Source organism: Lactuca virosa, chromosome 2 (assembly GCF_052849685.1).
Source record: "Lactuca virosa cultivar CGN04683 chromosome 2, Lactuca_virosa_CGN04683_v6, whole genome shotgun sequence".
NCBI lineage: Eukaryota > Viridiplantae > Streptophyta > Magnoliopsida > Asterales > Asteraceae > Lactuca > Lactuca virosa.
In genome coordinates, this window is record NC_136427.1 from 153,592,265 (window position 1) to 153,664,353 (window position 72,089).

The following is a 72,089-nucleotide window of genomic DNA, read 5'->3' on the forward strand; positions in this document are numbered from 1 at the left end:
TACGATGCCTATACTCATCTTGTATGTGGAGAGTATGAAAATACTAACGATGGTTGTCGTTTGCATATAAAGAAATATGAGGATTTCCTTTCTATGATGAAGACAAAGTCCGAGCTCCCCTTATATAGCACGTACTATTAAAGAAAAGAAAAAGCCAATGTATTTAACAAGTAACAGCATACAAACCATGTTTTCCACAGGTAACAACATACGAACTAGTAAGAGCATAGAAATAATGTTTTCCACAGGTAACAGCATACGCACGAGGACATACTGTACATACAGCGCATATATTGACAAGTTCTTGAATCGCGTCTTTGCTAGTATAGAAAGGATATGGGTGCAGGATCCGCATTGATGGTTAATAGCTAGTCATAGCTTCCGCGAGCCTAAACCTTCTATTAATGATGTGGATCTACATGCTCTATGTATAATGGATCTCTTACACCAGTTTGCTTACACATCCCTCAGAGGTTACGCAAAATTTGGGATTTTACTTACCACGCTGCGATCTTACGGGGAGGAGATAACTTTTTCAATAGGTACTGCTATCCCCTTGACTGAGGAGGGTGGTAATTTGCTTCCTAAAAAATGGGTCTATTCTCAGCTCTATAAAGTCCTTTTAAAATCTTCAGAAATTTATGAGGGGGATGAAATAGTTCGAGTCACTATCAGAGTCTATATGGAACAGGATAAAAAGCTGGAGAGGCCAACCCTATCTGAAGAAGAAAGACAGAACTTACTTCGTTCTGTTCTTTTAGAGGTCTCTAATAAGACCGAAGAGGGATTAACTGAGAGCGATGCTCTAACAGCAAGGAAACTCCGGCAAAGTAGACGCCCAAAATCTATCCCCGCGTTAAAGGAATGTAACATTAAGCAGAGACCCTTCATTGTATCCGATCTCGAGACGCTACTGGATGAGAAGAATTATCATAAGCCTTATGCAGCTGGTCTCTTGATGGTATTTCCTGGTAAACGTATAAATAATATGCTGATCGAGACCTACTTTAGCGAAGACTACTTATACTGTATCCGACGGAGTTTGAAAAAAGGAGTGAGAAGGTGCTTTTTGACTTGGTATTAAGGATCTCTGCTCTTGTTAAAAAACACAAGTCATTAAAAACTATTTACTTCCACAACTTTTCTAGATTCGATGGTATTCTCTTGCTAAAGCACCTCGCATGTAAGCACCCGAAATACAAGCTCAAACCTCTGATGAGGAATAACAGGCTTTATGAGTTAGCTGTCTATTTGGGTAAAAAGATGTTATTCCGCTTCAGGGATTCCTATAATCTACTTCCTAGTAAACTTAGTGAGCTGGCTAAGAGTCTCTGTCCTGATCTAGGCACGAAGGGTTCTATCAACTATAGCGAAGTCACTCCTGAGAAGTTGGTTACTATGAGAGATGAATTGGTGGAATATATGAAGCAGGACATCTATCTCTTAGGTGGTGTGATGAAAAAAGCACAAGAGATATATTGGAATTTGTACAAAGTGAACATTGAGGGTAAAATCACCCTTTCCTCACTAGCTCTAAGCATCTTTCGTTTGAGATACTACGATGAGAAAATCTTTCCAATCCACATCCCTAGCAGAAATGAAGACAACTTTATAAGACATGCATACTACGGTGGTCATACGGATGTGTATAAGCCTTATGGGGAGGACCTATACTACTACGATGTGAACTCGCTCTATCCATTTGTCATGAAGGAATACCCAATGCCTGGTGGTGTACCAGTCTGGTATGGAAATCTGGAAGACAGGGACTTAGATGGCATGTTAGACTTTATTGAAGCATATATAGTATGTCCGAAAACTATCAAGAAGCCCTTTCTACCCTATCGAGAGAAGGAGGGTACTCTCATCTTTCCAACAGGAGAATTTGTAGGTGTATACTATGGTGAAGAATTGAAGTTTGCTAGAGAGATTGGCTACACAGTGATTCCAATCTCAGGCTACCTCTTTGAGAAGAAGGAAAGCCCATTCAGGGAGTTTGTAAGCGCTATCTTTTCAAGCAGGTTAGAAGCAAAAAAGTCAGGGAATGATGCTTTCTCTTATGTGTATAAGATCCTTATGAATTCGCTATATGGTAGATTCGGCATTAACCCTAAGGGCACAGTAACCGAGATCTGCGATAACGAAAGACGCAAACTTTTAATAAGAAAGACTAATTTGATATCTACTGATGAGCTTAGCGATTCTAAATACATCATTACCTATCATAGCAATACCGAGACATATTATTGGGATCCACCAAATAACTCTGTTGTCCAACTTGCTGCTGCAATCACAGCCTATGCTAGGATCTATATGTACCCGTACACCTCGAGAGAGGACTGTTACTACACAGACACTGACTCTGTTGTGCTAAGTAAGCCACTACCTGAAGAATTGATTTCATCTTCTATCTTAGGTCTGTTTAAGCTAGAGGACAGAATAGTTAAAGGATACTTTTTAGCTCCGAAGGCCTATTACTTCTGGAATGAGAAAGGAAAGGATACTGTCAAGTACAAAGGGCTTGCGAATAAGGAAATCACTCCAGAATGGTTTCTTTCACAGTACGCTGACCCTGATCGTACGCTACAAGTAGCGGTGGAAGCCAACTTCAGGATTGAGTGGTCCTCACTTAACATCTTTAAGAAAGACATAAATGTCAAGATTGGGCTTAATCAAAAGCCTAAGAGGATAAAAGTCTATAAGGGGGAGTACTGGGTTGATACAAAGCCTGTTGATGTCAAAGACCTGTCTAGATTAGATAACATTAGCAAAAAACTAGTCATGTTGCTAAGGGATGATGTAACACATCTTAAGAACGAGAATCTCTTTCTCCATGAAAAATTATCTCATAAGGAAAGAGAGAAGAAAAAGGGGAGAGACAAGGAGATGAAAGAAGAACCTACAAAGGGCACTAACCCTACTATAGACGAGATACCTAATACTGACATTAAGAAGAAGGTGAAGAAACCTAATACTGGCAAGAAGAAGAAGAAGAAACCCCCGGACTAGAGCCTTCAGTGCTTTGGTTGGGTGGTCATGTGACCCCTAAGAAAATTGGCTTAGAAAAGATGAGATAGGGTGGATGATTGATTGGTACCGGTTAATGATGCGATGGGTCCTAATCAATGTGATTGGCATAGTTCACTTTTAGCCCCAGCAACATATAGCAGTTGCATTTGACCGAGTTGAAGCAGCAGATCCAACCAATCCGTTGACCAAGTGAAGGCTGCATAGGCACTAGTCACGAACGTCCAACTCGAAGCAGCTACTTCACCCCTGGAACAAAGCAGTGGTCCTTCTTCGACCTTCCGTAAGACCACCCCTTCTTCGCACTCAAGTTGCTGTGAGTGAAGACTATCATGCCTGTTTCATGAGCAAACTAACTACCTTGTGAAGCAAATACACCCTCATAATCACATAACACTGCCTGCCTGTGTGAACAACCACCAGCTTCAACAGCTACGCCTAATCAATTACTGTTAGGATAAGCGAAATCGAAGATGTTAGTTAGAAGGTAAGGCACGGAGTGATTAACTAGTTGCGGGTCTTTTGTATCATGGGCCACAGCTACTTGGGTAGAGACCGCTGAACATCATTTGGGCAGGCCTAAGCCCATATAGATTCTGGGTAGCCCCATAGAAAACTAGTATACAAGTAGGCCACATCGCTGTAAGCATCAGCCCCAGGTAATCTTTCTGGTGTGGGTAGTGGTTCATTGGACACTATTTCAGGTTCCGGCTCATCAACCTGAAGAATGGTTTAATATACTTCATGGAAAAAGGATAGCATAAAAGAAAGAAGATATGGCTTTGCAAGAGACATGATATGTTTGAGAAGGGATAAGGTACGTAAGTCAGTCGCCTTAATTCCTACAATGCGAGAGGTACGAAGTAAGTCGAGTGAAAGGAGAGGGATCTGGCTTTGATAGGGCTGAAAGCTTTGTCAATCGGGTAGCAGAAAGAGGTTGGTCCACAGGTACCTGCTATAGCTTTCATCCGGGGGAGCCTACCTACCCAGTCATGTCGGTATAGAAGTGTCATAGAGATGACTACTGATAGTTGAAGTAAGGAGTCTGAACCTTCATCTTCTGACGCCAACTCCAAGCATTAGTCGATTAGCAGGGTTTCAGTGTTGAGTTTACATACTGGGTCTCAGAGCTGAAGAAGGTCTCCGAAAGCCCTCTTTCCTGCTTCGAGTAGAACCTATTTTCAGTCTAATGCCACATCTGACTCAACAGCTCCTTCTTCCTCTCCTCTGAGAACTCTACTTTGATTCCAGCCTCAACTACTGGTGTGTCTTCTGCTTCCCTAGTGGCATCTTCACTCATGACAGACTCAAGCATCGAGTCTTCATCACTGTCACAGGCTACGGCTTTGCAGTCCTACACCACTGCATCAGGTTCGTTGTCCTTTGTTCACCCGAAACCATTATTGCTCGGTTATCCTTTTTCAAATGGGAAGGCTTCCCGGACAATCAACGTAAACAAAGACTCAACCTAAGCTAAGGCTCTTTCCCTCTGTGGTTGTTACGAAGATACTACATGGATAACAAAGAGTAGTAGTACTATCTGTACGTAATAGGAAGAGTTCTCCTACCAAAAAGTATTTGAGACTACCCTGAAGTAACGAGCTAACGAAAGGCTTAGAATCAATGCTTTGACCGGGAATGTCGAATCAAAGAACGTATTGTGCTAGGTCCTAGTCATTCTTACTAACTTAGCTAATTTAATTCTTTCTTCTGGGAAGCCCTTTTTCGAATGAGAATTCAATACCTTTCTAATGAGATGTGATCTGTCTAGGGCTAGCTGAACTAAGCCTCATCTGAGGAGGAAAGTTTGCAGCTTGATTCCTTCTTAGTTTTGGGATATGATTCTTCGCATCTCGAAACTAAAGAGGTTTTGCTCAAAGGCTGACGTAGAAGAGTTTTGGTATTCAAATGATCTCTTCCTATTCCACGACATTTATTGGATAACTTATCCCAAGGAGTGAAGCTACAATAGACCCAATTCATGTTCCTCCGTCAAGATCAAGATGAAGGGGGGGAGGATGAGATCTTTAGGCTGGTTAGTGGGGGTCCATGGCTAAGATGGAATCTTCACCTTTGCTTTCAAGCTATCAAAGCCGGGAACCAAAGACGTTTAGGATCGATTCCTTATTCCCCAAAGGGAGTTGTTTCCAACCATCCTAAAGAGAATCAAGATATCCCAGGAACCGGAAGAGACTGCTCAGGATGAATGTCTGGGTAACAAATCCGAGGAGGTGTAGTCAAGGAGATAACTCCCGAGGAGAGTGATTGGGCCCAAACAAAGAAGGGAGGATCTGGAAGAGAGGGTTGATACTCGGTCAACTATGGCAGTGACTGAGGGGGACTTGCTCTGTGATAAACAAATGACTCCAAACAATAACCTCAAGGCAGCCAATCCTAATAAAAGAGGTGAACCTGAGAAGAGCAGTAAGAGTAAGCGTTCAGGTGCTGGTGCTATGACCTTAAAGGTGGAAGATCCTCCCCTGGTTCTAACCACCCTGAATGAAGAGTGGGCGAATAAAATGAAGAACATATAAGAGATGTTGAATTCTAAGAAAGAGGGGGGATGGGGAAAGTCAAGGCCAAAGAACAAAAGACAAATAAGGGTTGTACAAGAATAAAAACCAGAGGCAGCGCTAAGGTGCAAAGGGAATGTAAAAACAACAATAGTTCCACATTAAGGTCCTTATATGGAATGTCAGAAAGATCGGTAAAGTCGAGAAGCATAGAGAGGCCTTTTAGAGCACAAGAGGCAGATTTTATTGGCTTGGTGGAAAGCAAAGTGAGGAGTGGAAAGGCGGCCAGAATTACCAGATGCTTGAGAAAGGATTGTAGTAAAGCCATTACTGTGGAGAATGAAGCCGGGAACGGCAGAATTTGGCTGATCTGGAATATAACTATGACATTAACGAGATATATAGATCTGATCAGGCTAGATATTGTAGCTGCTGGGGGAAGGAAGTAAAGTAGGGTTTCCTTCTAGGACCGGAGAAGGTACGGTTTCGCCTACGCTACGGTTTCACAAGATTGAACCTTCTTTGTTCAACCGAAGAAAAGGAGTTCCAGAACACGAGGGAATATACTTTCATCCCCAGGACCGCCCCGTCTATGTACTCGGGGCCTCCCCCTATTGCTGGAAGATGCACGCGATACGATAAAGGACCCTGGGAGAAACCAATGAAAATCCAGGGTAGAGCCTCGGAGCCGGCCCAAGCGAAGATCGGCACTCACAGGCTTGAGGAGCAGCCCGAAAAAGGGAAAGCCGTGGAGACGGCAGACTCGCCAGTCAGGCACACCGTGAGGCTGACTACAGCAGACCGGGAGGTTACAATTCCTGTTTTCCTGTTTCAATTTCCGGGAGTGAATGTAGGAAGTGCAGACGGTGGATCAGGTGTGAACATTCAACCAAAGGCGTCTTGGGGATCGGCAATAGCTAAGCATTGTGGCCATCACAGTTCCAGCTACGTATGGCTGGCGTACAACCTACGGGCTTCTTAGACAAAAGAAAAACAAGAAAAAAGTCTGCCTTATTTGGTACCTTTAGTCCAATCTTAGACAAAGAGCAAGGAGGATATGAAGCACTGCTGGGTAGACCATGGCTCCAACCAGGTGGTTCATGACTGGGCTAAGAAAAAGAGTCTCAAGCAGGGAAACGCAGGATGGAAGGCGGAAAAGGCTTGGCTTTGTTTCACAGAAAAAGGACTAAGGAAATTGAGTTTTCGTAGTGGTGATGCTGGCGTCAGTTGACCCGGTTGATAAATAAATAAAGATTTTTTTCATTTATTTATATGCAAGATCAAAGACGCGATTCGCGCGGGTCTGCTTTTTTTTTAAGAAAGTAAGGAGGTTATTTGTTCGCTGGGCGATTCAGCGAGCCAAATCGCACTAATGCGATTCATTCGCCTACTATCCTATAGAGCAATTAAACCTCTTAGTAAGACTAGGGCTAGGAAAACTCATTCTATCTGGGGCCAGGTAGGTGAAGCGTCTAGCTTGGGGGGCGCGCCGAATCCCTGAAAGGCCTTGGTGATTCTCCCATTTTGAAATATGAAGATAGAAAACCATAATTTTTCAAAACTTCACTTAAAGAGTCTCGTATCCATGCTGCCTCGACTTTAATTTAAACTCGATGTTTGTTAACTAAGCGGGACACCCCCAAACTCTTTCTTATCAAAGCCCTTCCCCTTGTACAGCCTTACCAGGCAGGCTGTTTTCATTATGTGTACTTTACGGGAGGTTAGGAATGAATTAAGCCAATGCGTACAACTAGACAGACCAGGCTCATCCTTTTATGTTGAGGTCGCAAGTCTGTCTATGATTAAGAGTCTAGGTGGTGTTGAAGCTGGCTCATTCATGCTAGTCATCTTAGAGCTATGAGTCAGAACAATGTTCACCAACTCTTCCATAGTAATCTTGTTCATATATAAAAAAAGCTTTAGAATATGAGTTTCCATGGTTATATTAAAGTCTTTTGTCTCCTCCCCAAGGTAGCATTGCCGAGCGGGCGATCCCTGTCTTGTTTATCCAGCTAGCTTTTCCCCGTGGTACTCAAATTCTATTTGTGACAGCTCCTTCGGCTCGGCTACTTTTTTTTTAAGGTAAGGTGGGATCTTTACAATCCCAATAAAAATGCCTATCTATAAAGCGCTGAGTTGAAGAGGGAACAAGTCCCACAGAGAGAAGAGAAGTGGGGGAAAGAGTGAAATTACAATCTCTTCTGGAATGGAAGACCTCCCGTCCACTAACTACAAGACCGCAGCCTAACACCCAAGTTAGCTTGACGGTCAGCTAAATGAGTCCCTTCCCTCTTCACATGATGAATTTGAACTCAACATATATTGAGAAATGTTTTCTCAGGATAAAGCATAGGCGCCCAGGTTCTTGATTATTACCATTCGTCCATCTAAGTTAAGAGAACCCCTTTTTGTTTGATATGATGACTTGAAAAGAATCAAGAGTTTGGACAAAACCATGGCCATGCAGGAGAGTTTCTGCTTCTGCAAAGTTTGCATCTTTGATCCCTAGAAGGGATCTCTGTTCAATTCCACATGACAACACTATTTCCATCTCTTATCACCCCACCATAATCCTAATTCCAAGAGTAGCCTTCCCTACTCCTTCAAATGTTATTTGAAGATAAAATTTCCACAAGATTGAGATAGATATGTTTGAATTTCAATAAAAAAAATAATGAAATAAGGCCTCGTCATGTTCATCCTTACTAGCATCCCATAAAAACAATATTTTATTTTTTGTATTTTTATGGTCTGGATTTTTTTAATCACCTTAACGAAGGTGGTGGACTTCAACCAAGTCAGCCTTTCTTATGAAGTGGCTATGGCTATTTCCAAAGGAAAATAAAAAGCCACGGTGCTCATATTTGGCTGCTAAGTACCTCTCCAATGGAAAAAATGGATTGACCAACCCACCTCTTAAATATCCTGCATCTAGAAAGGTCTTATTTGATACAGAAAGACTTTCAGGCATAACTTGGGCTAGACTTTGGTTGGGCTATGGTAAGCTGATTCGTTTCTGGGATGATGTTTGGCCATGCCACTCTACTCAGAGATGCATGCCATAATTTATATCAATTCACAAGGTTCTCATGATCTCAAAGTGATAGACTACATTCAATATGAAGGAGAAAAAAGGATTTATCCCTCTATTCAACTACCCATCCAAGAGCATTTGGCTTCACTTTATTTTTTATTTTTTGATAGGGAGGATAATATCTTTTGGCAGCTCAATCCTCACGGTAATAATTATGCTAATTCTGCCTAAAAATATATACAGGTGATCAAGAGGGCCCCTTTTTCAGTAGATGAGATTAGGATGAAAGGTATTATCTCAACGATGCTTTTCTCTGGCTTGCTTTTCAAAATTTCATTTTGGCCTGCGGTAATGTAATCGGGATTTTCATAAAAAAATTTTCTATGAAAGCAAGAGATGGAAAGTTTTGTTCTAAATTATGCCTTATTCCATGAGATCTAGAAGCACTTCTGCAACTTTATCTCTCTCCATTTCCCTAACTTTTTTTTACTTCTTTAAAAGGGGAATGAAGACCTTCCTTAGAAGTTGTCGCTCGATCGAAAGGATATAATACATACAAAACCTTAACTTCGCGGACTTTCCGAGGTATAACCTTCGCCACGACATTAGTGGCTTAGCTCTTCGCGCTTCCCGCAGGCTTTTTTTATAGGGAGAGAGTCAGGGGGGCGGTACGGAAGATTGGTCCGCTCCGCAAACCTTAGCTTTTCGGTTCCCTCCCCCTATGCGGTCGGCCTTATTACCAGTCTGCCTCCTTTCTATTGATGGAATATATCAATACCCGAGCTCCTGCTTTCCTTGTGTTCTTCACCGGCGCTCGCCGGATGTATCACTCATCCCGCGCCTAAGGTAAGGAGTCTTCTGTGTGTTAGAATCTTTACGGGAATGAATCGCATATGTTGGTTGAGAATTGCTCGGGAATTCATTGATAATGATAATGACTTTGCCAGGTTCTAGGGGGCTACTATTCTTTTTTGTTGATCGAGACGCTCTCCCTCATTCCACTCGTCCATCCCTCTTCACGAACTTGTACAATCGATGCCACAGAGATAGCCAACTCTATTATCGAAAAAATAAAGAAAGGGGCGACGATTTGGCACCAGATATCCGGAGGTGTGGAAAGAGCAGCTGTGAGAAGCGGAAAAACCATCAAAAAACGACGATTGTTCGTGGAGGTTTCCACAGAAAGACCCCTTGGTTTTGGCAAATGGATCACAATTACAGGTACCTGGGAGCATACCGATGGAATGAACGAAATACGAACAGTTAACATAATATGGTCATAGATCTTAGGTTGTAACTTGATCATGAGCGAATTTGTTGATGTTCCACCCATCAAGTATGGAAAGTGCCAAACATTGGGAACTACCCGGGGAGGAGTTAGGAACAGGAACAAGGAGAAGCGAGAACCACTTAAATGGAGGAATCGATTGTATTTCATCCTTTGTTCCCCATAGCAACTGGGGATCAAAAAGCACCAAATTTGATGACTTATTAAGGGAAAGACAAAGTAAGAGCATGCTATTGAAGACGTTGCAAGATATGTCGGGGAGGCCTCCGTTGATTGTGTACGAACAAAATACGAGTCCAAAGGCAAGGTAAGAATAAGAAAGGGTTTAGCTAATGGAGATATTAACTCTTCCGGGAACCAGTAACGTGTAAACCATGTCAACCAAGACCGATCAATATCCCAACGGAACGGATTCGAACTTCTCCTAGAATAGTTTCCGGTGCGAAATGAAATTCATAGGATATATATATGAGTAATTCAAAGGATAAAGAGAAAGATTTTATAGGATTCTTTAGTAATGAACAAAAACAAATAGGATTGATTATGTATCACAATTTCATCACTACATCGAAGGCTTTTTGTAAATATATTTATAAGATAGCTTGGTATCCAAACTGTATCAATGATTGTGATCCTCATTGTGTAGTGTACATAATTCGTGTTAGGATCTACCAAAGAGGGTGGGTATAGGGCATCTAATAAAAAAGTTTCCATTTCTATCGGTCATAAAATCAATCAAAAAAGAAAAAGCAGACAGGAACAGTTTTATTCTCTAAATAAGCAGGTTTGGGGTTCTTTTTTTAACACCCTAATTCTCTTGTTTGTTGGCTTTAATACCATGAAAGAAAATAGAGAAAAAGACCTTCAAGATAATAACCATTTTCAAGAGACAAACTCCAGTGAACCACTTTCCTCCTCTCTTCTTTTCTTCATTCCCCCTTTGAAAGAAGTAAGAAAAAAAAAAGAATCTAACGCTCTAGTCTAATTGAAGACTTTCAACGCTCATGCTATTTGAAAGAGCTTTCAACATGGAGTGGAGACTCCATAACGGACACAAAGAGTAACCGCTCTATGAATATCATCCTAATTCAGGTCTTGTTCCGCACTTAAACGGATAACTCAAAGCCTTACCTTGACCAGGAAAACCTCGATGACATAATTGTTTATAGTCACTCACTGGAGGTTTGGAACCCTGAGTACAGTGTTCCGGGTGTAGCAGGAAAAGAGGTTGTACGTGAAAGGGTACTCAGACTAAAGTGCTATTTCTTGGCCATTGGATCAGCAAGGGTGTGATTCAGATGGATCAAGAGAAGATCATGTATATTTTGGACTGGGAAGTGCCGAAGAAGGAGAGAGCAGGCAGCGGTGGTGAAGTCGGATGCTCGAAGCAATTTTCTTTTTTTACGATAAGACAGCTCAGGAGGAGTAGAAAGTTGCCACAACCTAGGAGGGGTTTCTATTATAGGAAGCCAAAAAACTTGAGCCTTTTTACAAACTTCTTAAACGGGGAGAGCGACAGGACGGCTTCAAGGAGAACGTCGAGACGCCATCAGTTTGGAGCGCGTGGCCAGCAGAGCTTGCTGCAGAGGAGATCCGGTAACTGTTATGAATGTGGAGGAGTGGCGCATTTTTCTCGTTACTGCCCCAATGTTCAGACGGACGAATGCTGCTGGGGGAGTGTAGAATAGACCAGCTGAAGATGGAAGAGTGCACGTTGTGGAGCCTAGAGCCCGGGAAGCTCTAAAGGTAAGTGAAAGTCGGAAACATAGTGGGGGTTCTGAAGCTTAGGAGAGGAGACTGTTTCGCTATCGTTAGATTGTGTGGCAACGTGAGCCAACGCCAGCAGAAAGGAGGAGGAGACGGAAGGCTGTATTCCGAATCTATGTCCGAATTGGACAGTGCAAAGATGATCATTGATGCTGGGAGTTCGGATAACCTAGCGTCCACGGAGATGGTGGGTCAGTTGGGGCTGGGGAAGTTAAAGCAGGACGTCTGGTGTGAGGTCGTCCCTATGTATTACATATCCTACTCGGAAGATCGTGGTAATACGAGTAGGGTGTTACCTGCGTAGGGAGAACACCGGTTGACTTTTAACGGCAAACACGGTTATTGTCATCAGAAGACTTTGGTTGGCTAAGGAGAAAGCGTGTTGGCATAGCATTTCTGGACGTCGTGGAAGAGTCCATAGAATGCTATGCCTTGATAGCGAAGCCAACTAGCAGAGCCGAGGATCGGTGGGATGCCGTAGCTTTAAGAGATAAGGGCTGAGGCAATCAGAAAGGCTTTTTTTTTAGGAAGGAGGCCCCCTCCTTCCTATGTTGTAAAAGGGAAGTGCAGATCTTTCTGCAACACTCTTCCGGCTTGATTACCCCCTAAGAGGAGGATATAGAAGCAGATTTAGTTGCAGGTAGGAGTGATTCTACCCTGCAAAGCGGCTTCTCGCTTATCCCCATTAGGGAATGAGGAGATCCGACGTCAAGTGCAGGAATTGCTGTCGAAGGGGCGGGAGAGTCTCAGTCCCTGTTCAACGCCTGCTTGACTAGCTCAAAAGGAGGCAGCTGGAGTGTGTAGATGGGCTTTGAAGCAGGGCCACATATATTTCAATTCGGAGACGGGGTGGAAAGACTTTCGTGAGAAGAGATGGTAGGCTTGATACGGATACAGCTGCTTATCACCCTAGAATCAACCAGTTCGACTATACCCGCCTTAATTCCCTCATTCAGGACAGATGGAACCAGGTTATGGATCTGTTCAAGTTGGTCGATCAATCCCTCCTTTGTTTCCCCTGCCTCCGGGCACCTTAGAATAGATTTGATTGGAAGGAGGGTGAGGAACGAAGACAGTGGTTTGACTGCTGGGATCCCAATCGGCCTGCATCAGCGGAAAATGGAACTATCGAATCACGGGTGACTCCATTTATCGAGATGGGAGGAATTGCTTAATCGGCATTTCTGTCAATCGGCGGAAGACTCATGCATCCTGGGAGGGTACGACTTCAAGGGATGGACTCGATCGAACGGCCAACCACTTTCCATTTTTGTAGGATATTAAATCCAAAAGACCATTATTAGCGTCTAGTAGATTAGCCCGAGTGCGTAATACGCCAGTCGAGAAGAAATCCCATCAATGGATACGGTAGAGGAACGAAAGTGGCCGGCGGCGGTGTAGAGCTATAGCTATAAGGAGCGAAGCTCACACACACTGGCTCATGTAGGGTGGGATAAAGTTGCCAATGCGAGTCACGCGCAGAGTTGGACACTTTTTTTGAAGCGTGATGCTGATAAGTCCACTCGATAAGATACAACTTCCGGGGCCTTATGGGGGAGGGCCGACCTTGGTTTTAGCTACTGATGACGGGGCTGCATTGGGGACCGGAACAGGGGCACGAAGCTGCTCCGTGATATTCCAGATGAGTTGAAAGACTATGATCCCCTCCCTTGACATCCACTCGCCCTAATGAATAAGCAGGAGAAAACCCATAAGCTTTTATCCGCGCCATGGCCTGCCAAAAGTAGAATCGGGGGAGGCTTTGGAAGAAAGGTTATGAACTAGAGAGGAACCTCCCTACCCCGCGGCAGATTAACTAGAGGAATGCCAGGTGATTTTTAAAGGAGGCGGTTGAAAGACCGGCCTAGAGAGGACATTCTCTTTCTTGAGTTTTCATGGGTTACAAGATCGACTAGCACATCCAGCTTACTCTATCGACAGCCCAGCCAGATGAAGGATCAAGGAAATCGGGATCAGCTGCCTTTACTTTATTTAAGGGGGTCTTGAATCTCATGTCATCAAAAGTAGGCAGGCTTTGAACAACCAGATAAGAATCAGTTCCACTTTCAAGGGCTTTCGTCCATCTTTCGCCCATCTATCTCCGGATGCAAGCATTGATCTTGAATGGTGCAGTTATCATCTCTCTTAGGAGGCACTACCTCCAGACCTGCCCGACTTCCTCAACCTATTGGTCGAGTCACTTCCTTCCACTCGCCTTACAAGGACCTACTGGACTATCGGCTTTAGATAGTCATCTTCCTCCCCCTATCCTTCCTTTTCACTCGCTTCCTCTCGTCTTTGAGTCGAGTAGCTCTTCTCGATTGCTCTCAACCGCTTCTCCTTGAAAAGGAAAGGTAGGAGCACTTTAACGACGGAATGTACATATGCGCGCGAAGGTGCCGGACAATTTAAGGCTCTTTTTGCCTTCAGTAAAACCGGGAAAAACATTGACTAAGTTGGTTTAATTCGCATGAGAGGGCTTCGGGACAATCGAGGTGTCAAACATCCTCATTTTTTCTGTTCGCCACTTTCTTTCAATTGCTGGCAGTTGTCCCTGTCGGTGGACCACCCCCCCAAAAAAAATTCCTAGATTGAGCTTTCTTTTTTTTGCCAAAATGAAAAAGAAGTTCTCGCTTATTTTTATAAATTTTTTCATACTTTATTTAGATGTGGGCACTCTTAAGCCCGAGGACGATCTCTCAAATACATATTAAGATGTTGACCCTTTTTCTTTTCTTTTCTGATTCCTCTCAATGAAATTTTCCATGTTGCACTAAGTTACTTACGGATGTATGCATGCAGTCCGGGAACACTTTGGGGTAAACACCCATCCAAACAACTCCAACAAGAAAAGGTATAAATATGAAAACTTCTCTACCATTTAGATCGGAGAATTTATGGAGGAAATCCGGTTTTAAATTCCCAGAAACCACACGATTATATAGCCAAAGGGAATACGCCGCGCCTAAAATCATCCCAAGCGCTGCTAATGTGGCTACTAAGCTATTTCTTTGGAAAGCTCCTACTAAGATGAGAAATTCCCCGATAAAGCTGCTAGTACCAGGTAAACTCATGTTGGCCAAAGTGAAAAAGAAGAAAATGGTAGAGAAATTCGGCATGGTGCTCACTAAACCTTCGTAATATCTAACAAGTCGAGTCTTATGTCGGTCATATAGAACACCAACACATAGAAAAAGGGCTGAAGAAACCAGTCCATGACTTAACATCAGTAGAATGCTACCTCCAATTCCCTGTATGTTCAGACTAAACATACCAATAGTCACCAGATTCATATGAGCTACTGAGGAGTAAGCAATGATCTTCTTAAGATCGATCTGTCTTAAAGTGGTCAAGGAAGTATATATTATAGCAATCGCGCTTAAAGTATAAATGAAAGGAGTGAAACAAAGTGTCGCTTCAGGAAACATGGGTATTGAAAATCTTAAAAAGCCGTAGGTTCCCAATTTTAAAAGAATTCCCGCCAGGATGACGGATCCTACCGTAGTTGCCTCTACATGAGCTTCGGGTAACCAAATATGAACTGGTACCATAGGCACTTTGACGGCGAAAGAGGCGAAAAAAGCAATCCATAGAAAGATTTGGCGCCGCTCACTAAATTCTGTGGTTAATAAAATTTGTAAATCGGTGGTTCCTGTTTGGAAAAGAATCAACAGAATAGCTAATAGCATAAAAACAGATCCAAGTAAAGTATAAAGGAAAAGCTGATATGCTGCCTTGATCTTTCTTTGTCTCGAACCCCATACCCCTATAATAATGGTAGAGTAAGGGGTGGCCCCAAAGCGGAATTTACCGGTGGTGATTGGTCGAAGCTCCAATAGGTAGCTACTCCCTTCTCGGGAAACCGTATGTAAGAATTCCGCATCATACGGCTCCGTCCCGAGCTTCCGTCGTCGGCCTTGTCATTAGACCACTATCTATGCATGTATTTTCAGCATGGACTCTAGAATCTTTTGCTTCTCGGGTGGTGGCGAACAATGCTGCTTGCGTTGCGGGGGATGCCCGCCCGTAGGGCCCGGCCTGCTTCCCGCCCGAAAGAACCACTCACTAGCTAGCCGGACTAGTGGGGGGCCTATCTGGAGACATACTGAAAACCATGCCTTTCGAACCAAACGCAACGCCCGTCTTCCAAATCAAAAGAAAAAAGGGGGAAGAAAGAAGGAGTGCGGCCTGTAGAGCACATGTAACGCACAGTCGGGTTGCTCACGCAGCGGATCTCTCTCTTTTTAGATATCTATAGATAAATAGAGAGAGGTGTGAAAGTAATAGCTTTATGTTATGGCCGCCCCCCGGCTACGGCCTTTACGCTACTACTACTGTGATGTGAGCAGTTCAAATTGGTTTGATCTTTCCCGATCATCCTGGCCGGAACTTGTACGTAGCACTTGTACGGAGGTGCATGCATAAAGGTTTGGAACTTTTTTATTATCTGAATCTTAAGAACTGGACCCTACCCTATTCTCGAACCCTCTGCCGAGCTCCACCCTACCCGCATTTCTTTTTTTTTCTTTTTTGAAGGGGAAAAGAAATGTCTCCACCTGCTGCCAACAGTCTTTCTTCGGAATTCTACGACGACGGACGACCGCCCGTAGGGGGTTTACTGCACAAGGCCCCTGCAGAGGAAAAGCTTGATCCCAGCGAATATAAGATGCTCAGCTCCGCACAACATAGGGATTAGCACGCTTTCGGGAAGAACATAGAATAGTAGAGGATCCAGCTTGCGGAACACGGCGATCATTAGAAATTCACGAATTAGAGATGCTGTAATATACTCTTTCCCATAACTTCTCATACCAGACCAACCCACTAAAATGCAAATAGGGATCAGAAATGTGGTCAATATCATGAAGAATAAAGAGATACCGTCTATACCCAAATAAAAATGGATGTTTTCATAAGGAAGCCATCGAAGGCTTTCCACAAATTGAGATTTGGCCGTAGAAGGATCGAATTGTATCCGAAGAACAGGGGAATACAAAAAAGTAATAAGAGAGGCGCACAGACCAATCAAATGTATCGGTCGTATTCTTGAATTTGGAATGAAAAGAAGAGTAATGCTTCCTAGCACGGGACACAGAATAAGACCACTTAGATCATAATAGCATTCACATAAATGTTCTAACATAGAGTAGAATCTAACATTGAAGAGATTAGTTGACAACAGTCAAAAGATGGGCGCCTAATTCTAATACAATAGGGGTCTACCAGTGCAATTCAGCTGAACACCATGATTGATGAGTGGGTAGGTGGGTTAGGTGCACCTCTCGCCCAGTGGGAAGTCATGAGGCTAGTCTCCCCCCCCCTGAATGAAGAAGTAGTAAGGCCCCCTTCCCGCGTATGCGCCTTGATTTAGTATTTAGTTTCTATTTTGATTCTTTCTATTTTTTAATGGGAATCTTTCTAAAAAAATATATCTGGCAAAACGCAATTCGTCGAGTTCAATCCAAGGTGCACCTTGCCTTTTTTCAGGTAGCTTTCTTACGCCTATTCAGCTAGGGGGCCATTGGTCATAGCTTCAATTCGTCGAAGGAAAAAAAGAAGAGAAAGAAAGGGAAGTTTTTTCTTTCTTTCAATCCAAATAAGAGAACAAAGAAACCACTCAAAAATGAAAGTTAGATAAAATCAAGAAGTTTCAGTAAGAACTAGCACTAGACTTCTTCCCCCCTTTCGACTTTTCCTCTCTCCTTTAGTTTGTGCTTCCACCCGGGCTTTTCTTTCTGTTTTATAGAGACGGAAATTCTTCTAATAATTCATGTAGAAAGGTGAGGCATTTTCCCCGGCATACGGAAAAAATGAAAGGATGACGCAAAAGACGAGTAAGGGACGGGGAGGGGGAGGCTCTCGAAACCAAACGCGACTAGAAGGAACATGGGAATTAGCACCATTCATATGAGTGCTTTTGTCTCGAAGAGCCAACAAAGGGGTAGCCCTCTATCTCTATCTCGGTCTCCGTTTAGCATCATATATCGATCTGGAGAACATTTTGATTGGTTGTAGTGCGGATTAAGGAGCTGCTCCTCCATCCTGTGGCTATGGAGGTGGGGGCTGTTGCCGCCTGATAGAGACAGAAGCGGGGGCCACCGAAGTTATCTGCGTCGAGTGTGTCGATTGAAAGAAAGAAGAGAGACAACTCAAATGTCAGAAATAGAAAGAGTCGTGCCGAAAAAAGTGAAATTCTTCTAAGATCCATTGCTCGATTTTTCTGCATGCTCTGCTTCCAAAATGCAGAGAGACTTGCGAGGACAGATCCGGGTTGGTTGGTTCGGAAAGTCATGGGAGAGGCAGGCTAAGTGAAATAATATACTGGTTCTACTATAGAATCTTATGAATCAAGCACGGCACACTTTCTATATCTCCTCCGTCTACAAGGTGAACAGCTTAGCTTACAGCACAGCGTGTTCGCCACCACACTGCTGGTGCATTGCCCCTTTGAGTGAAGAAGAGAAGGGCTTTGGATAGACAGTCCTCTTTCGCCATGTTCGTCGCCCTACCCTAGATTTCACTTCATTCTATGGATTGGTTCTAGCTCAAAAGAACATATACATGGAGCTATGTCGACTTGCGTACGTCTCGTTGACTAAACGATCAGGTATACCACGCCACATATCATCCCCTCTTTCTTTCCATAGAGGAGAGATAAAGAAAAAGAAAAGATATAGTGACCGTGCCGTAAGACCTTGTTCCTTTCTACTTGACTAAGTAATATTCCACTCGTGCAGTGGGTGTAGGGACTAGCCCATGGTGCAGTCAGCTATGATATACTCAATTTCTTAGTAGGTTCATCTACAACATCTGGTGGTGCCCTCGTGGGCACGTTCCTCTCTGGGTCGGCCTGGTCTAATCGAAGTCAACTGACTCACATGGAATACGAGGTTAGTTTTCACCGAGCTCGTCGCTTGAGTCTATAGGCTACCTCTTCTATCTGCTTTTCTACAAGGTTGACTTTCTTCTTCCTTTAGACCGGGCCAAGCCTTTAGGTTGTTTAAGTAGGTTTGGGCTAGGTCGTTGCGCTCCTGCCACCTCTTGGCAAAGTAGGCTGCTGGGAAAGCTCCCTCCTGTCGCAACGGTGTGGGGCGTCAGAGGCTGTTGCCCCGTGGCCAACTCGAAGGGGCTGAAGTTCGACGCAGAGCTTTTTGGTTGTTAAGTCATAGCAACACTCAGCAACATCCAACAGCTCCAGTCCTTCTGGTTTGCACTAAAGTGGCTTAAGTAGCCCTCGAGGATTCCGTTTATTCTCTCCGTCTGAGCTTTCAAAGATATACCGACCTTAGGTATCTGACCATAAAATACCGACCTTCTAACATTACCGACTTTGAAATCTCGGGTTTTCAAATTGATTCAGATAAAAAAAGCTCTTTTCATCATCAGAAACAACCTGATTTTCGACCTCTTGCATTGCATTACCATAACGAAAAGATAAAATCATTCAAAAAAAAGAGAGATTGTTCTTGTGACTCGGAATGAACCTTTCTCGGTGGAGGAAAGGAATAGCGATGGATTCCTATGGAGCATCCAGAAACAAGCAGATTCAATCGGACGACGAATTCTTACGTGGAAAAAGGAAATAAAAGGTCCGCTTCCACGATTTCCTCTATATTGAATCTCTTAAGAATAGCTTATATAGTCATGATTCAATTCAGATCCACTGACTTTTTATTTATTTCTCATTTATCGGATCTGATTGGAACAATTGAGAAGTAGGAAGACTTTGGCGATTCACATCATAATAGGTAGAATATTTATGTCCCAGCACATAAAAGATGAATAATGAAACATGAGGAAGAGTATACCCTGTAGTGACATAGAAGTTCTCCTAATCGACTACTTATCATAATGAACATTCCAAAACTAAAAAAAGCCCTTTCTCGGATTTGAAGCGATGACTTAAGCCTCTTTCATAGCTTAGGACCTTTAAAGTGAAAGAGCGTGACTCTTTAAAATAAAACCATTTGATTCATGAATTAGCCCACTATAAGTCTACTCTACTGCATTTCAAAATAGATAGAATTATTAGAATATAATATAGTATATCATTCGTGTTTCTGTTACAACACGGCGAAAGTCAATAGTTCGAATGAAGAGAAAAAAAAAGAAATTGGAGGCTGTACACCTCATTTTCCTGGGATTGTAGTTCAATCGGTCAGGGCACCGCCCTGTCAAGGCGGAAGTTGCGGGTTCGAGCCCAATCAGTCCCGACGCAGGATTCAAAAAAGACATCAATTCCTCTCTCCATTTTTTGTGAAAAGGGGGGGCAGGGAGCGGAATATCAATCCTAACCTAACGGGGGATCTTTTCTTTTTGCGTTTCGCATTTCTCATCAAATAAATAGGGGAATTCTCATTACTGCAACTAGTACCGGGAGATAGACGTATGCGGATTAGTACAATTATTGGCATATTCAGGATTCCAAGAGAGACTGGGTCTGCCGATTGCTCTCGTTAACGACTACAAAGGCATACATAGAAGGCAGATGAGAGAAAGTGCTCGATGAACGATGATTGAATATTGCAGCATCTTTTTGATAAAGACAGCATTAGACCTGTACATTTTTGAAGCAGAATTCGGCCAGCGCGTCGACCTGGTACAAAATGGCCATCTTACTGAATCCGAAAGGTTGACTACGACAAAAACGTAGTTATTCCCCCTTTAATTTAAGAGATAGGGCAATCGTCCTACGAAATCTATGGTTATGCTTTTCCCATGGCCAGGAAGGTATTGGGCCGATAAAGCCCCAACTTCCTGTTGGACGGCTTAGACGTGCTGCATAGAGCACACACAACCCATCACCGTTGGATATCTGCTTTTATCCTGGGCCAATAATAAAAAAAATGACTTTCCAGGTGAGCCAGAGTTTGATCAAGTCCAAAGTCTAATCCAACTCTGGTGTCATGAAGGACCGCGAGACGCCTTTCTTTGCCCGACATACTCTATCGTCGATGAAGACGTGAGTAAGGGGGCTTTGTTGGCTTGCTGGCTAGCGAGTTAGTATGCCTGTTGGCTTAAAGCTCTTAGCCTGTTTCGAATGCTAGATCGGGTTGGTGTTCAGTTAGCAAAGGGAGAGCGACTAAGCACCTTGCTCTTAGGACCCTTTAGTCAAGCTTCTCCAGTGAGACCTTTCTTTTAGGCAGGCGATAGCCTGATTCAAAGATTGGTTCAGAATCTTTCTCTTGTTATGTAGCTAATTAGGAGTTACCGAAGGTTGTTAAACTAACTCATTAGCTAGTCCAAGGAATAGAATCAGGCCTCTACCGAGGAGGTTTTGGATATTTTTTTAGATCTCCCAAAAAAGCTAGTCCTCTGAGACAGAGAGGAGATTTCGGAGATTTTAGATCTCTCATAAAAGCTAGTCGACTGAGACAGAGGATCAAAACGGAGATCTTTCACACAGTTGAAAAACGGTCTCTGAGGCCAAGTTTACTAAGCAAAAACGAAAGTTGATGCCCCTTATTTTAAGAAATCAGTCGGCTTTTTCCCTAGCATTTCTTAGTAGTTGCTGTTGCCTATATGAATTTCTATAGTAAGCTGCTACAACCGTCGCTAGGAGTAAGCCTTAGGAGGGAGACTCAAACCCCGATATAGGACAAGTAGTGCTTTAGAGCGGGTGTTTACTTGACTTTACTTTAGAAGGCTTCTACCCGTTCCACTTTCACTCTTAGGAGAATCACTTCGCTACACTCCTTATGGCCCTTCTCTTTAATCAATGGTTGTAGCAGCTTACTATAGAAATGAACATAGGCTTTAAAGGACTAACAGCAACTACCTAACTCAAAAGAGCAAGTGCCGACTCATCCTACTGGTTAAAGCTCTTAAGGTTAGTGTTCGAGGTTTGATGGCCTTGACTTTCCAGTTGCAAATTGTAAGCGGAAAGAGGCTAATCCTAATTAGGATAGGCTGAGCTTGACTAAAAGTACGATGAAGGGTCAGAGCTGCGGGAAAGAACTCGCTTTCAAGGACTAAAAGGCTGTCCCTAAAGTGGAGAGCAGTCCTACTCTAAATCTTTGCTTTATTGGACTCCCTAAGTAGTATAGCTCAACGGTTGTAGCAGTCCGACTCAAAAGTGGAAAAGCAACCACCTACGTCGATAGAGTGAGAGATAGGTCTCATACTGCCTCTTAAGGTTAGTTCTATGCCTCACAACAACTACCTCAGATTCTAAATCCGTCTTTAGATCAGAAGTAGATGCCTCTTCCAGGGCTCTGTTTAGGCCTTTCTCGTATAAGCAGATAAAAGGAAGTTGAGAAGCTTGTTGACTAGGCCGCAATTTTCTTTAAATCGTCTTGGTTAATCTATGATTTAATTCATGAATCTTCCCTTTGTGGAGATAAAGAAAGATCATTCATACTAATAGCAGTCAGTCAAGAACTACCAGGAATGTCTTTACATTATGTATGCCTTTTTCACCTCTCTAGTGAGTTCCTTGCCTGCATCTCCTGTCAACAGCTAGTTAGTCCTCTTCGCCCTAATGAATAAGCTGGAGAGGCTAGGTCTTGCTTGAAACCAGTAGAGCAGTAAGCCTGAAAGCTTTCCCGTGTAACTACCAGGACCTGGATGAATTTAGTCCTTAATGTGTCCAGCATAACACCATCTTAAAGCCACTCGCGGCATACTGAAAGCATTCGTTTTAGCCTCCCGCTTTAGTCTCCCTAACGGTCGACCTTAGTCTCGCTCCTCAGCTCGACGGTTGTAGCACTTGTCCGAGTAAAAGATCAAACAACAACGGACTAAGTCTAATCTCGTATATGACGACTAATCTCATTCTGGGGCAATGTCGTATGTGACGATCAATCTCTTTCTCAACCTGTTGACTTAACGGTTTGACCGTTCCACTCGTGCTTCTTGAAAGGAAAGAAAGAGCTCGACTGTTAAAGAGAGGGAGCACTGAGCTACACTTATTATGCCCGACCATTCCGACTCGTAAGTCACTTTATTATCAATGTATAGAATAACTTAGATTCAGTCCGGGCATTAGGTGTACATTTCTCTGTGCTAAAGGGGGTTATGTGAGGCTCCACTCTATCCTGTTGATAGCTGGAGGAAGAGGGAAAATAGGAAGAATACCCTGCTTTAGGGGGACTCAAGTAGATTCCCTCATCTTTTGCAACTCGATTCCCTCATCCATAAGGACAATGGGAAATACGAATCCCTAGGACAATGGAATTTATACCTTTCCTTCGAGTGCCCATGCCATTAGACTATGTACTGGGCTCTCTAGAAGGTAAAGCAGGAAGAGAGTAGCTGACATCAACCATAAAGCCCACTCTATCCTGCTGCCCAGGAAGAGGGAAGAGGTCAAAAGTAAGATACTATTTAGAATACCATTATGAATTTCATTTTTTTTATCCCTATAGAGTCGCATATTTGGGCAGGGTCTTTTTTAGAATGTCTTTTGGAGCTCTAATGGAGAAGAGAGACATCAGTGGGTGTCATGGGAGACCTTTTGTTGTCCTAAGGAGGAAGGGGGTGTTCTAATTCGTTCGTTACATCAAGTGATGCAAGCCTTGCACATAGGCGTAGAATTTTATACTATAAAGGGGACTCTCTTTTCTTTGGGCTATGTTCATGCGAAGCAAATATGGTGCCCCTCACAGGGTTGTTCTCTCTTCAATTCCTAGGAGTGCTTCTCATTGTTGGAGAGCCATCCATGCCCAGCTGGACTTTGTTTTCTCCCACGCCTTGTGGTCTATCGGTAAATGTAACATTTTTTTTGCATGATATGTGGTTGAATTCTCCTCTGCAGGTAGACAACCCTCCTCGGCCTCATATCTCTGTCAAAGAGGCCTTCAATGACCCTGGATGAAATTATGAGTATTTTGCTATCTCCATTCAATAAATTCAATCTATGCGGGGCTGTCTTTCTGAGGTTTATGAGGGCAAACTTCACTGGCTACTTCATCCTGATGGATGCCTTCTCTGTTTCTAGTGCATGGGAATCGATGCGGGCTTCTCATCCTTCTGTCTACTGGTGGAAATATGTTTGGAATAAATGGGTACACCCAAAAATTGCAGGTTTTGTTTGGCGACTTATGCATAAGGCAATATCCACTTATGAGCGTATTAAGTCTCTGGGTTTTCGATTTCCCTCTTGTTGTCTTTGCTGTTCCAGACCTCATAGTAAATCCATCTCGAATCTCTTTGTTCAAGGAGAGCTGGCTGCATCCCTTTGGTCCTTCTTCGCGTCTCATCTTAACATCTCAATATCCCAAGCTCGGTCTCTCGAGCAGCGTGTTGAGTCTTGGTGGACTGATACTATTTGCTCCCAGTATTCTTTTTTACGCAATTCTGTTGCTTTATTTATCCTACGGGAAGTTTGGAAAGACAGCAATTCCATTATTCATGACAATGTAAAGCTCAATATAGTGAAAACGAGACAGCTAATTTTGAAGTGGCTGCTTGACACTGTGGTTCTTTTCCACCCGGCTGGGTTTACATGATCAAGCTTGCCTTCATGCTCTTCAGGTTCCTATTATTTCCCCAAAACCTAAGAGGGGACGTAGGGTTAGCATCCACCTGATATTGGCTCTTTCAAACTCAATATGGACGGTTCCGCTATAAATGGATTCATAACAGGGGGTGGTGTTGTCAGGAATTACCAAGGTCAGGCTATTTTTTTTTCTGGTAAGAACATGCTAGCAGAAGCTCGGGCGTTAATCACTGGCTTGGATCTTGCCTCCCAATTAGGCATACCCCTCTCATGTATGGAACTTGACGCTCAAGTCTTGTTGCATTTCATTCATACAGGGAGCTCCCCTTGGAACTTGGTATCTTTGACGCGATCATGCAAGTCTCTCTTATCTCCTTCATGCAATCTTTCCCGCATCTTGCGAGAAGGGAACAAAGTAGCAGATTCGCTGGCATCCTTTGCTCACGCTCATAGGGACAGCATGGTGTTCTACTCAGAATATCAGTTTCCCACTTGCTGAAAAAGTCATCTGCTTCATGATGATTTGGGCTTATATAGCTTCCGACCATCATAGGTCTTTTAGCTCTTTTCTTTATGATTATGTAGCATATGGGCCTTTTCTTTGGAGGTTTGGCTTAAATCCCCCTCCAGTTACTTTCATTTTAGATCCTATTAATTTAAGGCTTTGCCTTTCAAAGAAAAAAAATAAAAAAAGAAAGAACAAATTCGAACCGGCCTTTCCTTTGATAGTCGACAAGCTTGACTTATAGCGAATTCCATAGAATTGGGCCGGCCGCCTGGAATCAAAAGACTTCCGAACCCGTTGAAGATCCTTGTGGCTCCGGATTCCTCCAATCCAGCCGATTCCGAATCGACCAATTCCGGGATCTTTTGCAGCGAAGGCCTGTCATCGAATTCTTCAAACCTGGGGCATGTCGATCCTGAATGAAACTAAACATCATTGATCCTACTATCAATCAATCCAAAGGCCTAACTCCGGCTCTCTCTACAGGTGGAAGGAGGGGCAACAGCCTTGTCAAGGCGCGTGCCAAGCCCACTCAAAGTGAAGCGATTTATACCGCTGCACTAGAATAGGAAAAGCCAGACATTCCTTCTTTTCAGAATTCCAGTCCTGCGGGCCTGCCCGAACTGTCAGTGATTCAAACAAAGACGCGGGTGCGAGTCTTCCTCGGTTGAAGTCAAAAAAGTCCTCCTCCTTTATCTTATTCCTACCATCCGGGGCGAAAGGATGAGACGGAATAGCGTGTCATTTCGGAACCGTTCATAAGCTTTCCCTTGACTAATATCAAAGTCAAGGCAGCTATCTGGATAATTTTGGGCCGAAGGCATCACAAGATCAAGAGGAGCCATCTTGATTCGGACTAGAGGAGGAAGTGAGCCCATAGGTGTAGGAATCAATCCACTGTCTCGTTGCCAATTAGAGTAGAGCCAAAGGCAGCTATCGCGATGAATTGTTACAATGTGTGCCTTCTTCTGGGGAAGCGCGCATGCAGGTGCAGGAAGGAAGCTTCTGCACAGTAGACAATGAATCTATGGGTCCCATGCCTTGTTAGACGACCCATGCCTTCATCCAAACAGGTGCCTCCTAGGCGGAGAGGAGGGCTTAGGATCGCCTTTACCAGGGGATGAGGATGAGACAGAGTTGACTTCCGCGGCCTCCCGGTAGAAGAGGGAGAAAGCCCAGTCTTCTATCTCAGTCTCAACAGAAGGTAAGAGGAAGGGCCATTCCCTCTTTCCTTCGGGAAGGGCTTCAAAGCGCCTTCATCATGTCAAGCTTCAGGCAACCGATTGGCTCCAAGGGACTTTAGAAGAAGAGCAATGAGCGTAGTGTTGAACTATTTCAGTAAGCAACCCTTCCGAAATAGAAATCCATCCTTGATTGCCATCGAGATTTCCTCCCCAACTAGCCCCTTATTAATCTAAAATGAAAGAAGAAGTTCGGGAAACCGTCAGGCCCCACTCAAACTAGCTGCCCTACCACCTTAGAATTCTAAAGAAGCATTTCTTAAAAAAAAAAAAAAAAGCCCGAATGCTCAAGCTCAATATCATATGGGTTGTGTTCTACCAACGAGCAGCCAAGAGCCTAAAGAAAGCACTGAGAAAGAGATAAGTGTTCCATATAGGTTCGTATATATATATATATATACTGTGGCGCTATATGATCTTTAGCTATAGGTCTCGTGTGCTTGCTATATAAAGTACATATACGAGTCACGAGTAAGAGGAAGTGGTAACGGTCGATGGATGTTCATATTTGAGTATTTGCTGACGGAATGCCTCACATCAAGGTGACAGGATTCGAACCTATGGCCCTCTGTACCCAAAACAGATGCGCTGACCAGACTGCGCTACACCTCGTCTCACCACCCCGGAGCATATAGATCCACCCGATCGATGAACACTCAAACCGAACTCACCCATCCTTTTGGGCACAGGGACGCGAGAACCTAAGAAACAGCTTTTTTTCGAAATCTGCCTCCAGCAAGATAGGGCGACACAAAAAAGCCATATAGTGCAGGAGCGCTCACATTTTTTAGCTGACTCTTGCACTTGAATTTCAAAATTCGGCTCGCTCCCGACCTTTGGACCCTTGGCCCGCTTAGAAGTGGATTCGAACCACTGACACAAGGATTTTCAGTCCTTTGCTCTAACCAGCTGAGCTACCTGAACCACTTTCCTAAAATATGTTTTATTCATCGAATAGCGCCCTACCTTACCACTTGACTAGTAAAAAGCCCTTGTACTAAAAAAAAGAGAATAGATAGGCCTTTTTCGCTTCTTCGCCAAGCTTTCGAGCAGCTCTTTCAACTGCCGCCTAATCCCCCAACATGCTCAAGAACCGAGAGTCGTCCAGTCCCTGGACAGCCGGAGGGAGCTTGCTTATAGAAAGAAGATAGGCCGATCAAACAAAAACAACGCGCAAAGGTCTCTCCGCTCCTAGTCACTAAGTAGTGCTATTCTGGGGGGCTGGACTCCACCAAGAGGTTCTTTCTCTCACGTCATTTCGCCCGCCCGTTTCACTTCTGTTCCGGAGGAAATGGGATTTGAACCCATGATACAATCTTCTTGTATGTCGATTTAGCAAACCAATGCCTTAAGCCACTCAGCCATACCTCCAAGTTCTTGATCGGAATGGAATTTGATGTGCCGGGTTTGGTTGGTTGCCCGAAGGGCTATCTGATCCGATCAACTGCGTAAGCCGTAGCGCGCTAGCGCACGTACTATTACGGGGACTCTATCCAGATCTATGGATCTCCCCAGCATCCAAGCGAGACTCCATCAAAATCTGCCACTCGTTGGGCGACGCCTTCTTTTCTACGAACACCCCACCACTGAATGATGAACTTTGCCAGTTTTTGCTTCCGACCCGACCAGGAGAGAACACAGGGTCAAGCCAAGCCCTTACCCGCCTGAATGGAATTCATATCTCCTTCGTCTGGTCGAGAAGGGAGAAAGCCCGTGGAACTGGACTGTGACTCTTCTATTACATTATGGAGAAGTCCATTCTCGTCATGGTCGTCCACGTCCTACCGTAGTGCCCGGAGAACCAGGCTTGCTTAGCTTACAAAGCTAGCTTACTAACGTGAATCCTTTTTTATTGATTGCACGAGCTAGCCAGCAAGCCAGCAAAGCCCCCGACGCTTAATCGCTTCATTTAGGCACCTACTGACACTAAAGCCGTTCCACTCGTGCTTCTTTAACGAGAATCACTTCGTTCCACTCTCCCAACAGGCCAGCAAGCCATTCCTAGCGGCTTAGCCCTTGTTAAAGGCTAAAGAGCGTACTGAACACTCACCCTTTCTCGCCAGCAAGCTAAGCTCCTAGTCCTCTTAGCCGGCTTACCTTTAACCTAACTCTCTAGTTTATGGCCGAAAAACATGGGAAAACACTACTTTTTGATCAAAAAAAAGAAGGCCATTTAAAAGCTCTTTTCTTGTGTTCTTGAGTACTCGTTAGGATATTACTTCAGGGGCTATCCAAGCCATTGAGGAGCCTGCTCAAGCTGCTGAGGATGATGAATGATCCTAGAGGCTCTTCTTCCGTATGAGATCTTATAACCGGGAAGCGTAGGTAGAACTTGTGGAAGGAAGACACTGGCGAGTAGACCTGTGAGAGCCCCCCCATCAAAGGTCGATATCTTACCTTTCAAAGCGGGTATAAGAATGGGAAGTCGGGATATCCTAATCTTCCAGCTCTCAAGCAGTTCAGAAGATTCATCCCTCATTCAATCCCCTTTGCTCCTGCTTTCATCTACCCCTATGCTTATGCTTTCTTCGTCTATGCCTATGCCTCCAGGGATGGATCCAATTTCCTGTCCTTTTTTGGAATCGTTGATACATATGTTATGTTACGATGGCTTCGGATGAGAGAGGGTGGTCGTAGATCATAGTTCTATAGCGAAGCTAGGCTGTTGAGTTTGAGCTATGAGTTCTGACCTGAGCTAGTCTTTCAGATTAGGCAGGGAACATGAGGGACAGTTCCTCACTACCGAAATTCCCTTACAGTTCTAGAAGGTAAGAGAAGCTAGGGCTTTTGAGTTCCAGTAATCAAGCCAAACTGGAGTTCTGGAGAGAAGGCAGTGAACGGAGTTGGCGGTTCGAGTTCTTGGCAGGACGGATGTGACCCAGACTTAACAAGTAGCTTGGCTCAACCTTCGCTTTCCTTTGACAAGGCAGTTAAGGCTCCAGCTTCGCTTTCTACTTCGCTGCCTTTCTCTAACGAGACAAGTAAAGTACCTTAATTCACTTACAGCAAGATAAGGTATTTCAAGCGGGTGAAAGTATAGAGCTACTAACCAGAGTCAGAAAAGTTGGTTGGCATTCAAGCAAGAGAGAAAGAAGTCCCGATCAGGCTACAAGTGGGACTAGAAGCGAGGGCCGCTATTCCGGTCAGCTTGTTAGAAAGGGAACTAGCACCCTAAAGACAGCTACTCTCGCTTTCTAACAGTAAACTAAACTGCCTTCCGGTCGCCTCACCAACGCCTTCTCTCCCTATCGGTCGAACTTTTACATCCAGGAAAGGGGATCCATTACCTTTCTTAGCTAGGAGAAAGTCACTGTCATCTCTCTCTCCTTGAATCGCTCGGAAATCGTACCTAGCCTCTCGTCCATAACCTAGCCCGAAGCTCTCAAACGACTGATTTCACACAAGTAGTAGGACCTTCTTGTATAGTGGAGTTAGAATAGGCTCTAGAATAGTCGAATTAATGGTCAGTCTCGCTCTCCACCCTGCTGCTAGATGGGATAGGGCTTTTCACATGCTTGAGATAAGACAGATCTTTTTTAGTCATTAAAGAGGCCGAGAGAAAAGTCTCATTTTTACATGGATGAGCAGCAACTTTATAAATTCATGCTCAAGTCTGTCACTTAGAAGATAGGATGGTATCGACCCGGACAAGGGGGCAAGATTCGCTGGCTTAGGGCCCCTTTAATAAGGAGCAGAATCGGTAGGTTCCTTTCCGCCCATCGATTCAATAAGATCAGTTCAATCAGTAAAGGTCGAATTGAAATCTATTATTATCATAGACAAGACAAGGGAAGATGCCCCCAATAGAAGGCAATTTTTTAATGTACCAGAGAATAGGCAGGTTTAGAGTTAGAGGAATATCAAGAATTGGAATATCAGTCAGAAATTGAATAAGAGAAGCAAAGACGGGTTATAGTATAGTAGAATCAGTAATCATCTAGCGGGGACGGTTTCACTTATAGGTCAAGGGTATCGCCCATCTCTATTCGCCTATCCTCTTCCTAGATCGAAGCTTTCCTTGGCTTCGAAGCCTATCTCCACCATGACCTCTTTCTCCTAGCTCCAACTGTCGAAATAAACCGCCTTTCCCTCTGTCCTAGTCAATTCATTCTTTCTTGGCCTCTTCGTCAGTAGGGGTCTGGAATCTAACCCTCAAACCTTTCCTTTAAGATAAGAAAAGTGTATCGCTCTTTCCTCTATCAACTACCATCGGAAACGTGGAAAGAGCCTATCTCTTACTCTTAAATCCAGTAAAGCTTAAGAGAGGTACTGAAAAAAAAGACTAAGTGACCCGAGAAGCCCACCCTTTAGGTCCCTTTTCATAGACGAGAGAATGAGGATCGATTTAGTGCTGAAAGCCTTAAAAGCATCAATATGATTTCAGCTTGCCCCTATACTCTATGAAATTGAAACTTTTGCCATTGAAGGGTCCTCATAGAAGGAAAGAGTGAAAGTCTCATTTTGACACTAGCGAGATACCTACTTTCTAATGGATCTCTCAGTCTACGAAGGAAAAAGTGAGAACGTTAAAATGCCTTTCTAATAGAAAGTTTCTACATGCTATCTGGAGCTATAGGTAGAGGAATTTGATCGATTGGCTTTCAAGCTGAACTATGTAATTAAGAAGTGTAATGCCAAACTGATTAGCTAAGAGAAGCCCTGGAGTAAGGCTTTAGCCTCAGCCTCCTATTGCCCTGACCAAAGTTGCATGAGAATGCTAAAACAATTAAACCGACTCTCTAATGCAGCCACCTACTGCACTATTTAAGTCAATAGCAGAACCATCCACATTTAGTTTAAGGCCTGTAATATGAGGAATCTGAGCCATTTCCCTCTTTTGGGAATGGCGGGCAGAATGATTATCAAGGCTTGAATGCATGTCTGATCATGAAGACTGAGAGAGTAAGAAGCCTTAAGAGATCTGAGCACCACTTCAAAACACTTAGGATCATTTTTGTTTTTCTTTGACGGATCTTCACACAGGGAAAGAGCTCCTAAGTGCTAAGTCCGACAGTGCTCTACACCCTGGATAAAGGTCTATGAGGTGTGGGATGTCTTCCCTTCCTGAGTTAGTGCCAAAAGAATAATAAGCAATGATCATGTTGCCAGCATGCTATGCGACTAGTCGATTATCTTACTAAGCTAAGAACTAGATCTCCATCCAAGAAAGTCAATAGATATTTTTTATGGCTTTCAGTGCCCCTAGCACGAGATCATCGAACTGCACTTGAATTAAGAGGTTCACTTCACTGCTGGTATGCTTTAGGACTCTTCACTGAATGACGACTAACTAGCGGATTCAGGGAACGAAGATGGCCCTCTACCTACATCTATACTGGACTCCTGACTGTTAAGAAACTTTTTCTTTTTTTGATTTTGAGTTCTTTTTAGAAGAGAGAAAGAGTAGAAACAAAGGGTACGCTCTCTAGAAGATTTGCTCGGAGCTGTTCACTTTCACTCGTTCGACTGGTATCTTGAAACCTCTTTGCTTGCGGGGGCAGGAGTAGAAACGTCTGAGAGAGCGCTTCGCGAAAGAATCGTGTGGCGCGGTGAAGGGTTCCCGTTGGGGTTTCCGGCTCTCCTGGTCTCCACCTACTTGTGGAAGAGGGGGTGAGTTGATATTAAGGTGTCAAGGCGCTCGAAGAAGGCCACAAGTGGAAGCAACCGATGCTTTGGTCATTCAGTTGACTCCTTGCTGCCAGTCCGTGCTTTCTGTCATGCTGGCAAAAGCGGGGCTTTCGGTCGGTTTTACCTACTATTGGATTTGAACCAATGACTCTCGCCGTATGAAAGCGATACTCTAACCGCTGAGTCAAGTAGGTCAAGCTGAGCCAAGTCAGAGAAAATAGACCCCTATAAGTATAAGAGAAAGCCGCGCAACCAAAGTTCCCCTTACTATACAAGGGGGGGCGGAGCGCTAAGAAAGAGAAAGCGTTATCACTATACGAAATGAAGCAGCGACTAGCACGCTAAGCTAAGATCAACCACTTGGAGAACGGGGAGCCTTTCTTTCTCGGTCGTCTGTCTTAAGAAGTTAAGCGGATTCCGATTCATGTGGTCGTTCTTTGCTGCATTGGTGTTTTCACTCCCCACTCTCCACCAGAACAAAATGTTTCCACTATGTCTGAGGAGTAGTCAAAGGAAGTACGGCGGGTCCGAGTAGGAAAAAATGAACTAAGAAGTAGGGCATAGAAAAATGGATCAATTCATTCAACAAGATCCGTTCGGATCAGACCAGGATGAATGGGATTGGTTTGACCTCTCGCTCGGAATTCACCCACCGCCGACAGATGTCCCATGCCACGTTTCGTGAACAGCTATGCCCGAGAATGAATGAATTGTGATATAGCGCCGAATAAGTCACAGCTCTATTCCCGACTTGAAATCCATAAAGGACTTTAAGGGAGAGAAAATGGGGGGCCCTAAAATGCCTCGGGACGACTGCACGTTACATCATAGCAGCACGACCAAATGGAGGCGGAAAGTCGGTTGGGCGCTAGCGCTTTATATTATACTAATATAATATGAATTCAATTAAGTTAAGGGCTTTTCCCTTATTAGTAAAGTTGCTCGAGGCCGGAAAATGAGAATACAATCTAGAAGATCTGGTCGAATGGTAGAAGAATCTATGGATTCGTTAGGAATCGATAGTCGTTGGTTGGACATACGAGTCACAACCGGCCGGGAAGAGGAGGGATCAAAGACGGAGCTACTAGCTACTAGTTGTAAAGGAAAGGACAAGACCACCTTTCATACATTTCTACTGGTCCAGACATTCGAATAGCGAACGAAAGACCAGGAGATTGGATCTAGAAAGCACTTCCAGCAGGGTTGACGGTTATGTGGTCCTCATTCAGCTGGAAGTAGGAAAGAAATCCCGGCACGACCGATGACTTAGTCTCCTTCTCCGCTTCGACTCAACCACCTACCTAACCTCTTAGAAAAGATCCGATAGATAGCAGCTACCTAACTTTTAAGCCCTTCACCAGTCAAGGTCTTTCATCTAGTAAGTCCTAGTACTATGTTCTCCAAGCTTGACTAATAGAGTAGGCAGGCCCTTTAGAGAGCAGTAGAATGTTGGGTTAGCTCTGCCTTTAAGTGATAGGGGGTGAGGGGAACTGCTCAGAAATGTCTTAGTTGGTTGAGGAGTGACCGATCCGGTCAGTCAAAAAATAGTAAAAAAAAAGAAAGTATGTCTGGTCTAGTGTAGCTAATGTGACTTTCTCGATCTATAGTTCTTCTTCTTTCTCTCTCTTGACCAATGCTCTGGCTTCCCTCACTCAAAAAATAAGCCGTTGTGACACAGGTGTCTCGAGGTAGGCCGTGGATTGAATAGAGAAAGAAGGGCTAGAAGAGCATCCATAGGAAGAAGAGGACGGAAGAGTAGTGCATCCGTGTCTACTCACTCCGGTGGGATTCCAAGATGAAAAGGGATCAATCCAATTACAGCTGTCAGCTAGATAGACGAAACGAGTGCATATCCAGACGTTTTAGTGGTTTCCATTTCGATGGTGACATTAACATCCTTTACCATCTTAGTAGAATCTTAACTCAACTCGGGAGAGGAAGAATCCACTCCCTGAGAAAGAAGGAAGTGCTTGCGCCTTAGGAATCTTGCGCCAAGGCTTGAACTTGCTGCATTCTAGTTTCCAGGAGCGCACTGGAGTTTGATCTTTCAGTCGTTCATTCTTCAAGGCATAATCTTTCGTGACAAGCGGAAGACGGAGGAGCAGGCAAGAAGATCAAGTATAGTGAAAGTATCCTCATGGGCCAAACAGAAAGAGGTTGAGCCCCAACGTCAAATTAATGCATTGATTCAAGGGGTACCCGTGCAAACATCGTCTATCTCTCTGGTCAAGTGGCTCCGCTCTTAGGGAGAGAATCTACGGATTCTGTGAAAGGGCTTCCCTATCTATGATTGAGCTCTCGCTCTTACTCTTTCTATTAGTCGTGTTTTGTCTTTTCTCTCTGACCGTCAACTTGCTTGATTTACTAACCTCGTGTTCTCATCCACTTTAAGGTGAGGTCGAAGCAAAGCGTTTTCCTTCCTCTTCCTATCGGAAAACAAGAACCCGCCAGCTAACTTCTCTCTAGTGGGCTTCACTTGTATGCTATCCTTCCTGACCTTGCCTCGACTCTACTCTCCAAGCTCACTGCTCGACGCTCGCCCGACATATCGGTCTGAAGTTTCTTTGATCACTTAGGACAGACAATCTTTCTAAAAAAGAAAAATCTCGTAATATAGTTCAAAAAAGTGGCTGTGACGTGAATTGCATTGTGTTCATCAACGTGTAAGCTGCACCATGCTGAATGAGAGAATGACATTCCCTTTCAATTGCGATATTGCGTATGATAAGAGAGATAAAGGTTCCTTTTTTCCGGTATGCTGCTCCGCGAGCAAGGAGCGATAGAAGCTAGTATTCTGTAATGAATAACAAGAGTCTGGCACTATAGGCGAATCCAACACCTAGTGATTTACATTTTACACCTTATCTTCTAGACTTTCGGTGGAAAAACCAGCCGAGTCTTCCAGCTGGAGTTCCACGCCTTTTTAACCTGCATAAAAAAAAAGGAAGTCTTACGCCGGGCATGATCCCGGTGTCGAGCAGAGCAGAGCGAATTAAAAAATTTGAATGAGAAATCATTTTCAAATGAGACTCTATGGTAGTCCTACGCCAAGTGATCTAGAATTTATGGTAGATGAGGGTTTTTCTTTATCTTCAGGTGGTACCTCTACTACTCTTTCTTCAACTAGGTCGGACGCACAAAGCGCTCCACCTGAGTTAGAGCGGTTATTTGAGAGAATCTGCAATGAATATGCGGAGTGGGTGGTGATAGTCGATAAGCAATTACCCCCCGAATGGGACATGCCTGACCTTGTTCAGGCAGTGATAGGTGAGGAAGCGCTAGCCACCCCAAGCTATATGAGCGATGCCTATTATGATGTAATGTTACATGGACAAAATAGTTGGTTATGCCAATCAATTTTGAAGTTTCTTGATCTAATCAACTATGTCTTCTAGTCTGTTTGGAAGGAGAACTCATTTTCATTTCATCTTGTGACTCATTCTCTTCGATCTTCTATTTGATTGCTTTTGAAAACGTCTTTTTAACTGAACTACAATGGTCTGATTCTTTTGAAGAAGATATGTAGGCAATTCGGCGTATACCCGGATGCGACCCCATCCACTCCCTCCATCCATGGATAAGGATAAAACAACATCTTTCACTGTTTTGTTGGAAAAACCAACGCTCATATTGACTTTCTTTCACCCTACTCTAAGGGTACTTTAAAGATTTTGATATCTTTTTTTTATATTATATAAAGGCCCCAGAACGCTAAAAGGTGAGGGAACCAGAGTTCTCTTTCTAAAAAAGAAAAAGAAATGACTATAAGGAACCAACGATTATCGATTCTTAAACAACCTATATTCTCCACACTTAATCATCATTTGATAGATTATCCAACCCCGAGCAATCTTAGTTATTGGTGGGGGTTCGGTCCGTTAGCTGGTATTTGTTTAGTCATTCAGATAGTGACTAGCGTTTTTTTAGCTATGCATTACACACCTCATGTGGATCTAGCTTTTGAGAGATGCTGAAGGGGGCTGGTTGCTCCGTTATATGCATGCTAATGGGGCAAGTATGTTTCTCATTGTGGTTCACCTTCATATTTTTCGTGGTCTATATCATGCGAGTTATAGCAGTCCTAGGGAATTTGTTCGGTGTCTCGGAGTTGTAATCTTCCTATTAATGATTGTGACAGCTTTTATAAGATACGTACCACCTTGGGGTCAGATGAGCTTTTGGGGGGCTACAGTAATTACAAGCTTAGCTAGCGCCATACCCGTAGTAGGAGATACCATAGTGACTTGGCTTTGGGGTGGTTTCTCCGTGGATAATGCCACCTTAAATCGTTTTTTTAGTGTTCATCATTTACTCCCCCTTCTTTTAGTAGGCGCCAGTCTTCTTCATCTGGCCGCATTGCATCAATATGGATCAAATAATCCATTGGGTGTACATTCAGAGATGGATAAAATTGCTTCTTACCCTTATTTTTATGTAAAGGATCTAGTAGGTTGGGTAGCTTTTGCTATCTTTTCTTCCATTTTTATTTTTTATGCTCCTAATGTTTTGGGGCATCCCGACAATTATATACCTGCTAATCCGATGCCCACCCCGCCTCATATTGTACCGGAATGGTATTTCCTACCGATCCATGCCATTCTTCGTAGTATACCTGACAAAGCGGGAGGTGTAGCCGCAATAGCACCAGTTTTTATATGTCTATTGGCTTTACCTTTTTTTAAAAGTATGTATGTACATAGTTCAAGTTTTCGCCCGATTCACCAAGGAATATTTTGGTTGCTTTTGGCGGATCGCTTACTACTAGGTTGGATCGGATGTCAACCTGTGGAGGCACCATTTGTGACTATTGGACAAATTTCCCCTTTTGTTTTCTTCTTGTTCTTTGCCATAACGCCCATTCTGGGACGAGTTGGAAGAGGAATTCCTAATTCTTACACGGATAAGACTGCCTGAAAAGTGAGAAATTCTGACACCCATCATTTTCGAGTGAGTATTACACCAAGAATTGACAAGCCTTTAGTTGTACATTTTCTATTTCTTACGTGACTTTGATGAAGGAAAGCATTCCGGGAACAGGAATAAGAGTAAAGGCCTTCCTTGTCATTGTAGTAGGCTTGTTTGCAAGAGATAAGAAGCAGCTTCAACGATGCAATCAGACCTGTGAGAGTAAGCATGAGAAGCCAGTATGTCTATAATTGAGTTGCCTTGTCTATAGATGTGAGAAACCATCATGCCAGAAGACAATAAGTTGATGCATTCTCTGATCAAGTAAAGCACATGTCAAGGGGTGGATATAAGACCAAGGATGGAGTCCACCATAACTTTGGAATCATATTCGATGTCATTCACTTGGATGCCCTTATCAGAACATAGTTTGAACCCATCTCTGAGAGCTCTAGTCTCAGCCATCATGTTAGTACCATTGTGATAGAATGAAGAGAAGGAAAAAATAAAAAAATTGACCTGAACTCTTTCTCAGGATACCACCACCTGCACTCTCTCCCATAGTAGCTGATCCATCTATGTTGAGTTTGGTACATTTTGGGGGAGGAGGATTTGATCCATATCCCGCTTTTATTTCCCTTCGGGCTCCTTATTCCGAGGCTGTTCTTTATCACGGCTCTTCTGAGGCTTTCCAACCAACCATGTTGACTCGGAGTATTCAACCCCCCATTCGCCTAGCCATCAGATTCCTCCGCTGCCATCTTCGCTTTTGGCTCCTTGTCATTTGATCTGGGGGAATCAACCTCGAAGAAGGGAGCCTAGGAGCGTAGTTTGGCCTGTGTTCAAAATTAAATGCTCAAATTCCAGCTTCAAGCGTTCTGCAGCTCATAATCATATTATGGAAAAGGAGGCGTGGGAAAACGGCACCAATTCTGTCCAATAACATCAAAAACCTCATTTTTTAGTCCTTCGGCCTTTGCAAACAAACAGTCCGGCCAACCCAAGTAATCGCCCATAACATCAATCAGTACCGCAAAAGGCTAAAAATCTGACTAAGTCTCCAGCAGCTGCGGAGCGGGGGATAAAGGAACAACAGGATTACAACATTGCACAGGATCAATCAGAATGCGGGAGCGCAGAGCCTTTAAGAGATAGGGGGTGCGGGAGCATAATACTTAATACTAAGGATTCCCCGTGGTTTTTCATGCAGATTTGACCACGGGATAAAAGTGAGTGCGGGAAAAGCAGCTACAGATACAGGACAAAAGAAGGAGTGGCGCACTTAAAGAGTAAAAAAATCCATCGTAGTGCAAAAGAGCATCCTGCAGAAAGAGGATCCCGCGGAAAGTTTCCACTTTTCTGTCCAGCTGCAAAATGGAATGGAATAGTCTAAGATGCTTAATAGCTCCAACAAGCGCGAAAGCCGTTGCTTCTTGCTTTCGAGCCCAAACCTACGATTGCTTAGTAAGGTTGCTTCTTTTTATATCTCCTCAAAAAAATAAAGGCGAAAGGTTGCTTGCTTTACTTTGAGAAAGAAGTAGAAAGAAGGTATTATATAATAAATAAAAGTAAAAGCGCTAACGCGCTTTTTTTTTCAATAAGGGGCGGGAAGAAGCGAGCCTCTCAGAGAAAAAATTGATAGTTGTAGCGCGCTAGCGCGCATTTGACTAAAAACATGGAAAGTAAAGGCTCTGGGCAACGAGTGGGGGGGAGCCTTGACTTGAAGCATTGTACAACTGCTTAAGGCTCCTTCGGGCCATGGCCACAACTATCATATAAGGCAAGGCTTGGAAGCAAGCTACCTGCGCCTATCGGCGGGAACTGGGCTTGGCTTGGTTAGTAGTGCCCGCCCATTCTGTCTCGCCCGCCTGCCGACCCATGAATTCTTCAGAGTGGGCCGGCAGGCCGGGCGTACGGGAACCGTCGAAGAAGTGCCTCAACGCGCCGCAGCCACTACTTTACTTTGACTCCTTTTATGCAATTATGAACTCCACGTAACTTTCTCGATTCCAAGGCAACTTATCCTTTTTGAGCTGACGTAACAAACTACGCGATCCTCCCAACGAAGCCAACATAAATCCGATCCGAATAAAAAAAATAAAAGGCAGTTTCATTATGGTAGTATACCAGCCACCTGTTCTGGAACTGGAAGTTCCAATCGGAGCATATAGATCCGTAAATGGATTTGTATGTATAGCCACTTCAGTCGTGTTCGTCGTTTCTTGAAAGTATCTTTTTTCTGGGAACATGGTCAACCAGAAATTCTTATGTTCGCGATTCTTCATCCACCGATGCAGAAAATGCTCCAGTTTTCCATTCTCATATGAGGCCGGAAATTTTATTGGCAACAGATCGACACGAAGTGATTCATCATCCTCAAACATGAGTCGATCCTTAGTTAGGGACGGTTTATAGATCAGAAAATTCCTACAAATTGAATGAGAAGTGGGTCCATGTAAATAATCGAGACCTTGCAAACAACAACGCTCCTTCCCCAAATGGAGTTCGGAACCCAAAGGCAATCGTTGAGTGAACTGTATCTTCTTTGTGTTAGTTAACCTAAGCCGCACCCTTACTGCTGGGGTGGGGCTCGGCCTCCGAACCGTACGTGGGACGAGTTTCTGTCTCATACAGCTCGGGCCGAAACCCGGGGGAAGTTTAGGAGAGATGGAGAGAGCCAGCAGCTGACAGTCGGGGCGGGGATAAGCTTCCTTCTTCACAAGCTTCTCCCTCCCAAAAAAACCGAACCGATAGCGCTTCCCGTTTTTTCTATTCCATCCCATTCCATTCCGGGACAGGCGGCTAATACTAATCTAATAAGTGAAGTAGTCGTCGTCTGACCAATCGGCTCGGACACCAGATCGCCCGTGCCCGCCCATTTTGTCTCGCCCTAAATGGAATCCCTTAGTTACGCTGCGCCCCGACCCGAGTCCCCACGTCCGCTTTTCACTGCCCGAAACCCAAGAAGTTGGCTTTGCCAACACAACATTAGGGCCGTCCCCTTCATTCTGTACTGACCCCGGCCCGGGCTGGCTTTTTGGGAAGCCCGTCCCCACCGTGCTCACGGCCCGGCTGGCCTGCCAGCGGTAGTGGGAATTATCCCGTTCCCTGGTCAAAGACTTGCTTGGATGCGGGATCTACTCCACGAGGAGCGGTACGGACGTAGATGATATCATCACGACCTCTCTTTTCATATCGTTAGGGATGCTTAACGCCACTTCGCCAACTGGCGTTACCTGCGCTTTCGTGTCTCTCAGTGTGGTCAGCACCGGGTGTTTTCGAGCAGCGAGGCTTACACCCATTCGCATTAGTTCATCCAAAGTTCCTTACCCTTATGCACGAATTATTAAATAAGCCATCTTCCTATTAAGGTTAAGGAGTCAACTGAGCATCTCAGCGGCGGGATTGAATACCCGGATCGAATCAGAGTTCACGCCGCCCGCCCTGAACAAATAGGAGGCGTGGGCCACAGGTCGCACATAAGCCGCCGGGTCGCACGACAGAAGAACACCCAACATAAAGATGCACACTCCTCCATGTGAAATATTCATCTTCATTGGGGCTTTTTTTGTAGTAGTCGTGACCAACAGCCATCAGCTGTCGGCTCGTTGGTAAGGTGAGAGCTTCAAGCCCGATTTCTGGTGGCACACCCCCCACACAAGCACCGCCCGACTCAGGGGGGACGGGTAAAGCTACAGGCCCAAAAACTTCGGCCCTTCTTTCTAAATGGGGGTGCCCAGGGCGCCTCATCTTGTCATTTCGTCCTTGCTCATTCCCGTTAGGCTGAAGTCTTTGGCCTTTCCTTCTCCGCGCCCGCTCACGCTTCGCTGACCTATCGCGTGGTAAAGAGAAGAAAGTACGAAAGAATAGTAAACGGAGCACACCGCAGAAAGATTCTAAATATGAGAAATCCCCCTTTTTTCGATAAGAAGGAAATGAAGAATAGGAACGAAACGAAATAAGGCCTTTCTAGCTCTAGTTTCGGATGAGCTTCCCCTAATTATGTCTGGTAATAGAATAGGTCGGCTTGCTCTGACGAAGACTCCGCTTTTTGCTCCGTCCGTGGAGCGTATGAATTTCCTGGAATGTAGATAGACCAAAAGAGGGAATGAAGGGATAGGAATAGGAATTATAGTACCATTAGAAGAAGGGGCACCTGTGGGAACATCTCTACTGACGAACCATTTCAATAGTACGGGTGCTGCCGTGCCACGAGGCACGACCATGGAAGTAATGAAAAAGAAAAGGTTTTGTAGTTGGACCATCTGTTCTATCCGTTCGAGTTTTGCTTCTATAGAGAAGATGAGACGCTAAAAATGAAAGTGTTCGCAACGCATACCGAAAGGGTACCAATGAAGCCGACCATTAATGACTAGTTCGAAGACCAAGAGCGGTCTGATCCAAAAAGAAAGCGTGACCTTTAAGGTAGGGGTAATCCGAACTTGAGGCGGAATCCCTCATCGGTAAAGTGGGAGTAGAATTCACGGTATATTTGTGAATTTCTACCGCTTTGGTTTATATCCTGAATAAAGAAATTCAGACTCCTGTCCATGATATCCCGTTGGAAGGAATGTTGCAAAGAGCTCACCGGCTCCACCTTACCCTCAAGGAAGTCGTACGCCTCCGCCCTTATTTTTATTTTTATTTTTAATTTTTATTTTATTTTGTTGACTGTAAAAATCTAACAATTACTTTAATTTTTAAATTTTGCAGAATTAATTTTATTTTATTTTAATTTTAATTTTAATTTTAGTTTTAATAATAATCCTCAAAAAGATTTATTTTTAAAATTTTTGAAAATATTGGACTGTGTTGGATCCTGCCTTATACTGTGTGAACATCAGGTAAAGGAAAGCTAGGTATAAAAGGGGTTTACAGCCGGAATCCTCTTCATTTTTCTGATTCCGGCCGCAAACCCTCCCACACTCTCTCTCCTCGAAAACAATTTCTTCGATTTTTGCGAAATTACTCCGATAGCTTTGAAGGTATCTCATTTCTGACCATGAATATGCATTTCGTTCAGTGATTTGATGATTTTTGAGCCTGAAATCGACGAAAAACTGATCGACGGAGTTTACGGTCGAAGCTTACGGTCGTAAAGAGTTTGCGACCGAAAACTCCCTTTGCGGCCATTAGCATACGGTCAAGGGTTTACGGCCGTAAACCCTCGTTGACCGTAAACCCCCGTTGACCGCAAACTCTGACTTTCACCAAATTTTAAATTCATTTTGGGGTCAAAAATTAAATCATTTAAAATTTTAATTGCTCATTTTTCTCTCTTGTCTTACTTGGTATGTTTTAGTGCAGATAAAATGGCAGCTTTAAAATTTGCAGATATGCACAACCTGGCGATGGTTCTTGCTAACCCTGCGGCGGCTCATTAGGAATTTAAATCAATGATTCACGGATTACGAGAATGCTGCTTGGCCTCTGCCATTACAACGAACACTGCTGTCTATCAGAAAATGATTCGTGAGTTCTGGCAGACTGCCAAAATGACAAGGGATGATAATGGAGCTGTCACTGTGGATGCAATCGTTCAGGGATGAAAAATTGTCATTGATGAGACCTTTGTGAGAGAGACTTTGCTGATCAACGACCTTCCGACCTTTCCCACGGAAATTGGTATTGATGATGCTCAAAGGATTCCGAGGAAGATGGGATACGAGGGTGTTTCTCCACCAACAATGAAGAAACTTATGCCGCCCTATTGGAAACTTCTAGCCCACGTGCTCGTGAGCTGCATCTCCGGCAGAAGGTCTGGTGCTGATGAGATATCCCTGAGAAACATTGGCGTTATTGTTTCTCTCGCTGCGGGGATCGGTTTCAACTTCTCTAGATTTATTCTGGACGAATTTGTGGTCAACATTAATGCCACTACTCGGGATACCTTCCTAATGTACCCTCGGTTCGTTCAACTCTTCATCAATAAGCAATTTCCCCACTTGGTAAAGGATGGAGAAACACTCGATATGAAATCATTGGGCCCTCACACCATTGGGCTCATTAAACAAAATCGTAAGGGGAAGGTGATCTTTCAAGGGTTGTATCATGTGGTTAAGTTCGGACGATTTGCTGAACCAAATGAAGAAACAGAGTCACACGAATCCTCAGATAAGATATCTTCGGAGCACACTTCGTCGGAAAAGGTGATTTCAGAAGGAGATGTGATCACCGTGTCAGATCAAGAAGGAGAAGCGACTGTTGCTCCTGCTGTGTCAGTAGCAGAGGAGCATGAACTACAAACAGTTCAAGTTGAAGGAGATTACAATGAAGGGTCTTCCAAGAATACTGTTGAGCCTACTCAATATGAAGACCTTGATCTCACAGGCTTCGATGCAGATGACATTCCTACTAATTTTGGATCTAATGATGATTTTCTGTCAAACGTCAACCTCAACTCGCTGCTAGATAATCTCAGTGATGCTGCTCACACATCAACGGAAAGTAGGGATACAGAAGACGCTCTCGAATCAACCCCCATTACTACAGAACAAGTGGTTGTCTCTTTCACTCTAATGGTGACAGTATCAGGGATTCCTCCCCGTGATGTTGTCTCACCTACATCTGAACCACTTCAGGGTGATTTCTCAATAGACCAGACATCGCAGCCTCCGTCCAAAAGAAGACGACGAGATCCTAGGTTTGGGCCTCTGGATTCTAGCTTGTCTCAAGGCTTGCCATTTGCTCCAACTATCAGTCCTGCTATTGTAACTACAGAACCTTTACGTGAAGGCCCTAGCACATTTTTTGAAGCCGGTGGCTCCTCTATTCCACCAGGATTCTCTCCTCCAAGACCTGCTCACGATGCAGCCTCTGTGCGTTTGGCCTTGCATCTTGCTCAGGAACAAGCTGACGCACCTTCCTCTAAGGGCAAAGGAATTGCTTTTCGAGAAGGTCAGTCAAGAGAAGATGACTTAGTGATAGACGAGCTTCAGAAAAGAGTGAATGTGCAGGATCAGAAAATTATTGAGCTAAGCATTCATGTTGAAGATCTCTTGAGTGAGAATACAAATTTGAAGAATCAAGTTTCTGATCTCCAAGAAGATAAATCAATCAAGTCCAGGCAAATCTCTGAGCTCCAAGATCATTTCAATCTTTTGACCTCCAATTACTTTGATCTCAAGAAGAAGCTTGAAGAACAATTTGGTGATAAATATAAGACATCCGCAGATGAGCATAGAATTGATCTTCACTCTCAGGCTCATCATGTTGCCATGCCAACTGCTCAGACTTCTCGAGTGGTGAATCGTTTTGAAGAAGAACCTGCTCATGCCCCACATGTTGCACAGATTATTCGAGATAAACAAGAAAAAGCCGCTGAGAAGGGACAACTCCTGTTCAAAAGGAATTCCGACAAGAATGCACCAGGAAATCAATCCACAATCACTGTTACTGATCTCGAAACCGTAAGGTTTAGAGACACGTATGGTGATAGGTCCGTAATCGTATCATGGGGTTTTCATGATCCCCAGAAAATGTGGATTGTTCGCAGAAAGAGCGGCAAGACGGAGCTTTACAAGGATTGTCATGATTTTAACTCTTGGACTAGGGTGGATCTTTCAGAGCTGTCTCAATCTCCATTCTCAAACCCGACAGATAATCAGCAAGCAACTAACTTCAAACACTTTCTGGAAGATCAAGTAAAGAAGGGTTTTCCATCTATGAAGACTGCTGAATCTGTGATAAAGCAATATCCTGATGTTATTGATCCCAAAACTGGTAATCCCCTCCAGGTGGTGATGTGGCCTGCTACAAATCAGGTCAAACAGATTCCCGTGCTTCAAGATTACTCGGATGGATCCTTAAGCTCTATGCTCTACTGGGTATTTGATGAAACCACAACATCTGCTGTCATCAAACTTAAGGAGGATTGCATTCGTTTGTATGATAGAAGGGATTTGCTCCAGTTTAGAAAATGGGACATTCATCATTTGAGTCATTTTCAGATCCAGGTTGCTGAGGAGATATTTGAGTCTGCCGCGAAAGAGTACACCACTATGGTTGCTGAGATTATAAATAAGCGGATGTGAAATGGAGCGATGGGGCTGGACGATGTGCTGATCGTGGACAAAGATTGACTTCAAGCTAGCACCAAACCAAGGGGGAGATTGAAGGGTCTAATTAGTGGTTTGGTCTAGGCTTTTGTGACAACCCGAAACTTTTTCCGTTATGCATTTCCGTTAATGAAATTTCAGATCCGTAAACCTTTCCGTTCAAAATTTGGTTTAAATAAAATAATCTAGTTATACTTAATTAAATTATTTACGAGTCGGAACCAAAAATCGCGCGGAAACCTGAAAATCTCGAAAATCAACATTTTTGGTCAAAAATGGGATTTACAACCGTAAACTCGTTTACGACCGTAAACTGGTTTACGACCGTAAACCCTGTTTACGGTCAGTGACGAGTGGACCCCATTTTCACCCTATAAATACGATACCCCCACCCTCATTGGAACATTTCTGGGCACATTCTCTCATTCTCTCTCTAAAATTCATCAACCGTAAACTCCTTAAAACGCATTTAAACTCCGGGAAACTTCGAAACCGTTTGGAGCACTTTGGAACGACTGGAATCACTCCTCGCATCGAAATCAGCATTCAAAACCTCGTTTTCCGAGTTTACGGTTCGAGCTTCAAAGACCGTAAACTCAGCCATCTGCTGAAACCGTAAACTCAACTATAGAAACCGTAAACCCATCCTCAGAAACCGTAAACTCGTGCTCTAAGGCAGTAAACCCATTCCTTCGATTCAAGCAAGTCTCGATAACATTCCTCAACCAAATTCAAGTGTTTTCCGACACTTTATCTAACGAAATCGCGAATTTAGATGTATATACATATTTATTTGTTAATAGGATTTCGTTAAGTGTCGCGTGCAACAACTCGGGAACCTTCTTTTCAGTCAACAACTTCACGCAACAACTGTGAGTTCATACCCCTACATTTTTCCGCATTTTTAATGTTTTCAGAGGGGGGGGGGGAATACAAGCTAAACATAAATGTTTTCTTTCAAGCTAAACAAAAGTGTTTTCAGAAATACACATAAAACTTATGCAAATTTCATACTTTAATTCCCTTTTGTATCATGTTGAGCATAAGGGACGTTTTCACAAAAATTGCATAGTTTTTACTGATACGCTATTCGCTACGTTATACATGCAAACTATAATCGGTATAGTTTGGGATTTCTCTAAAAACTTACCAGACATGGAAACTTTCTCTACTAAACATATGCACCGGAACAGAAACCGTTTACAGTTTATATCACTGTTGTATCATGATTTTTATAACTGTAATTTATCACTATACGCGGTATACATTCGGATTTTCACTACGGTAGAACGCTATTGCATTACTTGTAAACTAGATTGTACGATACTGTGAGGCGCTACTTTACTACTGTACCCTTAGGTGTACAGGGATAAATCCTACCACTGTATAACCAGGTCTCCTGGAGGGAGAGCGTGAGGTTTGTGAATAGATCTATTCGGGACTGACAATCCCACATCTGGACTGTTAGCTACAGTTTGGCGGGCACGCCTAAGATGTACAAATGTCATTTAACGTCAACGCCTGAAGAACGTTGGAAAGGTCACTAGTCATATCAAGCATGGTTATACGACTCACATTATGTATAAATCACAGATAGTTTACCAACCTGGTTTTCTTCAATAGTTTTATTTATACCAAATAAAACTAAACATACTATGCATACTGGTCGAGCCAGGGTTTTCAAAACCGAATCATTTATGCTACGGTTTTACACTTAACTACAAATACTTCATGATTAGCTTTAGCTAGACACATGAAGTAGTATTATGCATATCACTACGATTTTTCATAAACAAACATTCATGATTGTATACGAAATCGATAACACTAAGTTTTTCACTAAAGAAAATATCGGATTTTCTTGAGATTACACAAACATTTCGGCTCGCTCATCAACAGTTTTTCATTACAAATTACTGCTTATGAACTCACCAGCTTTATGCTGATATTTTTCAAACTGCTTGTATTCTCAGGAAATCAGTAAACATGTACTTGCTGGATTTTCGAGGAACCAAAGCATTTAGAGTTTTTAAGCTTTTATTTTGCAAAACTATTGGATGTATTTCAAACTGAGTTTCAAACCGATGTAAACGTTTTTATACAAATATTCACTGTAATGGTTGTGTTGCTATGATTGTTGTTATTCATTGGTTGTGATGCTATACATGACGTCCTCCGCCCCGGAATGTTTCTGCCAACGGTTTCGGGGTGTGACAGCTTTCTATGTAATAGGTTCTTTTGTGTCAATTGATAGCTTTTGGTAGTTAGTGAGCAGTTTACGGCCCGACAGTGAGTTTACGGCCGTAAGCTGTTTACGGCCGTAAGCTGTTTACGGCCGTAAACCCAAGGCCGGCCCAGGTCCAGTATATATAAAGGTATGCTAGGTCATTTATTGGTTGTTGATGCCACAGAGTTCACGGTTGTTCTTATCACAAGTTGTACCAGACGTTATTCTAATAGAAAGCATGTGCAAGCTTGTTTTCATTCTTGTTTCTACTTGTTCTTTATTGTTAACTGATTGTGTTTGTTGTTTGATCACTGGTAAGATCCGTTTTAGGACCTTACAAAGTGACTGAAGAACCCACTCAACAGCCAACTTCCTCGAGACAACGACACCCAATACTCTCAGCCTGTCAATATGTGACTTCATCTCCAAGACGTGAGTATACACAGGCCTTCCATCTTGATGTTTCATTGCAAGTAGGGCTTGAGTGACCTTAATTTTTCAAGTCTTTGAACTTGTGGGTTAGGGAGAATTATTGTAGGAGGTGGAGGAAGTGAAGTATGACTTCCACGATCCAACTGCGAGACATCATCTTCAAGAGGAAAGCTTGTTCCAAAGGATTCGGGAAGACCATAGTTGTCTGAACTAGACATCTACAATGGGAGAAATTCAAGTTAGTTGATTTAAGTCCTTAAAATAACACCCAAACGAAATATTAAGGCTAGGACCCAACACAATAATTTACAATTTGGAAGAGGGATGCCTTAATCCAAATTGCAAAATATTTGAAGGTAGGTAAATGACGATTTACCAATTTCCATCACGAAAAACGGAAAAAGAGTTATAGGTTTTAAGTGAATGGAAACTCCTAGATCCTTTGAGATTCATTGAACAATTTCAATGGCATGTTTAAATCTCGAGTGTGCCCTTCAAGTTTGTGACTGGGATGCCGAGGATCACAAACAAGGTGTGAGTAATCATGCAAATTAGCTTGGTACACCCAATGTTACACCACCTAATCAATGTGTCGGTTAACCACACACACTCCATTGATCTATGATTAACATCAAGCTAACCATTCCCACACACTGTGAGTCCCGATTAGTGTGCCGGTTAACCACACACGCTCCACTAACGGCTTAACAAGGTGCAAAGTGCAATTTCATGGGTTAGCACCATATTCACATTTTCCTAAGTAACTAAGATTTGGGAATTTATAAGTGTTTAGTTACTTTATATTTATCATTATACTTTTAATGAAATGAGAATTATGGTATTATCCTACCCGTTCAGCTAACAACCCTCCATCAGTCAAGGAAGCGGTGGGTGAGAGTGGACACCTATTAAACTGCCATTTTATAGGCAGTAACCTTATACCCCCCATATAGACCGACTTCGTGAATAAGGCCTACTAACGGTAAGACTGACTTTACTCAGATACATATATATAAATATTAAACCTATAATATTACAATAGTATAAGGATTGAAACCCTAGAGTGCTTGAGCGTTTTGAGAGAGAAAGGAAGCCATTCTTTACCATTAAAGTGTTGTTTAGCAAGAAGAAGGAGGTCCTAGCCAAGAGAAATGAAAGGAGGTTGCTATTCTGAGGATTTGAAGCTAAGATCATTGCATTTGAGGTATTACTTCGACCCTTCTTCTGTTTTATGAAGAATATGTGGATTTAGGGTTTCTTGAGCCCTTTTCTAGATTGATTTGATGTCCAAATAGCCCCTTCTAGTGATAAGGCTTTGGATATGGATCCATAGAGGTCCAGAGAGCCTTGTTCATCAAGCTTTATGAAGAACAATAGAGGTCATGGCCTTGGGTTAAGGTATTTGGGGCTAAATCATCATATATGGTCATATAGATATTGCATGTGCATCAAGATCGATACTTTACGTGATTATAGTAGTTGGAAAGGCCAGATCTATGGATTAGAGGAACAGATTTGACCTCAGAAGGTCGTTTGAGTGTGAGCATGGAATGTACTCGCTGAGTCCATGAGAGGACTCGACGAGTTCAGTCGGGTTGCCCTGCGACTCGCGATCTGTGACGACCCGTGGAGTATAGGGTTGACTCAGTGAGTCAAGAGAGGACCAGGGATGAAGAGGGCAGGCGTGTACTCGCCGAGTCACCTTAGTGCACTCGGCGAGTAGGGTCAACTGTGACCGTTGACTTTCGTTGACTTTTAGGGTTTCGGTCAACATTTGGACTTTTGAGTCAAGGAGGGGTAAAATGGTCTTTTACCCTTCCGAGGGATCATATAAGGGGGTTAAATCTAGCCTTTGAGAGCCATTACTTATTGAGGATATTTTGTATGTGATTAGACGGGGGCTAGATCAGTAGACTCGTGTGCGAGATCATCCGAGATACCCGAGGTGAGTCTTCTCACTATACTTTACCTTGAGTAGGTAACCAGAGTTATGTGACAGAGTATCTTGTATGTTATGTATGTTATATGTTGCACTGCTATATTTCTATGTGATTTATGTTGTGCATGTTTATGAGTTCACAGAGTTAGGACCAGAGGGTCCACAGAGTTAGGACCAGAGGGTCCACAGAGTTATAGCCTCGAGTGGCTAATATGTGTTAGAGTGGTATTTTGGGGAACTCACTAAGCTTCATGCTTACAGTGTTATGTGATATGTGTTGCAGGTTTTTCTCAGGATCACAGGACGGCACCGACTCGATTGTACACACCAGAGAAAGAGTTATGTTTTGAGGATCCTGGAGTATTATTTAATTGAATATGGAGTTATGTTTGTAACTTAAAGAGCAAATGAGATTTTAATAAAAGGTGTTATGAGAATTTATATGAGTTTAAATGAAATTTTTAGTTTGAAAAATCTCGGTGTTACAAGTTGGTATCAGAGCCTTGGTTTGAGGGATTCGGATGCGCCTTCGGGTAAATCTGGACTCAAACTGAGGATTTGAGAAAAAATTTCAAAGAAATGATTTTTCTAAAGTGAATAAGAGTTTCAAAGCGAAAACGCGAAAGAGCAGTGTATACAATCAGCCAGAGCCCGAACGGTGATTTCCCAAAATACCCTTACTTTGTGTTATGAAATGTTTATGAGATATTATGTATGCTAGAGATAGGCTAGGCATTTCATATTTTAGGACTAGAGTGGCCTGATTTGTGATGCCTTAGCCTAAGATTTGTGGTTATCCGAGTTGTGCTTTCGAGTATATGTTGAGTAAGAGTATGCAGCAGGAATCCCAAATAGAGAGGGATTCGAGTAGAGGAGTAATCTAGGAGAGATGCCTAGATGAGTATTGCGGAGCTTATCGAGAGAATAGTTAGAACCCGTGAGGGGTAGAGTTGTAGAGTTCGGTGATATCTATGAGAAGGAGCAGATCAAGTGGAGTTATCACCTAGAGTGAGTTCTATGTATTAGTCGATGCCCGAATGCTGCTTGCTTTGTGCTTTGTGGGACCCTCGATGATGGGAGCCAGGTACTGAGTGAATATGACGATATTCAGGAGGTAGATGGTTGGCATCATTAGGAGTTCTTCAGCAGCTGATGGCGGAGAAGAGTGGGAATCTAGGAAGAGCCTAGGGAGAAACCTTAGTCAGATGAGTACGCTGACAGGGTAGAGTATTTCACTGAGGAGCGAGCACGTGGGACGGAATTGGTGAACGAGAAGGTTGAGTAGCTACTTAGGAACTCTAGGATGGTCCGTGTGGAAAGTATGGGTAGATGTGGCAGGTAGTATGGCCCCGTACTACCGAAAGCAGAGGACCCATACTAAATACAGGGAGTATTCTGAAGGTTCTAAGTAGCAGATTGAGGAGTGATGTTATGGTTCGAGTGCCATACATCGGAGCAGATTGAGGAGTGATGTTATGGTTCGATTACCATACATCGGAGCAGATTGAGGAGTGATGTTATGGTTCGAGTACCTTACATCGGAGCAGATTGAGGAGTGATGTTATGGTTCGATTACCATACATCAGAGCAGATTGAGGAGTGATGTTATGGTTCGAGTACCTTACATCGGAGCAGATTGAGGAGTGATGTTATGGTTCGAGTACCACACATCGGAACAGATTGAAGAGTGATGTTATGGTTCGATTACCATATATCGGAGCAGATTGAGGAGTGATGTCATGGTTCGAGTACCATGATTGATGGCAGATTGAGAGGTGATGTCATGGTTCGAGTACCATGCTTGGTGACAGATCGAGAGGTGATGTCATGGTTCGAGTACCATGATTGATAACATGTCGAGAGGTGATGCCATGGTTCGAGTACCATGATTGGTAACAGATCGAGAGGTGATGTCATGGATCGAGTACCATGATTGGTGGCAGATCGAGAGGTGATTTCGTGGTTCGAGTACCATGATTTGAGGCGGGTTGAGCAGAGAGGACATGGTTCGAGTACCATGAAATGTGGCGGTCAGTGCTTCTGGCCTTGCCAGTTATACCGCAGCGATTATCTAGACCAAGGTCGGATGTGAATGAGTATAAGCCCAGAAGGCCAGGGAGAACGAGTTTTAGTGGAGCATCCCTTGATAGGGAAACCGAGTTAGCTCCAAGGGATTGTTGGTGATATGCCAGTGGAGTCGCAAGACTCAGAGATGAGTAGGGACGGTGCAATATGGAGGGGTACGGTCTGAGCTGGAGAGCTGGCCGATAGTAGATATGTCACTTTCCGTGACCCGAGTGGTGCTATTTCCGTTTTTGTGGGAGACGTAAGGGGTGTTGAGATTTCGGTTTCTGAGTTGGGATGAACCCTGTGGAATCACACTGATGGTGACTTTTCAATCAGAGTATCCGGCAGCGGGTCTGTCGCGATGGAATGGTATAGCTTGAGCAGGCTGACAGTGGAGACTGAAACGGTCAAGGATCAGGATACACCCTATTTGAGTATAATAGGGCAGGTGTTAGCTGCAGTGTTGGGTGATCAAGAGGGGTATATCAGGGCAGTGACTCCTATTGTTCTTGAGAGGTATAAGGAGTGGAAATGTGGTTTCTGCTCTTATGATAAGGGGCATGTTGGAACGTTGGGCAAGGAGTCAAGGATGAGGAGTATGATGGTTCATTATTTCCAGATCCAGGGTTAGTGATAACACTAGACTGTTGGGAGGTCCGGTGAGGGTATAGTGTGAGATCCCGAATGACTAGGGGCAGTCACGATGGTAAGTTCTGAAGGTTGCATATGAGATCCTGTATTTGGAGTTGTTTAATCCTTGTCAGAGAGATCATCAAGCGTTGCGTAGCACCTTGCAAAATTAGGTGCAATGTTACTGGTGGAGACAGTCTGTGGGATAGAGCGTTGGTGCACTAATTGGTGATGGTTCGAACCCTAAGCGGGGAAGAACCGAGTATCTTATTCGAGAAATCCGCACCTGCTGTTAGAGTTACCGAGGTTCGGCCAGCGAATGTCGAGGCACCGAAGGCTCGTGGGAGAGCCTTCCAGTTGACAGCGGAGGAGGTCCGCGCATCGCCCGATGTTGGAACTGGTACTTTTCTATGGGTTATGTACCTGCTTTAGTGATATTTGACTCGGGATCGAGTCGATCATTTGTGTCAATAGCGTTTGGTCGACACATCAGTAGCCGACGATAGGCGTTGAGTCGACCTCTACGAGTTTCCATAGCTGACGAGCGAGCGGAGTATGCTACGGAGGTGATTCGGGGATGTATGCTCGAGATCTTCGGTGTTGAGTTCCCGATAGATCTGGTCCTGATAGCGATGGTGGATGTATGGGTTATGAGGGGCATGGATTGGTTGAGCCGATTAGGGGCTGTCATAGACTGCGAGCGACAGTGGGTGACGATACGAGACACCAGTGGGGGAGTACTTACGGAGTACGGCGAGGGTACCCGATGTGGATCGGCGTTTTGTTCAGCCGACAGAGCGAGACAGAGATTGCAGCAAGGCTGCAGCGGGTATGTGACCTATGTGATGGACACACAAGAGGCCGCTGGGAGGCCAAATTCTATGGATGACGTTCCGATAGTGCGTGAGTTCCCAGATGTTTTCCCGAGGAGTTGTCGGGTGTGCCTTCCGAGAGGCAAGTAGAGTTTCGCATTGAGTTGGTTCCAGGGGCAGCGCCTATCTCCAAGGCGCCTTATCACCTTGCACCGCCAGAGACGTAGTAGTTATCCTCGCAGCTTCAGGAGCTGCTGGGGAAGGGTGTTGTGATGCTACGGGGAGCCGTAGTACTCACCAGTCAGAGAGAGAGTGTTGTGATACTACGGGAAGCCGTAGTACTTAGAGGTTGTTGTGATGCTACGGGGAGCCGTAGTACTCACCAGTCAGAGCGAGAGTGTTATGGTACTACGGGAAGCCGTAGTACTCAGAGGTTGGTGTGATGCTACGGGGAGCCGTAGTACTCACCAGTCAGAGAGAGGGTGTTGTGATGCTACGGGGAGCCGTAGTACTCACCAGTCAGAGAGAGGGTGTCGTGATGCTACGGGGAGCCGTAGTACTCACTAGTCAGAACAGGGCATTGTGATGCTACGGGGAGCCGTAGTACTCACTAGTCAGTGGGAGGTTGTGTTGATGTTATGGGGAGCGGTAATATGCACTAGTTAGCGAGGAGTTGTTATGAGGAAGCCTTCTTGATCAGAGTATGACACCGGAGGGTTTTAGGCTTGAAAAGCCCTACGCATGAGTTTTGGGAGCCTGGTGGTTGGACCAGGGGTGAGACCGGGGTCTCCTCAATGATTGGGAATCATTATATCCTAAGTAAGTGTAGACATCCAATCCGAAGGGATTGGATAAGTGAAGTACGCATGGGTTGCGGGTCACAAGCTATAAGTTGAATGGGTCATTGGAACGAGCGATTCCAACTACGGGTCGGACCAAACTCGTGAGTTGAGTTGAGTCCTGGTGGTGTGTTGAATAGACCAGACCGAAGGGTCCAACGATATAGACCGGACCGAAGGGTCCAACGATGAGCATTAGATGATAGAGGTCGGGGTTGAGTCGATCTCCAGTTGGGACACGTATTTACCCTTGGCTGAGTTTTCCTATAACAACAGCCATCATTCGAGCATTGGTATGCCACCCTTTGAGCTGTTGTATGGGAGGAGGTGTCGGACTCCCGTTTGCTGGGGAAAGGTAGGACAGCGTGTGATGGGTAGCACTGAGATAGTGCTGCAGATGATAGAGCAGATACAGCAGGTTAAACAGAGACTACTGACGGCTCAGAGTCGTCAGAAGAGTTATGCGGATCGACGACGATCCGAGCTGGAGTTCCAGGTGGGGGACTTCGTACTCCTGAAAGTATCTCCTTGGAAAGGAGTGATCCAATTCAGGAAGAGGGGCAAGCTGGGGCCCCGGTACATCGGTCCGTTCAGGGTCACCGCGAGAGTGGGCAAGGTAGCTTATCGGTTAGAGGTACCTATGGAGTTGAACCAGATTCATGATACCTTCCACGTGTCTCAGTTGAGGAAGTGTATCGCTGATGAGATGGCAGTGGTTCCATTAGAGGACATTCAGGTGGATGCGAGCCTGAACTATGTTGAGAGGCTGATCGCGATTCGGGATAGAAGGATTAAGACTTTGAGAAACAAGGAAGTGCCATTGGTTCAGGTCCAGTGGCAACATCGGAAGGCTTCCGAGATGACCTGGGAGCCGGAGTTAGAGATGCGTGAGGAGCATCCGGAGTTGTTTGTGGAGTGAGACTTCGAGGGCGAAGTCTGATTCTAGTGGGGGAGAATTGTAACATCCGGATTCCCAGGTATCTTAATTTATGTATTTATATTGAGTTTTGGAGAGGGACTCGGTGAGTAGGCGCTTAGACTCGCCGAGTAGAGCCGCGCATTGTTGGACTGGATTAATGACTGGACTCGGCGAGTCCATACGTGGACTCGGCGAGTCCATGCTGTTTAATGAAACCCTAATTTCTCGGGTTTGGGACCTATTTAAAGGCCCTTATGGCCGTCATTTGAGGTCACCAGTCCATAAAGAGAAACCCTAGAGTGCTGGAGCGTTTTGAGAGAGAAAGGAAACCATTCTTGACCATTGAAGTGTTGTTTAGCAAGAAGAAGGAGGTCCTAGCCAAGAGAAAGCAAAGGAGGTTGCTATTCTGAGGATTTGAAGCTAAGATCATTTCATTTTAGGTATTACTTCGACCCTTCTTTTGTTTTATGAAGAATATGTGGATTTAGGGTTTTTTGAGCCCTTTTCTAGATTGATTTGATGTCCAAATAGCCCTTTCTAGTGATAAGGCTTTGGATCTAGATCCATAGAGGTCCAGAGAGCCTTGTTCATCAAGCTTTATGAAGAACAATAGAGTTCATGGCCTTAGGTTAAGGTATTTGGGGCTAAATCATCATATATGGTCATATAGATGTTGCATGTGCATCAAGATCGACACTTTACGTGATTATAGTAGTTGGAAAGGCCAGATCTATGGGTTAGAGGAACAGATCTGACCTCAGAAGGTCGTTTGAGTGTGAGCATGGAATGTACTCGCCGAGTCCATGAGAGGACTCGACGAGTTGAGTCGGGTTGCCCGGCGACTCGCGATCTGTGACGACCCGTGGAGTATAGGGTTGACTCAGTGAGTCAAGAGAGGACCAGGGACGAAGAGGGCAGGCGTGTACTCGCCGAGTCACCTTAGTGCACTCGGTGAGTAGGGTCAACTGTGACCGTTGACTTTCGTTGACTTTTAGGGTTTCGGTCAACAGTTGGACTTTTGAGTCAAGGAGGGCTAAAATGGTCTTTTACCCTTCCGAGGGATCATAGAAGGGGGTTTAATCTAGCCTTTGAGAGCCATTACTTGTTGAGGATATTTTGTATGTGATTAGACGGGGGCTAGATTAGTAGACTCGTGTGCGAGATCATCCGAGATACCCGAGGTGAGTCTTCTCACTATACTTTACCTTGAGTAGGTAACCAGAGTTATGTGACAGAGTATCTTGTATGTTATGTATGTTATATGTTGTACTGCTATATTTCTATGTGATTTATGATGTGCATGTTTCTGAGTTCACAGAGTTAGGACCAGAGGGTCCACAGAGTTAGGACTAGAGGGTCCACAGAGTTATAGCCTCGAGTGGCTAATATGTGTTAGAGTGGTATTTTGGGGAACTCACTAAGCTTCATGCTTACAGTGTTATGTGATATGTGTTGCAGGTTTTTCTCAGGATCACAGGACGGCACCGGCTCGATCGTACACACCAGAGAAAGAGTTATGTTTTGAGGATCCTGGAGTATTATTTAATTGAATATGGAGTTATGTTTGTAACTTAAAGAGCAAATGAGATTTTAATAAAAGGTGTTATGAGAATTTATATGAGTTTAAATGAAATTTTTAGTTTGAAAAATCTCGGTGTTACACCATTAAAAAGAATTTAGATCACCAATTAAACTAACAAGCATGACAAATAATTTCTATGATCTAACAAAACTCATAAGCATGCATAATTTATCAACAATTTTCAAGAATCATATGAAGTTAATATAAAACATGAAACTTTGACAATTATCTTCTAATTGGACAAGCATGATCATTACTATATAAAAAAAACAGGTTTCATAGTTCCAAAACAGTTTAGAGTAATGATCCTAATACAATTTTTAGCCAAAACTCGAAATTCTACAACCAGGTGCATCACCACGTTGTGATAATAGTTGCCATGTCGTGGTGAGCAGTCAGATGCGAAAATGGCAGAATTTCAACTTTGGAAAAACAAGTAGCATCAAGTATAATGGAAAGCAAGCCTAGGCTCTGATACCACTGTTGGGTTTTGAGCATTCTAACACTCCTAAGGTGTACATGCAACCCTAAATACCTTGGATCTATGTTTTCTCTATTATACATGCAAACTTGAACTTTCCAAGATATTACCCTAAGTAGCATACAAAACATTGATACTTGAGTAATAAAACAAGTTAGAAGAGATACTTTTTGTTGTAGTTAGAAGCCTTGGACCTTTAAGAACTTAGTGCCCCAAGTGTTGCACCTCAAATGGAATCACACAACACCACCAACAATTGGAATAACTTGAGAGAAGAATATATTGCACCAAAATCGGCTAGCCCTGTTGTGTATCCACTAGTGCCAATTTCATGAGCCTTAGGGTTTCTTTTATAGTGTGCACATTAGGGTTACACCATATAACTCATGACTCTCCACATTCCTCATGATCCATGGCTTTTAACCTCCATAGAGTATCCATGGGTCACCACATGGGTTTAGCCCAACATGAAGAACTATGGATCATAAGCCCACTTTATAAGAATGAATGATTTACCAAATCAATCCCCATTTATTTAATTAGTCTCTTTTGATCACAAAATTAATTCCAAACTAATTCTTGATCAATACTAATTAAATGATATGATTTCATATTAATATATTAGAACTTATAATATATTAATAAATCATAAATATCCTCTTCTCACAAAAGTCTATCCAAATTGTTTCGATGTCATGCAACCCAAATGGACCATGCTACTCTCGGGTCAAGTACATAACAATAATAGTTATGGGCTTAGACACCTAATCCAACAGGTTTATAGATCGAAATGGCAAGAACCTGAACTATTTAGGGAGACCAGTGACAACATCGGAAAGGATCCGAGTAGACTTGGGAGCCGTAGTCCAAGATGCGGGAGCATTATCTTGAATTGTTCGCCGCAACAGTCTTCGAGGACGAAGCCTAGTTCAAGTGGGGGAGAGTTGTAACATCCCAATATTTGTCATTTATAGTCCATGAAGATAGATTGGTGAATCCATGAGAAGCCTAAGGGCTAAATTGCAATTTTGGGATCAGGAGCAGGACAATCCTTAGGACTGAATGAGTGAATGATAAATGATTCTTAGGGTAGATCCTTAAGAAATAAAGAAGATAATGGGGATGACTAATTGGGTTGATTGTTTAATGATTAAACATAATTATATTATTATGGGTTGAAAACCCTATGTACTCACCAGGTTTCCCAACCTGACCCACTCGGTTTATTTGCATCACAGGTATCAATATAAAACTACACTACACCGAGAGATTAAAGGGGTGTAGATCACTAGTGTAAAAGAATGTAATGTCTGTTTATGCTTATGTTTATGTATTGACGATGACATCCCAATGTTTTAATATAAACAAATACATTTCTTCGGAAATGCTTTGATAAAACCTTTATCATGTTTTCTGGGAACAAAATTCTGCAACATTGTTCTTTAAAAAGGATACTCTGATTTTAAAATAAGCATAAATAAATTTTAAAATTACAGTGAAATTAGGGATGTCACATTTGGTATCAGAGCATTAGTTTAAGCGAACTAGGAATATGGATTTATTTCTAAACTTAAACTTAGAATGCTAAGCGATGATCTTGAGGAGTGTGTCTAAAAACTTTAGGTAATACAGCTGAATAGACACAAGCACTAGCTTATTTAGGGAAAATGTCTAACATGTTTTTATGTGCTAAATGATTTGTGATGATTTATGAAGCTATCATCTGATCGGATCTATAGTCTATTGCCGATCGGATCTGGAAAACTTTATGTGTTCTGATTTCTAAACGTTTAATTACGGTATTTGAACTGGCATGTAACTTTTCGTAATGATAAGGAGATTTATACGTCTATCATAAAAAAAATTATTTCTTATCTTAATTCTCGTCATTACACACCGAACGTCTGATTTGGTGTTGTTGGGTTTTGAGCATTCTAACACTCCTAAGGTGTACATGCAACCCTAATGTAATGCCCGTGTTTCTAGGCTAGGCATTAATATGACGTGATAGTCTAGGTTAACCTTTGTGACTCATTTTGAAGAAATGAAAAGGAATTATGTGAATATTATGTGTTTTATGTGTTTTATGCTTAATTACTAGAAGTTAATTAATTAAGAATAAAAATGAGCGTCGAAAATAAATATTAGATAAAGCCGGTATTTATTAAGAAAATTGTAGTGGTCGTGACAAGAATTACAGATATATAAAGAATGCCGAAATCCGAGTTATAACGAAGAAGTTATGACCTGTCGAAGTTTCGCGACAAACCGGCACGGTGCCGAATGTCGTAAAAAGTGAGTTTTGATAAACTACTTTTTAGCCTTAGTGATCTAAACGAAACTTGTAGTGTTCGTTAAACCGAGAGTAGGTATAAAAAGAACGCCCAAATCTGACTTCGTATGAGGAAGTAATGATTTTTCAAAGTTTCAGCTTAGTAGTAGACAGCTAAAAACTCCAATTTTAGATCGATTGATTTTTAGCCGCACGACCTAAACGAGAATGGAAGGTCTCGTCAATAGTAGCACAACGGTAAAAAGACAGACGAAAACGGAGGTCGGATGAAGAAGTTATGAATTTTTAACGGATTTCCTGTCCCGGGCTGTTAAAAATAATAATATAAAAATTAAATTCAAAATTAGCTGACGAAGTCTAAACGAAAGTTGTAGAGCGTAATTTTACCTACGCGTGCATATAAAGAACGTCAAAAACGGAGCTCGTATGCGAAAGTTATGGATTTTAGAAGGTTTGGCGCGAAAAACGAGAAAAATCCCCAAAACCGAGGAATTTCGCATAGGTGGACTTCGGCCACGTGTCCTCGCTTAGAACATGCCACGTGTCCGAAATTGTGCTGAGTCATCCGAGCTGCTGAGCTGATCTGAAGCGGTCCAGTGAGAAGGCGACGCGTGCCCCTTTCCTCGTGTCCGAACCCTCGCAGGATGCCACGAACCCCCTATCTCGGACCACTAGACCTCGGTCCACTAAGAAGCTGCCAGCAGCCCCTTCGCATGCGCAACCCACGTGCTCCTCGCTCTGGATCTGCGCCACCTGGAGGCTTCTCAGCCGTTGGATCAGGAGGCTCGCAACCTATAAATAGGAGGGTGCGAGACCTCCCGGGTATATTTTGGAAAAGTGACACTTTTAGCCCCTAAACCCATATTTCTTTCATTTTATCAGCCCCCAAAACCCCGATATCAATTATAACCCCCGGAATACACCACGAAGTGCCCGAGAAGCCCGAAAAATTTATCTTTTCGGTTTCGAAGCCCGACCCTTGCAGAGCCCGGTTTCTCAACAAAACTCCCGGTTTTATTAGAAACGATCGTTTTAGGAAACGAATTGCTGCCCGATTTTCAAATCAAGTGAGTGTGTAGTTACTTTCACCTTTCACATAGATATGAAGTATTTTATATAAAATACGTGCTGTGTGAATAATTATTGTTTGTTTATTATGAGCTGGATGTTGAAGGAATGATTTATACATGTTTTTAAATAATTTAAACTGTATATGTATTTTTATCTACAAAAATGTTGGGTAAAACATGGGTAGATGAAATAGTGGGTGTGTGATGAAAGGTGAGTTGGATAAATAAGATGATCGGTGATATAGATCATAAGTTGAGGGTGAGTGGTGAAAGGAGATCATAAGTTGAGGGTGAGTGGTGAAAGGAGATCATAAGCTGAGGGTGAGTGGTGAAATCTGAGAGAATCACTTACCCAAACGTTGACCCCCGTCATTTAACAGAGTATGGATGACAACCATGGACTATTCTAGACGGTCTGTGGAACACTAGCAGGCTTGCAACCTGTAGGTGTGTGAACTATATGTTCATCAGGCGTACTCTAAAAACCCATTGACATGTATGACAGGGGCGAATACTGTCAATAATACTGTCGATAAATGAGAGCTATGGACTTAGCACCTGTTGTATAAACCCTGGCGATGGTGTGACCTTGTGCCTATTCCTTAGGATGAATCCTTAGGAAGGAGTGATAGTTGAATCTTAAGGTAAACCCTTAAGAAATTAATAAGATAATGGGGTTGGGGTAATTTGGTTGATTAATTGATGTTTAACTACAATAAATTTATTTATTGTTGGTTGAAAACCCTATATGCTCATCAGGCTTCCAAGCCTGACCCACTCATATTTTTATATTACAGGTAGTGGACCCCGAGCATAGTCGGATGATGATGATGAGTGATTTTTGGATTATAGGCCAGTAGTTATAAATAATTGTTGTAAGGCTTATAATGTCTTTTTTATGCTTTTGATCTGTATCGGAACATGACATCCCGATGTTTTGATATAAAAGGAAATTATATATTTCTTAAAGAAAGGTTTTGACAAACTTTTATCTTGTTTTATTTTGGGGACCAATTCCGCAACATCTTTTAAAAAGATTTCTCTGATTTTATTTTAAAAAACATAAATTAAATCGGTCTTTTCTGGCCGAGAAATTAGGGGATGTCACAGTTGGTATCAGAGCATTAGTTTAAGCGAACTAGGAATTTGTAGGATTTCTAGACTTAAACTTAGAATGCTAAATGATGATTGTGAGATGAGTGTCTACCATATTTTAGACACGGGCACTAGTTTATTTTAGGAAGGATGCCTAAAATGCTTTTATGTGCTAAATGTTTTGTGTTATAGCCATAATGACGCTATTATTTGTTCGGATCTATGGTCTGTTGCCGACCGGATATGGAAACCTTATGTGTGTAGGATTCTAAGCGTATTAGAACTGACATGTAAACGTTTCGAAGTGATAAGGAGATTTATACGTCTATCGTAAATAAAGCTTTCCTATCTTAAATTCTCGCCCGGTACACCGAACGTTTGTTTGGGTGTACAAAACATTATGGTGAAGACTCGTAGAGAATTAAGTAGATGGAGGAAATGAAAACCTTATGATAGTGAATGATACCTATCAGAAGATATCGTAAGAGTGGTATCTTGCCTTTAGAATATGTCTAATAAAATAACGGAAAGTTTAGAGGGGTACGGTACGTCTGAAGTACACCTTCGATTGGCAGGATGATGGAATGATTGGTGTCATTTTTGAAGTTGTCCCATCGTCTGGAATTTCCATCACCAACCAAGTTGAAGTAGAATTGATGATTGAAGATACACGTCGAAGAAGTCCTAGTAGAGTCTAGGAAAATTTTATGATTACTTGGACACATTCGTATGTGTTAAATTGTTTTGTGATTTTAGGACTTGGGGACTGCGAGACAGTACTTGGGACGAGTATGAGTAGGTGTAAATAGTAGCAGAGATCTATACTACTGGAAGCACAGGACTCACACTTGGATCAGGGAAAGTCACAAGGTTACCAAGGAACTAGTAATTCATTCCGTCTTATTCTAGTCTGCCGTTACCATCATTTCGGTAATGACTAAGAAGATGATTGTTATTCTGACCTTAGAGGTCATATCGAATTGAGTCCGACCAAGATGAGTTTATTATGTGGTTCAGAGAACCAAGTTCGATGTAGCATTTGACTTAAGCCAGAAGATTGAAGTGAAAGATGATCAAAGCGATCAATAGAAGTATCACACTCATTGTTAAAGAAGTTGGTAGTTAGAAATGATACATGTTGAACTATGATTGTATCATGTTAGGACATGAAGGAAGGTATAGTTTGCTCCGAAATTTGTCCCTAGGAGATCTGAGTCCAAGTAGTGCAGTATACAATGAGAGATCATTAGAACATGACCCATCGGTCTGTTACAATAAATGAAGGAAAGTACTTATTCCAAGAAGAAGAAGGAGTCCTCAATAAGGATTTATTTTGTAACTCGAAGGTTACGATTGAAAGTCCTATGGAGATCTGAAGCTTTTTAGGATTAGCTGGATATTATCGCTGATTTATCCAAGGCTTTTCTTCGATCGTGACTCCATTGACTGCTTTGACCTACAAAGGAGCTGTCTATACTTGGAATGAGAAGCATAGGAAGCTTTGAGAAGTTAAAGAAGAAGTTGTGTGAAGCACCGATTCTTTCGTTACCTGAAGGAGTTGATGACTTCACAGTTTATAGTGATACCTCTGGAGTTGGGTTAGGATGTGTTCTGACCCAAAGGGATAAAGTGATAGCGTATGCATCGAGGCAATTGAAAGAGCATGAAAAGAACTAACCCACTCATGATCTGGAGTTGGCAGCGGTAGTATTCGCCTTAAAGATATGGAGAAGGAATTGAACATGAGGCAACAGCGCTGGCTAGAGTTACTCAAGGACTACGACTGTGAGATACTTTACCACCCTGGTAAAGCAAATGTTGTTGCTAATGCTGTCAGTCGGAAGGTAAATCTTGAAAAGAAAAGGCTAAGAGCATTGAGAATTGAAGTTGTCTCGACAATTGTGGAAAGTATAAAGAAAGCTCAAGAGGAAGCTTTAGAGAGAAATGACCAAAAGGAGGAACGTTTGGGCAAAACGTTGGTGTTTGATATAAACGGTCAAAGACTGAAGGTATTCAAAGATAGGAGTTGGGTACCTAAGGCGGGAGGAGTAAGAGATCTTCTGATGGAAGAAGCTCACAAAACCATGTACTCGATTCATCCCGGCAGTACGAAAATGTATAGGGATCTAAAACCCTATTACTGGTGGCCGACGATGAAGCTCGATGTTGCTAAGTATGTGGTCGAGTGTGTAACTTGTGCTAGGGTTAAGGCACAACATCAGAAACTGTATGGGAGTTTAGAACCTTTGCCTATACCCATGGGCAAATGGGAAGACATCACTATGGATTTTGTGACTAAACTGCCCAGAACAAGGAACGGTCACGACATGATTTAGGTGGTCGTTGATCGCTTCACTAAGAGTGCACATTTCATAGCAGCCAACGAGAAATGGTCTATGGATAAACTTGCGAATTCTTACGTGAAGGAAATTGTGAGGCTTCACGGTGTTCCGTTAACGATTGTATCCGATTGTGACAGTCGTTTTGCCTCAAGGTGTTGGAGGAGTCTATAAGAGGAATTGGGTACCAAGTTGTGTTTGAATACAGCTTACCATCCACAAACCGATGGTGAGAGCGAATTAACGATTCAAACGTTGAAGGATATGCTGAGAGCATGTACCCTGGAATTCCAAGGTAACTGGGATGAACATTTACCTTTAGTAGAATTTTCCTATAATAATAGTTTCCACTCGAACATCTAGATGGCACCTTATCACGCTTTGTACGGAGAAAAGTGTCGAGCGCCGTCATGTTGGCTGGAAGCTGAGGAAAAGCAGTTTATGGGACTTGAAATAGTCCACCAGACTGCTGAAAAGTTGAAAGTGATTAGGGAAAGGATGTTAGCTGCTCAAAAGAGCTATGCTGACAAGAAAAGACAACCGATATCATTCGAAGTTGGAGATTCGGTTTTACTTAAAGTCTCGTCGTGGAAGGGACTTATAAGGTTTGGTAGAAGGGGAAAGTTGAGTCCAAGGTTTATTGGACCATTTAAAAGTTCTTCAGAGGATCGGGAATCAAGCTTACAAGCTATAATTACCGAAAGAACTATAGGGTATTTATAATACCTTTCATGTGTGTTATTTGAGGAAGTTCACGGGAGGTGTGCCCAACATAATTCCCATTTCTGAATTAAGGTTGGATGAAAACAAGAGGTTAATTGAAGAACCTGAGGCAATCGTTGACCGTAAGACTAAGAAGTTGTAACACAAGATGGTCGATTTAGTGCTTGTGTGTTGGAAACACATAAATGGGCCAAATCCCACCTGGGAAGCGGAGAGTGACATGGTGAGTCGCTACCCGTAGTTGTTTGTCGATGTGTGATTCTGGGGACGGAATCATCCTAAGGGGGAGAGAATTGTAATGCCCGTGTTTCTAGGCTAGGCATTAATATTGACGTGATTGTCTAGGTTAACCTTTGTGACTCATTTTGAAGAAATGAAAAGGAATTATGTGAATATTATGTGTTTTATGTGTTTTATGCTTAATTACTAGGAGTTAATTAATTAAGAATAAAAATGAGCGTCGAAAATAAATAGTAGATAAAGCCAATATTTATTAATAAAGTTGTAGTGGTCGTGACAAGAATTACGAATATATAAAGAATGCCGAAATCCGAGTTATAACGAAGAAGTTATGACCTGTCGAAGTTTCGCGACAAACCGGCACGGTGTCGAATGTCGTAAAAAGTGAGTTTTTGATAAACTACTTTTTAGCCTTAGTGATCTAAACGAAACTTGTAGTGTTCGTTAAATCGAGAGTAGGTATAAAAAGAACGCCCAAATCTGACTTTGTATGAGGAAGTTATGATTTTTCGAAGTTTCAGCTTAGCAGTAGACAGCTAAAAACTCGAATTATAGATCGAGTGATTTTTAGCCGACACGACCTAAACGAGAATCGAAGGTCTCGTCAATAGTAGCACAACGGTAAAAAGACAGATGAAAACGGACGTCGGATGAAGAAGTTATGAATTTTTAACGGATTTCCTGTCCCGGTCTGTTAAAAATAATAATATAAAAATTAAGTTCAAAATTAACCAACAAAGTCTAAACGAAAGTTGTAGAGCGTAATTTTACCTACGCGTTCATATAAAGAACGTCAAAAACAGAGCTCGTATGCGAAAGTTATGGATTTTAGAAGGTTTGGCGCGAAAAACGAGAAAAATCCCCAAAACCGAGGAATTTCGCATATGTGGACTTCGGCCACGTGTCCTCGCTTAGAACATGCCACGTGTCCGAAATTGTGCTGAGTCATCCGAGCTGCTGATCTGATCCGAAGCGGTCCAGTGAGAAGGCGACGTGTGCCCCTTTCCTCCTGTCCGAACCCTCGCAGGATGTCACGAACCCCCTATCTCGGACCACTAGACCTCGGTCCACTAAGAAGCTGCCAATAGCCCCTTCGCATGTGCAACCCACGTGCTCCTCGCTCCGGATCTGCGCCACCTGGAGGTTTCTCAGCCGTTGGATCAGGAGGCTTGCAGCCTATAAATAGGAGGGTGCGAGACCTCCCGGGTATATTTTGGAAAAGTGACACTTTTAGCCCCTAAACGCATATTTCTTTCATTTTATCATCCCCCAAAGCCCCTGTATCAATTATAACCCCCGGAATACGCCACGAAGTGCCCGAGAAGCCCGGAAAATTTATCTTTTCGGTTTCGAAGCCCGACCCTTGCAAAGCCCGGTTTCTCAATAAAACTCTCGGTTTTATTAGAAACGATCGTTTTAGGAAACGAATTGCTGCCCGCTTTTCATTAAATCAAGTGACTGTGTAGTTACTTTCACCTTTCACATAGATATGAAGTATTTTATATAAAATACGTGCTATGTGAATAATTATTGTTTGTTTATTTGAGCTGGATGTTGAAGGAATGATTTATACATGTTTTTAAATAATTTAAACTGTATATTTATTTTTATCTACAAAAATGTTGGGTAAAACATGGGTAGATGAAATAGTGGGTGTGTGATGAAAGGTGAGTTGGATAAATGAGATGATCAGTGATATAGATCATAAGTTGAGGGCGAGTGGTGAAAGGAGATCATAAGTTGAGGGTGAGTGGTGAAAGGAGATCATAAGTTGAGGGTGAGTGGTGAAATTTGAGAGAATCACTTACCCAAACGTTGACCCCCGTCATTCAACAGAGTATGAATGACCACCATGAACTATTCTAGATGGTCTGTGGAACACTAGCAGGCTTGCAACCTGTAGGTGTGTGAACTATACGTTCATTAGGCGTACTCTAAAAACCCATTGACATGTATGACAGGGGCCAATACTGTCAATAATACTGTCGATAAATGGGAGCTATGGACTTAGCACCTGTTGTATAAACCCTGGCGATGGTGTGACCTTGTGCCTATTCCTTAGGATGAATCCTTAGGAAGGAGTGATAGTTGAATCTTAGGGTAAACCCTTAAGAAATTAATAAGATAATGGGGTTGGGGTAATTTGGTTGATTAATTGATGTTTAAGTAAAATAAATTTACTTATTGTGGGTTGAAAACCCTATATGCTCACCAGGCTTCCAAGCCTGACCCACTCAGCTTTTTATATTACAGGTAGTGGACCCCGAGCATAGTCGGATGATAATGATGAGTGATTTTTGGATTATAGGCCAGTAGTTATAAATAATTGTTGTAAGGCTTATAATGTCTTGTTTATCCTTTTGATCTGTATCGGAACATGACATCCCGAGGTTTTGATATAAAAGGAAACTATATATTTCTTAAAGAAAGGTTTTGACAAACTTTTATCATGTTTTATTTTGGGGACCAATTCCGCAACATCTTTTAAAAAGATTTCTCTGATTTTATTTTAAAAAGCATATATTAAATCGGTTTTTTCTGGCCGAGAAATTAGGGGATGTCACACCTAAATACATTGGATCTATGTTTTCTCTATTATACATGCAAACTTGAATTTTGCAAGGTATTACCCTAATTAACTAGCGTACAAAACATTGATACTTGGGTAATAAAACAAGTTAGAATACATACCTTTTGTTGTAGTTGGAAGCTTTGTACCTTTAAGAACTTAGTGACCTAAGTGTTGCACCTCAAATGGAATCACAAAACACCACCAACAATTGGAATAACTTGAGAGAAGAATATATTGCACCAAAATCGGCTAGCCCTCTTGTGTATCCACTAGTGCCAATTTCATGAGCCTTAGGGTTTCTTATATAGGGTGCACATTAGGGTTACACCATGTAACTCATGACTTTCCACATTCCTCATGATCCATGGGTTTTAACCTCCATGGAGTATCCATGGATCACCACATGGGTTTAGCCCAACATGAAGAACTATGGATCATTAGCCCACTTCATAAGAATGAATGATTTACCAAATCAATCCCCATTTATTTAATTAGTCTCTTTTGATCACAAAATTAATTCCAAACTAATTCTTGATTAATACTAATTAAATAATATGATTTCATATTAATATATTAGAACTTATAATATATTAATAAATCATAAATATCCTCTTCTCACAAAAGTTTATCTAAATTGTTTCGATGCCATGTACCCCAAATGGACCATGCTACTCTCAGGTCAAGTACATACCAATAATAGTTATGGCCTTAAACACCTAATCCAACAGTCTCCCACTTGGATAAGTCTAATAACTACTATTGCAAGCAAGACTCCAACCCGACTAGCAATCATAGCTCTTAAAAGCCGTTGTCGAACTCTGACCTAGTCAATAACGTGTCTATTAGATAAGGGATCATATATTCCTCCATTCTTGATATCATATGGACTGAGACATGGATTATAATCATTCTCTATGTCCATCTGTTGTTTCCCGATTCCCAATTTATGACGACCGACTAAATGAACAAATCAAATCAGTCCAGGCCTAATGTCATCACTAAATCATCGAAGGGCCCACAGATATCGCTTTTATCCACATTGGGTAAAAGGAATGGATAAACTTCGACCCAAATGTCCGTTTGTACTTACTCATCAAATTACACACAACATATGTTTTATAACAACCAAGTTACTAGTGCGTTTACATATGTCAATGTGCAACCGACTCGCAACTAGAACTTACACGTCTCCGTTTGAAGAATATAAGATATTATCGTCTCATGATCACTCGTGATAAAATCCATGAAGTGATTCAGATGAGCGTGAGTTGAATCCAATACTCAAATCTTATTCCAGGAGCACTCATGAACACTGTAGCAAACTTGTCCTAGACAAACTACAGACCCATTCATGACAGTCTTACCTCAATACCTACTTCCAAAGTATGATCGACTGTGGATGGTTTTAATAACCTAGTTATTCAGGAAGTCAAAACATGCAAAGCGAAACATAAGAATAATACTATTCCTATATGGCCCTAAAACTTTTGAGCCATATTGATTACTCATCATTCATTGTATAATGTTTCGAATAATCAACCTAATACTAGAATTAAAACAATAGTTATGCCATGTTCCAAGCATGCACACTATGTTTGTCTATGGTCCTTCCTTTGTGAAATAGATCAATTGAAAACCATTTCAATGATACTCATTTCAAAATTCCAAATCCTTATTGCAAGTGTAAGAATTCCAAATTCTTGTCACTGCTAGAAAGTGTTAGATTCTAAACCGTCATGCAAAGATTCTTTTGTAATGTCTAGGTGCCAAAAGCCACAGAGACTTGACCAATGATATTACAAAATATTCCTTTGGAGATTGTTACAAGACAATTCCATGGAAATGAAGTCTCAAATTCAAAGTACATTCCTTTGAACATCCTTCTTGCATAAAAGTTTTCTAACTTTCTCATCTATTCTTCAACTCTCAATATGGAAACATTCCATATTTTCCATACGACAACTCATTATTAATAGACTCCTGTCTATTTATAATAGTATCAATACGGTCCATCCATTACTATACTTCCAGCTGTCCTTAAGCGACCAATCCTTGGCGAACCTTAGATTTTCCTTAACAGTTGTTTAACCACTTTAGTCATATCCGGTTCTATTCTTTTTCCCTCTTAATGTCCTAGGCATTCGGAAAATTAGAACACGAGAATATTATAGCATATGAATCGATCCTATACTCGAAGCATATGGGACAGGATTCATAATGTCTAACATAAAGACATGATACTTAATCAGACTTTTGCTATAATATTTCTATTTGTCATGTTCTCATAATTTTGATTATGAAGAGGAATGTCGTAATCATAATCAAATTTTGAGAATGCAATTAACATTTCTATATATAGAATTTCCTTATGTTGAACCATTCCAACATAACATTCATATATATATATATATATATATATATATATATATATATATATGACTAAATTTGATTAAAAACTCAATCTAAGCTTTTAGATTTTCAAATGAAGTATAAATTCCTCTCCCTTAATTATAGCAAAACAACTTTTTAAATCCACAACTTTACGAATTGAACCTTTTGTTTTCTATAATTAACATTGCTAACTTGCAACACTTACCATAATAATTATGCTCCCACTAGCATAATAATTATTATCTTACTAGCTAACACTTACGCTTCCACTAGCTTCGACATGTATTAAAAAGTCATATGGACTTCTAAAAATCAATACTTATTGACGTTCATTACCAAAGTTCAGATTTCTTATACGAGATGCTTTGATAAGACTTTATTTAGGATTCTCGAAATCATACACCTTTCCTCAGATAGCTCACGTGTGTGTCTTAACCATTTTAGAACTTATAGCCATAAGTCTGAAATGTTTAGACCTTTGCAATTCTTCACAATTCGAATTATGAAAAAGGATGCCGTAATCATAATCAAATTTGAGAATGCAAATATCACAACTGCTATCTCCTTAAAATCTACTTAGTGAAAGCGTTTCTTCACCATCATTTTCATGAATCAGAGAGAAACGTTATGACACTTAGGTTTTATGGTGTATGTGTTCCTATCCATGTGAATTTTTCATAACCATAATCACAAGACAAGGTTAGTGACAAAACCAAACTCATATGGACTGAACTTGTTCAAAATTTATTGCCACCTGGCAGCACAAGGGCCTACCATTGCTTCCAGGTTGTTATGCAACCAATTGAGAACTCTCAAAACTCACATGTATAGTCAACTTTTACTAGAATGGGCACACAAACAAGAATATGTCAACAAGATAGGTCACAAACCTCAAGTCGTGTGCTAGTGTTTAACAATAGGTTTTATTCTTGATTAGTTCTTGAAACTTATCAAGATCTTTAAGACTCCCACTGACCTCTTGACATATATGATTCACTTTGTCAGGGAACATTACTTGACAAACCAATATTCAAGAGTTAGTGTGGATTCTAATCAAGACAAACACTTCACATAATTGGCCTTAGTTGGTCTTTCTTTTTATCCAAAACATCACAACTTACCAATTTCAAATGTACAAGAGTAGAAAACTTTTACTTTACAATTGATAAGTGTTATAAACCTTCTTAAGATTATGTCACTTAAGTTTACAATCTCAGAGTGTAACTCTAAGACTTGATTTTGGAACGAAGTATGACTCATCTTCTTGATTTAAACTATTTCAACAATTCACGATTCCTCTTCTTATCTATACAAATGCACTAAGATGTCTTTATATGATCAATTGTGATATGGTTTTTCCAAAAACATTAAGATGATCATAAAGCACGATACTAAAGTACTCTCCCATCTTTTCAGATTGGAGAAACTTTTATCTTTCTACCTAATTTGATTCTTCTCATTCGTTCTGCCATACATCGAACCTTTTTCCAATGTTTCAGAATTATACTTAAACTTGTAAGCATAACCATGTTTACTAAACTTTAGTAAATCATGATGAATATTCTTATTGATCTCGGTGGTGGATCTTGACCAGCGCACACCCAATGTACCCCATCCCCTAGTCCTTAACTTGAATCACATATACACGTGAACAAGGAATTAGTATTAATTTACCAAAGATGAAAATTTTCATTCATCATACAATACAACTTGCATGATTCCAAGTTTTTGTCCAATTGAAACTTGGGTGATGAGAATCTTTCCTTATTTGGAAAATACTCGACACTACCACAAACGAAGGAATCAAATTTATATTGCTAACATAGAAACATACAAACATCAATTTTCACAAATGCCATTGCAAGGAGATATAATAAAATAAAAGAAAATTTATTTATTTATAAAATGCGGAAAAAACTTTTCCTTACAATGCAATTACAAATGAAAACTATGTTATTACATATTTCCTAGCAATCTATCATAACTCCTAAGCACCAGCTCAAAAATCCGAACTTCGAACCATGCGATTGAAATTCGTCTTCACGATCAGATTCAGCATACTCTTCCTTTAAGCTTTCTTCCCTTTGCATGATCCTACAAAACATCAAAATGCAACCTGGTCACATCATGTGTTAAGAATCAACAATTAGGAAATTAATAGAGTTAGACAGTAGACTTACCTGAAGCATAGTCAAACTTTTCGATTCTACCTTTTCTCAGATGTTTCAGGTAGTCAGGACAGCTTCGTAACCAATGCCCCTTCTATTGGCAACAGAAACATATAGACTCTTTGGGAATGGTACACGGGACAATCTCAAACTTAGAGTTTCTATTTCCCTTGGAAAGAGAAATCTTTTTTGGACTTCCAATGTTTCCATTGTCAATGTCCATGGAAGTTTGGGGAGTAGATCTTCCAATCAAATTTGCTTTTCCAGTGTGCCAAATCATTGTTGATTCAGCAGCAACAAGCAAATAGGTAAGATCAATAAGTGTCATGTCGTGGTCTGTCACATAGTAGTCCTTAATGAACTCACTATATGAGTCAGGAAGTGACTGAAGAACCCAGTCAACAGCTAACTTCCTCGAGACAACGACACCTAATACTCTCAGCCTGTCAATATGTGACTTCATCTCCAAGACGTGAGTATACACAAGCCTTCCATCTTGATGTTTCATTGCAAGTAGGGCTTGAGTGACCTTAATTTTTCAAGTCTTTGAATACGTGGATTAGGGAGAATTATTGTAGGAGGTGGAGGAAGTGAAGTATGACTTCCACGATCCAACCGCGAGACATCATCTTCAAGAGGAAAGCTTGTTCCAAAGGATTTGGGAAGACCATAGTTGTCTGAACTAGACATCTACAATGGGAGAAATTCAAGTTCGTTGATTTAAGTCCTTAATATAACACCCAAATGAAATATTAAGGCTAGGACCCAACACAATAATTTACAATTTGGAAGAGGGATGCCTTAATCCAAATTGCAAAATATTTGAAGGTAGGTAAATGGTGATTTACCAATTTCCATCACGAAAA

At 42.4% G+C, this 72,089-nt stretch overlaps 2 non-coding genes and 2 pseudogenes across 2 annotated transcripts; 1 reads left to right on the forward strand and 3 right to left on the reverse strand.

Annotated features, from left to right (window-relative positions):
• Window positions 1-394: 394 nt before the first annotated feature.
• On the forward strand, window positions 395-3,009 carry LOC145157899 (DNA polymerase pseudogene; annotated as a pseudogene).
• A 23,342-nt stretch (window positions 3,010-26,351) lies between these two features.
• TRNAP-UGG (transfer RNA proline (anticodon UGG)) lies at window positions 26,352-26,426 on the reverse strand. The gene has a single exon. It is a non-coding gene; the product is annotated as a tRNA-Pro (tRNA).
• Window positions 26,427-26,664: 238 nt separating this feature from the next.
• TRNAF-GAA (transfer RNA phenylalanine (anticodon GAA)) lies at window positions 26,665-26,738 on the reverse strand. The gene has a single exon. It is a non-coding gene; the product is annotated as a tRNA-Phe (tRNA).
• An 11,538-nt stretch (window positions 26,739-38,276) lies between these two features.
• LOC145159636 (cytochrome c biogenesis CcmF C-terminal-like mitochondrial protein pseudogene) lies at window positions 38,277-39,531 on the reverse strand (annotated as a pseudogene).
• Between the last annotated feature and the right edge of the window lie 32,558 nt (window positions 39,532-72,089).